The sequence below is a fragment of the Phoenix dactylifera genome, unplaced genomic scaffold (assembly GCF_009389715.1).
Source record: "Phoenix dactylifera cultivar Barhee BC4 unplaced genomic scaffold, palm_55x_up_171113_PBpolish2nd_filt_p 000076F, whole genome shotgun sequence".
Lineage (NCBI taxonomy): Eukaryota > Viridiplantae > Streptophyta > Magnoliopsida > Arecales > Arecaceae > Phoenix > Phoenix dactylifera.
In genome coordinates, this window is record NW_024067675.1 from 1,504,166 (window position 1) to 1,576,254 (window position 72,089).

Genomic DNA, 72,089 nt, shown 5'->3' on the forward strand with positions numbered 1-72,089 from the left:
TATTATTTCTCTCTTCTAAAGTGCTCTTCTAGCAATTTAATTTTTAGTTTGTTCAAGTGCTACACAAGAGAAGGTTCCTGTTGAGAAGAGAAGGTCGCTTCTGTTGAGAGCACAAGAGGAAGCTCGGAATCTCGGCGCTGCCTCTGCCCTCCGACCCTCTACTCAATTCCTCCTTGCGGTTAGTTTTTATTTTTTGAATTAATCATAGATATGTCATCTTTTGAGGAAAGTCAGTTTGGCATTCCTGTTTCTGAGGGGGAAGAAACTAATCCCCAACCCCCTGTTCCTAGTTCCTCTAGAACTGGTGAACCGAGTGAAGGTCAAACCTCTTCTCGTAAGAGGACTAGTACTGTATGGAATGAATTTGATAGAGTTATGGTTGAGGGAGTCTGGAAAGCTAAATGTAAAAAATGTGCCAAACTTTATAGTTGTAGTAGTAGTGGGGGAACAGGGCATTTAAAAAGACATCAAGAGAGTCATAGGATGCATGATTCTCATGCTCAAACTCAAAGTAGCCTTAATATACAAGGGGGATTACTTGTAGGTAATTTTGCATATAATCATGAAAATCAAAGAAAAGCACTTGTAAAATAGATAGTTAAGGATGAATTACCTTTTAGTTTATGTGAATCTTTTAATTTTGAAGAATATGTTCAATTAAACCTACAACCTGCTTACAAAAGAACTAGTAGGCGTACATTTAGAAGAGTAGCTATGACCAATTTTTTAGCAATGAAACAAAATTTAATTGAAACACTTTCTACTTTAAATGTAAAAATTTTATTAACTTCTGATATTTGGTCAGCATCTGTAGGTAGTAATTCTTTTATTGCCATTACTGCTCATTATATTGATAATGATTGGCAATTAAATAAACGTATTCTTGCTTTTCGTGCATTTGATTTTCCACATTCTGGGCAACAAATTTCAAATATAATTTATCAAACTGCATGTTCATATAATATTAATGATAAAATTATGTCTATTACTTTTGATAATGCATCTAATAATAATTCTGCTGTTGTATTATTAAGAGACTCATTGCATCCCATATTAGATGGAAATTTACTGCATATTAGATGTGCATGTCATATCTTAAATCTTTCTGTTCAAGCTGGCATGGGCATGATTCAAGATGTGATTTCAAAAATTAGAAATGCAGTTTCTTTTATTCATGCTTCTAGATCAAGACTTCAAGAATTTAAGGAATTATGCATAAATCATGGTAAACGTTTTAAAAAATTTAAACTTGATGTAATTACTCGTTGGAACTCCACATATAGCATGATACATGATGCATACCCATATAAAAATTTATTAAGTGCATATATTAATGATCGTGGATTAGGATTTACATTGACTGAAACTGATTGGAATAAAGGAAAAATTTTGGAAGATTTTTTGCTTAGTTTTTATAATGCTACCAATGTTCTTTCTGGTATTTATTACCCTACTTCATGTTCATTTTTACAACAAGCATATATAATTAGTCAAAAATTTGCAGAACATAGATATGATGATGTTTTAATGCCTATTATTCACCTAATGGAATCTAAATGGAATGAGTATTGGGATAGGATATGTCCTATGCATAACTTAGCTGCTGTATTTGATCCTAGAGTTAAATTAAATGGCGTGCTAATTTTACTTGATGCATACGCTGAAAATATGAATCAAGATGCTGAATCTGCTAAAGATGAGGTAAGACAACTTCTTTATGATATTTATGCTATATATGATGAAAAAATTCGTGGATCTAGAACACAAATACAAACCTCTATTCCTCCTTCTAGTAGTTCTCGTTCGTCATCTATTTTTTCATTCATTGCACAGAGAAGACACACACATGCTTCAAGTTCCTCTTCATCTTCTTCATCTTTAAGTAGTGAACTAGAATTTTATTTACGAAATGATCTTCAGTCTGCATATGATGAAAATCAAATAGAGAATCTAGATGTATTATCTTGGTGGAAGAGTGTTAGAAATCAATATCCTGTTATGTCTGCAATTGCACGCGATATTTTAGCTGTGCCGATGTCCACGGTAGCATCGGAATCCGCTTTTAGTGCAGGTCGGCGTGTTCTTGACGAAAAGAGAAGTAGGATGACGGGCAAAACGGTGGAGATGCTTCTCTGCTTCAAGGATTGGCTGGATGCTGAGGCAAGACTTCAAGATAAAGGTGGACATAGTACAACATCTTCTGATGATGATGATACAAACACTACTGAAGAGTGAAGACTGAAGACTGAAGACTGAAGACTGAAGACTGAAGAGTGAATACTGATTCACTGAATCACTGATGATTAGTAAGATTTCTTAATTTTTTATAATTGTACATTTTTATTGTATTCTGGAGGTCAGACCAAGGTCCAAACCTCGGCCCTTTCTTAGTTTCTTATTGTATTCTAGAATCTAGAGGTCAGACCAAGGTCCAAACCTCCCTTCATGTACCATTTTGATTGAAATTAATAAACTGGTAGGGGTCTATGCCAAACCCCCCACCATTAAGGTGGCTTTATATTCATAAATCAAGATTTCTTAATGTTCATAATTTATTAATGTATTAAAAAAATTTTATCGGGCCGAGCCGGGCCCAGGCCCGGACCGTGCCAGGCCCGCGTGCCAGCCCGGCCCAGGCCCTTATGGGCCGTGCCGTGCTAGCACGCGGGCCGTGCCGTGCTTGGCCCGCGTGCCTAGACCGGGCCGTGCCGGCCCAGGCCCGAAGCGGGCCGTGCCTGGCACGGCCCACTGGCCAGGATTCGCTAGCCCAGCACGGCCCTATCAAAGGGGCCGTGCCAGGCACGGCCCGTCACTGTAGCTGGCGGGCCGTGCCAGGCACGGCCCGCTTCGGGCCGTGCCAGGCACGGCCCGCTTCGTGCCGTGCCGTGCCGGGTCGTGGGCGGCCCGGCCCAGTGCCCATCTCTAACCTTCTGGATCAAAGTATTATTGTTCTTAACCAGTTTCAAAATAACTTCAATGACTATACTTCCGTTGTGCACTCTGATCTAACCCAGCAAATATCTACGGCCGCTAAATGATTTCCAACCAAAATATTACTTTGTATTAGGACTAAGAAAATCCAAATTTTAAATTTTCAAGTAGAACTAGAGCAACATCTCTAGATCTCCTTGCCCTCAATTATGTAAAGTGCACTTACGATACATAACGCACAAGCCATTAGTCAAGTTTAAGGTTATTGCATGATTTCTACAATCTTTTTAGAACCCAAAATATCTAGGCTTAATTTTAAGTGGGTTAAACTTGGATTCTCTTAGCAATTTGATTAGACAATCTAAATCGATCTTTCTTTCAAAAGGATTTACTCCAATATCACTATGAGTAAAATTAACTCTATTAACCTCTAAATCTTTCTTGACCAAGATTCTTAATATCTGTCAGCAATGCCATATGTGATAACTCATATAAGCATCTCTACTCAATATAACATTATACTAATAGCTTCATCAAATCATAAATCTAGACTTGAGTTAATTTAAAATACCCAGTAGTCTCCAACTATTATGAGAAAAATCTAGTAGCTTGATCAAAACATAAAAAATTCAAATTACTATAATTTTTCACCAATATGCGTCCTCATAGCCTTAAAAATAAAATTAAACCCCACCAATAGAAATAGACCTATTTCCAATATCCAAACATGCCAATTTCAAATATAATCCATATACATATTTAACCTCGAAGAACATTCCTTTCTAGTATTATGAAAAATCTTTCTTAGGCCACTCTAATACTATGATAGATCCACACACAAATTCGACTCTAATAATTAGTAGCAAAACTAAAAGTGCTATCACATCTACACCAATATCAAGATTGAACTTCTAAGTTATTTAAACAACATATGAATCAATCAACATCGTACGATATAACCAACTAATATAGTATGCCATGGTTAACCTTCCTACACTTATCTTAGGTTAAACCTCCTGTATTATGATCGGAGACAAATCATCCACTCCTTTTATACTCATTGTATTGTTGGAATTTGTATCCTAAATGTCAATCGTCAGCAAATTGATGATTGAATTTTGTAAATGAATTGACAAATTAATAAAGTGTTATTTGGCATTATTCATCATTTCATCTTCAAACGAACTCTTATATGATGAAGTCCTTAGGACTTATGTTATGATAAAGGAGGATTTATCTTTGAGTCCTTAAACTTGTTTGCGATCAAATGATATGTTGTTACTAGGACGACAGCATTATCGAGACTAGGTCGTTGCGTGATATATACGTTGGTTGTCCTCTTAACCAAGGAGTGTGGAGACACTGGTATGCCACACAGGTAAAATGTAGGAGTACATTTCATTGAACGTGACCAATTCTGGAACGCTATACTGTCGAGAGATGTTCCGAGTGGATATGGGTATAAGTTTAGCCCTCTGACCTGAGACCGTAACCTGTGACTAGCAAACAACTCACTGTACTTTGGTACCGGACTACCTGAATTTCTAATCTAGTGACGGAAGGTCACTAGGTGCAGTCAAGTACTTGCGTAGTCAGTTGTGAGTCAAGAAGGAATTGACCCCTCCTGAAAACAGGAGATAATGTCTTGTGATTAATTTAGCAAAATCTTGGCCAGGGTAATCCTAGTAAGGAGTCACGGGATATCTAAAGTTAATCACATAATGGATGTAGGGATGGCAAAATATGACCCGACCCGCCAACCCGACCCGTGTTCGACCCACCATAAATAGGTTCGGATTTGGCCTAAACAGGTTCGGGTCGTAAACAGGTTGACCCGTTTAACCTGTTTATTAATTGGGTCGGATACGGGTTTTAAATGTCTTGACCCGTTTAACCAATTTAGATCGTAATTGAGCTGCTATCGTCCATCTCAGATCAGATGGTTTATAATCACTAGGAGTCCTCACAAACCCTAGGTCCCTAACCCTTTTCTATTCCCCGTGCGCTGTGCAGCCATGCAGCCATGTCGTGCAAGGGCTTGGAGGTGGAAGCACCGAGCACGCGAGTCCGAGAGGAGGGGAAGATCGCAGCGGTTAGGAGGAGGGGAAGAAGATCGCCGCGAGTCCGAGAGGAGGGGAAGACGAAGATCGCCGCGGTTAGAGGAGGGGAAGATCGCCGCGGTTAGTATTTTGATGTTCTCATAATTTCGCTACTGTCCCAATTTTTTATTTTCCTTTTGTTTTGTTTTTGGTTTCAATCGATCTTGGTTAAGCAAGTTTTGCAAGGATTTCTCACTTGATTTAGATTTTTATTCACAAGGTTCTGAAGATTTTCTTTTGGATCAGCAGTTCTTCCGACGAAGTAAGAGCTTCGTTACCTTTTTTCCTTCTTTGTGAAGTTGTTGCTCTTCTGGTCCTCGGTGTTCTCCGATTCCGGCTTCTTTCTTCGGTGGAGTGAGAGCTTGGAACCCTAGGATCGTCAGATCGGACGGCGGATCGGCCCAGAAAACAGAGTTGAGAACCGTTTCTTAGATAGGAGAGGTGATTTCATCCATCCATTTTCCGGAGTTAAATCTTCGATTTTCTTTCTCCCTCTTTTTATATGCAATATTGCAATGTTACTTATTTTCTTACCCAGGTTTGAAATCCATACATTTGATTTCAACCTCCAACGTAGTAGTATTTAGGAAGGATTTAAGAAGAGCGACTATTTGCTTTTTTTTTTGACAACTTGATAAAATGACCAAGATACTGTTTTTTCTTAAAAAAATGCTGATCCTATTCATCGACTTCTTTTTATTAAATTAATAAATGTATTTGCTGGCTTTCAGGTGGAAGCTCCTGGAATTAGCTGGATCTCTCTCATTGCCGAAAGCAAGTCCATTTACTTGGATCTTAAATAAGCTTATCATCTACCTCATGTTTGTGTTTGTCTGCACTGTAATACTAATTTGGTAAAAGGTGTGCTTTTTGCCTGGCGCTGTTTGGAATTTTCTGAGATTTGGTAGCATGAGCACAAGACGGGGTTTTAATTTCCATTTGATATTATTTAAGTGTCATACGGTATTTTCTTGAGCATACTGCTACCCCGAGGATAGCACTAAATCCTTTAGCTGACCTATCAACTATGTGAGAACATTATCTGTTGTTTGATTTGAAGTACTGCTTTGTTTATTCCTTGAGAGCAGAGATCAATGAAATTCCATACCGCCTTGTAGTTGCTGGTCGATTTTTCTTCTACATGGGTGGTCTTTGGAACTTGTATTTGTGGAGGTTGGTTTTGGTTGTTGTTAAATTTGGCTCCTTTTTCCCCTGAGAAAGTTCTTAAGTTTGGCCTCTGGCTTATTCTTTGTATCTTGCAGATAATATTATAGTAGTAATTCCCTCTGTGAAATCTTTCCTTTTTCTCTGTCTTTTGGACCTCTTCCATGCATAGATGTTGCTGAAGGATTGCTCCTTATTGCATTAACAGAGACCATCTCAATTTTATGGATAAGTGTCGCCTTAGTTATTGTTGTGTCTTGTTGTTTTTATTTTTTATCTTTGTTGTTTTCTTGATTCATTGTGGTTATACTGTTGTAATTTAGGTTTGTTATGCTGTTTGTTTGTTATGCCATTTGTGTCCCTCGGTCAAATCAGTTTAACTTGTTATGTTTGGTCTCTTTGTTTCTAAGATTCTGGTGTGGATTACATGCTATGTGCTAGTGTCACTGGGGTAGGTTCTGTATATTACTGGTCCACTGCATTTCTTTCTTCTATCATATTATGTGAGTTGCTTCTGCTCATAAAGCAAACTAAACTGTGTTCCATGGGTCTTTACTGCATATTGTTGTTTCAGCACTTTCGGTGCCTCTAAATCTTATGATTTACATTTGTTGCTTCACTAACCTCTCATGTATCTCAAATGCCTTTCATGATTTACATTTGTTGCTTCACTAACCTCTCATGTATCTCAGATGCCTTTCATGATTTTCAAAAGCTTTGGATTATATTGACAAAATTGTCCTTGTCTTTTCTCCAGGATGCTTACGGGTACCATTTATGGATTACGGATATTTGTCTGTGCTTGTTAAATTAGATAGAGATTGTACCAATAAGCTGCAACCTTACTTCAGTGAAGCATGTCCTTTGCAGGCAAAATTTCTCAAGGTGAAATTGTTGTTAACATTGAAAGACTACTCAAGTGCTGTTTCAGAGACTGGATACATACTTAAACAAGATGAAGATAATTTGGAGGCACTACTGTTTCGTGGCCATTCTTATTATTATCTCTCAGACCATGATGTTGCTACATGGTTTGACTTATGAAAATTCCTATACAGAATTACAGATATATGTAAAAGGTTTCAAACATTGTGTCATATGTGCACTCTTCTGCACTTTGCTGCAATGATGTTCTCCTTTTATTTAAGCTGCAGTTATTAGCTCAACTCTGCAGATTATAACATCCAAACATTTGCAATGTCTAATGTTTGCACATGTTTAACATTCTGTTGCATGCTAGAGCTAATTTATTCTAGTGCTTTTGGTATGCCAAGAAAAAGTGAACAAAAAGAACATAAAAGTTTCGAAGAAAGTTTAAGAATTAAGATGCAGGCAGTCCTATATCTATGTTGGTAACCATGCATATTGTTCAGACGTGATACACTTTGCTAAAGGAAACAGATTAAAGCCTAAAGGAAACAAAAAGGGGCAAGCAATCTTTTTTTCAACTAATTTTCTTAATTACTACAAACAGGTTAAACAGGTCGGGTCGGGTTGGGCAAACAGGTTAAACAGGTCGGATTAGGATGGGTTGGGCTAAACAGGTTAAACAGGTCGGGTTGGGTTGGGCAAACAGGTTACCTGTTTATTAAATAGGTTAAACGGGTCGGGTCGGGTTACCTGTTTAATAAGCAGGTCAGGTTCAGGTTGTAATTTCTGACCTGTTTAATAAACAGGTCAAGTTCAGATTTATGATTTTCTGACCTGATCTGTATCTGATCCGACCTGTTTATGCCTGACCCGACCCGATTGCCACCCCTAAATGGATGTACTAATTATAGGGTTGACAGTGAGCTCTAAGTCATCCTGGCATTAGGAGTCAAAGGGATTGAATTATACAGTAACCATAGTACAGGATTCCAAAATATTTGCTTCGCATATATTCGGCCTATCCGAACGTCGGGTACCATTGCTAGATGGTTACATCGATTCCTATACTACCGGCCTAGGTTCGAACCTATGAGGTCACACGCATAGAAGATTCCTGATTGATCAAGAAGGCTGATGAATGATTAAGAATCATTCAGAGTAATTTGGTCAATTTGATTGGCAAATTATTTTATAAAATAATTAAAGTAATTATTGGAGGATTAATTAGTAATTAAATTACTAATAAACTCAATTTGATTGAGTAATTGTGCTAAGGATGAGCCAAATTGAATTGGATTCAACTTTGGGCTCAATCAGAGTTTTGACCTAATTGGATTAGGTCGGAACCAAAAAGGACTTAAGCTGATCAAATTAATTTTAAATTAATTTGTGCTTAATTGGGGATTGACCTAATTGGATTAGGTCCAATACAAAGTAATTAATTCAATTTGATTGAGTATGGATGAGCCAAAAATTGAATTGGGTTCAATTTGAGCTCAATCAGGGTCTGACCTGATTAGATTGGGTTCAACCAAATTGCTTTGTTTTAATCCGGGTTTGACCAAATTTGATTAGGTGCAACCCAAAAGGATTAGGCTCAGATGATGTGGCAATTAGTGGTGACATGGAATTGGATTTCATGAATTTTAAATAAACCAAAATTATTCCATGGCGCATGGACCCATTGCTTGACACATGGCGACATTGTTTGTTGTTTGAATTTGAATTCAAACATTAAGCAATATATTAAATGATTTCATACGTCAAATAACTTTTCTAGCTAGCGTGTGAACCTCTGAATCATTTAAATTCGAATTTCAAATGAAATATATGCGACAAGAGGAAGAAAAATTCTGCTGCATGGATTTCAAATTCCTCCCCTCTTGCACATGTGTTTAAAATTTGAATTTAAATCAGATTTGGTTAAGATCTGATTTGGAGTGTTCCTATTCCTTTGCATGCGCCAACTAAAGAAGATTTTCTGAAGATAAATTTCTAATTTTGAATGAAAATTCGGAGGCCATTAAAAGGGGTCAAAAATAGGCACCGAAAATACATCCATTGCAGCCTTCTTCCTCACACGCCTCCTTCTCCTCTTCTTCTTCATTTTAGATAGGGTTTTCAGGGTGAATATCTAGAAGATTCAAGATCAAATCTGAGTCCTCTACTTTCCTTACAAACCTCATCTCCATCTGCTTCAAGACGATTGATCAAGAGTTGATTGAATCCCGGCGAGCAGATTTCAGCTTTCAAGTATTCTGCAGCTACTAGCACTGTTGCGAAAGAAGATCCTTCAGGGCTTCGCGTGTACTTCTCGTAGAGGCCATTCATGTGCGTGGCTGCGAAGTCAAGGATCAGATCTATAACTTTCATCCATCATAAAAGGTATTAATCTAGCACTAATCATTTATTATGGTGTCAAGGTCTAGGTCCGATTCCTCGAGGTTTTACCCTCTTTTGGGGCTCCTCACGGAGATATCTCCAGAATCCATTCGATGGATATTCGGAGATTAATTGGAATAGAGTTCTTAAGTTTCAGATCTGATAGTTAATCATGCATAAAAGTTTTAGCATAATTGTTTAAATGATTCCGGCATAATCCTATGTATTCTTAATGTGCTGATTTCTAGATTTGATCTTGTAAGCATGCATGAATTAAATTGTTTGATTTATTTTTCCGCTACATTTTTGAAACTTAAAAAGAACTACGTGTGGCTTGATCCCCCTTGTGAAGGGGTACGTAGGCAACCCGATCAGGTTTAGCTATGGTTTAAAAAAAAAATTCAGCATACTTAACACCGAAGAACATAGGATGCACTTTCATGTATATCAAACCAGATACATACATTTTATCATAATGCCTAGTGATCTTTCACCTAAGCACTGAATTTAATTCTGCTTCTTTTGTCACGTCCCAAATGATCATAACCTCAAGATCTAATATATTTCTATCACAATCTCTGGTGATCTTTAAACCTAAGCTCTGATACCATAATAATATCACACTCCAGATTCGGAGCATGACATAGCCGTGCTATCAAGGGGTACAATCCATGATATCATAAATCCAACATTATATTTAGCCTTCAAATCCATCTCAAATATAATAGAATAAATAGGAATCCAATTTCATTATCCATTAAATAAAACCAATACTAGTTTAGTGCGTCTAAATTCAAATATTAATGCCAAACCCATAATTCTTAATATTCAAAAAATCATTGGCTACAAAGTCATAGTCAATTTAAAATACTAAAATTCTTTTACAAAATTGTCAAGCTTGCTAGCACGATCTTTAAGCCTAGACCAACCTTCGTTCCTATTGACCTTATTCGTCTAGAGAGAAAAATAAATTTAGAGGTATATGAGCGACACAGCTCGGTAAGTAAATTTTACACTACTTTACTAGATCAAGCATAATTTTTTTTATGTCAATGCATCATTTAAGAAATATAATAGGTATTCCAAAATAAGTACTTTATAGTACAATATATTAAAATAAGTCATAAAGCAAATTAGGCATGAACAAATCATCCATCTTTCATAAACATAGTTCCAAATTTATTTTGCAAATAAATTCGTAAATCATTCTTCACGTTATTTAATCCTATTATAGATGAAAATATTGCTCACAGATATCCATGCTATGGTCACTATAATCCGTGATAGGATCATCTTCGTAATCGACAAGATATTATAGTTCGTATTCATTACCAACTTTAACATATTGGCAGAGAGCCATTTTTGTTGGATGCTAGCTCTAGGGTGTTGATTGGCCTTCATTTTTAGGTGCAGATATAGCAATCTGAGAGTCTTTAGAAAACTTATATTTTTTTCTTAAAATATACATATAAATTTATAAAAAAATACTAAATGACGTGATCAGATTCATATTTCATAATAAAACTATATTCATTAAAATATTTATGAATTTATTTTTCATAATAAAGCATGATTTTTATAACACATATGCTGACCCATAATTTTAAGAAAAGCATAATATTTCTGCGTGTAAATTTTATGCACAAAAAATATGATCAATTGAAAAATAACAAGAAGTGTAAGATCTACTTACCTCTTTCGTCTTGGACCGTCAAACTTTACTAGGCAATTCAGTTAACCCTATTAAAAATGTTAAAAGCAAAATTAATTTCTATTTGACAATTTTAATTGAAATAAACTAATAAGAAATAGGGCCGAGTAGCCAGATGATAACATTCGACGATTCTGGGTGGGTCAGGCCTAAGCGATTCAATCAGAAAAAATAGGGCATGGACTCGATCAGGGCCAAGGATGTTTAAAATAGTTTATCATGAGTAGGCTCCATGGACACTTGACAAGACCGGATGATCGGTTAGTAAGTGACCCGCACACTAGGGCAGTTTAGGGCCTTTTTTCAAGAATCAACTCAGGTTTGTAAATCAGGTCGACATGCCCCGATTTTAGGTTTTTTAGGTCTTCTAGAGAGAGAAGACTCTCTTGTTTCTTCTCAAAATAGGGTGGGGCCTGTCTCTCCCCTTTCGTTCTCAGATCAAGGAGGTGGCGTCCACCAGGCGGCCAAGCTAACCGACTCCTATGGCGATGGCCCAAGGCATCCTATACACAAAAGCATCACCTAAGGAAAAAGGAAGATAATCATCAAAGTATAGATCAACTCCACCTAATCATTGTTATTTCCCTAACCTACCACCACATAATCTTAGGGGTCCCCACGAGCAGCAAGGCTCGACATTTTTTCAGCAGCTGGTGGCAACAAGCATGGAAGGAAGAAACACCGAAACAGGGCACCCCCTGCTTCATATTAAATCTCGGCGATTATCCAGTTCAAAATGCAAGCAAGGAAGGCTATAAGCCTAGGAAAAGAAGGAGAGGAAGGCAGACGATACTCACCTCAATCCGATGAGGTTCCAACAGCCCCTTTCCAACGATAAATCTAAGAGAAGATTCAGAGAAGAATCGTCGAGATCAACAGCGATTCTTGGAGAAACCAATGATGGCTTTCAACGAAGGAGATGGAGGAGTTAAATAGGCAAAATCCTAGAGTTCTACTCGAACTCAGATTGCCTGGATACCTTCGATTTTTGCCGGAATTGGAAGAGAAGAGAAGATTCCTATTGTAGTCTTCTTCTCCATTGCATCATGCCATAGGGCATGGTGGCCTTGGGCTTGGCCTCTTCGGGCCGGCCCACAAGCCTAAGAAAGCCCAAGAAAAACTAGGCTATTACATTTCTCACGTAAATTTCCTCTAAACCAATCAAAATGTGCCCCTAAGCCTCGCGGATTACTTGGGCGATGAAAGTTTTTTTGCTCCCAGGGGCTGATAATGATCCTCTAAAACCTTGATCCTCAGGGATCTCGTCCGTTAACCACGTATTGGTATCGAGGTTCCATGTCATCCACCACTTAGGTGTTGAATGTCTTTTTGTCAAAAAAAGTGAGATCGTATCATTAATCATAATGAGCGAAAGTAGGTTGACCAGCAGTTTGTTGATCTAATAAAGTTCAAATTTGGAATCTAGGCTGCTTCCTCGGCTCCTCTGACTGCCAAAGTGGTTGCTCCTTTGCTGCTGCTGCATGCCCATCTTTATTGAAAGATCAAATATTTACTGATTGCTTTGTGGCATCGCAGCCTTATAAGAATTCCTTCTATTTGTTACTTAACAATTATTCGGAAATATGAATTTATTATCTTCCGATGGAATATGTGTTAGATGTATGCCCTAGAAGCCAATTTGGCTGACACATTGTTGATTCTAGGGACATAATTTTGTACTTGACTGTTTATTATTGAATAAATAAAAGGCATCTTTTCATTCATATTATTTATGTGTCTATGAATCGTCCAAGGAATTAATAAGATGATGATACATATTCTCAAGAGTTGAGAATTTGAGCCATGTATCATTGGTGATTAATTTCTAAATGCTCCTGATCAATGGATCATCACGAGGACGGTGATCGATCCGATCAGTGCACAGATCACTTTTCTTCTGGATGGACGAGACTTGAGTCCACAGTGTAGGGACACTGAAGTGATAGTGCAGGTGCTTGTTAGAGAACAAGGGTACTGAGCGTGACTAAGACAAGAAGTCACTTGGATGTCTATCCACTCGTCATTGACTTGCTTGATGTTGCAGTAGTGTGACTGGTCCTTTGACCTGCGGTGCTTCGGCTACTCACAGTGAGGTTATTGTAGTTTGACTGCACACATACATGGTCTCTAGCCATATGGGTCCATGCAGTGTAGATTGGCTGCAGTAAGTTCACTGTAGGAGTAGGGTATGCACCTATAAGGAATCTATCGACCTTGATAGAAGAGGAGTGATCCTATGTGATTTGTTAGACTGAGTTCTAAGACCTTGGCCAGGGCAGTAATATAAAGTGGAAAAAGAGTTTTCCACCATCGAACTCAAGTCGAATAAATCTTGACATATGACAGACGATGGGGTTTGACGAGTTGTCCATGACCTCCGTCCTGTAGGGATCCACGATAGTAGGATTGTATCACATGTTAACTGCACCTAGAGGTTCATCATTCCATTCTGCTGGGTAGCCACTACATGCTGCTAGGTGTCACTGGTGGATGGTGGGACTCATAGGAATTATCTTGATGATCGATAAACCCTAATGAGTAGAGTTGGAATCGTTCCAACCCATTGAAAGGAGTTTTCAATGATATAGTGATAGAGATCACAATATATCTCACTACCAGTCAGAATAGAACCTATGGGGTCACACACAATAGAAGTATTGACCGATCCGATGGTTGAAATCGTGATTAGGAATCACAAGAGATCAATTTGATTGATAAGAAGTTGAAGAAGGAACAAAGGGAATTAATTAATTGGACTTAAACACAAATCCTACTTCGGGTAGGATTCCTAGAGTCCTAATTGGATTAGGACTGGGAATCCTAGTTGGAGTAGGACTGGGATTTCTACTTGGAATAGGATTCCTACAATCCTAATGAGATTAGGAATTTTGAATTAAAATTGGATTCCTACTTGGAGTAGGATTCCTAGAAATCCTAATTGGATTAGGACTTCGGATTCAAATAGAGTCCTAATTGGATTAGGACTAAAATTAAATACATCCTAATTGGATTAGGATTTCTCAAGTCTAAATTAATAATCTAATGAATCAACATGACTCCTAATTGGATTAGGATTGAAGAGTTCAATTGAGTCATGGTTCATTCAAGTCCTAATTGGATTAGGACTAGCATAGATTGAACCCAATTTGGCTAATCCTAATTAGATTAGGATTAAACCATGAAAGAGTGACCTAATCCTCTTTGGAAGAGGATTAGGCTAACCAAGTAAGAGGGGCATCAGCCCCTCTCCACTTGATTAGGTGCGACATGAAGAGAGAGGGGGCCGGCGCCCCCTCTTGGAAAGTAGTCAAGGGCTCCTAACTTGTAGGAGCCCTTCATCCTTATTAAAGGAGGACTAGGGCCGGCGCCCTAGGTGATACTTTTCTCCTCTTCAAGCCGTGGCCACCTCCCTCTATCTCCTCTTGGTTCAGCCGCAAGCAAAGGGAAGAAGATCTCCAAGCGTTGGCGGCCTCCTCCCCTTCCCTTCCTTCATCCAACGCAAGGAACAAAAGAAGGCTGCGTAGGGGCTCATCTTCTTCCTCTTCTTCATCCTTCTTCTTCCTCCTCTCAAGCACAATCAAGGGTTGATTGAAAGAGAGGAGATCAGCCATCAAAAGAAGTCTCTGCAAGGGAGCTAGCACCCTGGGGAGACAAGAAAACATTGATCGGTCCTCTACTTCGTGTGGATACCCGTAGAGGCCGGACGTTTGAACGGCTTCAAGCGAACCCTCTTCCAAAACCACGAATTCAGATTTGCGGTGATCATCTACCAGCGCAAGGTGAAGATTTGATCTTCCTATTAGTTTTAAAAGTTTTAATTCTTACCTAATTACGAAAGGTCTCGAAACAACGTTCATGCGATGAACGTCGATCCCGCACATGCCTCTTCCGCTGCCATCTGATTTAATTTTTGAAATATCAGCGGCATGGGCGGGTTCCCAACAGTGGTATCAGAGCCTAGGCTTCGTAGATTAAGGTAAGAATTAAATATCTAAAGGCATATTAGATCTAAAAATTGAATGATCATGCATGCTGAAAAATTCTGCATGCAGATTTTTCAGGGGTGCTGATTTTTTGCATGCTGATTTTTATGTGATAAAAAGATGATTCTAAATGCATTGTTAATGGGATTACAAAGTTTAGAATCATGATTAGCATGATCAGCGACCTATGTCATGATACAATCAGTTAGTTTTCAGATCTGAAAATTATAATTGTTGCATACGGTGATGATCATAGGATTCAACCCCTTTTGGTATCAAATGTAATGACCTGCGATGTGATCTGCGATGTCATGTAATTTTTCAGATGCTTGCATGCATCTTATTTGATGTTTTGAGAGGCCTGCGTGCCTCCTAAAAGGAGATGTAATTTATTTTTATTTTTATTTTACATCTGGTTGTATTTCTGTGATGTGATGTACATCAACGATCAAGCTGAAGCAAAGGCATGAGATGAAAGGTGATCTAAGTGGTTGATGGCAATGGGATCAAGAGTTGATCAAGGATCGAATCAAGAAGGCTTAGAACCAATTCAAGAGTTGAAGACCACTTGATCGATTGATGTGCATGTGCTTGTAATACGACCTAATTAGAATCCATGATCATCACCTATTTAAAGTTTAACTTTATTTGATGCTGCGATTATAACTGCCTGTGATGTACCGTTTGCATGAGATGTGAATGCGAGTCGGGTAGATAGGTTTACATGTGATGTAGCAAACCCAATTGAGACCTAAATCAAAACCTCCTCAATCAAGTCGAGAGTGAACCGACATGAGCAAGTCATATTAGATTAATTGATCTAATTGGTGTCTAGGAAAGCATGAAAGGTGGTTACTTAATTAGGACCTTACTCTCTGAGTAAGGGGAGCCTCCCACCTGCTTACCTGGCCAATTGTTCGATTACCTTTTATGAAGGGCTCAAGTTGCAAATACTAAGACCTGATTAACCAATATTAAGTCAATAGGTCTTCCACTGTAGTAGAGCTGCTAAGGCCTTTCTGATGTTGATTTGTCTCGGCTGGACACAGTGGTCAAGTTGCATCGGGGGGCTGGACCTCTCTATAGACATGAGATGTTGTAGGGTAAAGGTGGGGTTGGGCACCAATAACTGTTAGGTGAGGACCCAATGACGACTTTATTCCTACGGTTATACGGTGGGTCTGACTTAACTAAGCGATGGGGCCAATAACTGTTAGGTGAGGTCTTCATGGCTTAGAGACCAAGTTACACTGCAACATGCTTGAGAAGCATTGTACAAGAGTTGTACACTCATCCATCTATGTGTCACCAATAACTGTTAGGTGAGGTGGCATGTAAATTGGTGGGACCACAGTACCCACTAGAAACCCTAGTCGTGTGGGATTTCCGTTTTCCTACCAGGGGAGTGTGAGGGATTCGAGAAAATAGTGGGAGTTACATTTGTTCTAAAAGACCTTAGAACAGATTAGGATCAAGTACAAAAGTCTAACTAGAATCTTTACTCTCTGCAGATACAATGTCGGCTTCAAACCCTCTGACCCGTATTCTTGAGACCAACCGACTGACCGGAACCAATTACAAAGACTGGCTTAGAAATCTCAAAATTGTTTTGGACTGTGAGAAAATAGGCTACATACTCGATTCAGATATCCTCACACTACCAGCACGTCCTACTGATGTTCAGCGTGAGTTGCATAAAAAGTGGTTGGATGATGACATTAGAGTAAAATGCTATATGATGGCATCCATGTCTAATGAACTCCAATGCCAGCATGAAAGTATGAAGACTGCTAGGGACATACTAGCACACCTGCAAGAGTTGTATGGTGAGCAAAGTCGCACAGCTTGTTTTGAAGTGTCCAAGAGACTTTTCAAAGCGAAAATGCGCGAAGGGCAGTCTGTCCATGATCACGGTCTGACCATGATCAAGGACCTAGAGGAGCTTGAGAAGCTTGGTATGGACATGCACAAGGAATTACAAGTGGATTTGATCCTACAGTCACTTCCTGATTTATTTGGTCAGTTTATAGTAAACTACCACATGAATAAGATTGAATGCACTAAGACTGAACTCATAAACATGTTGGTAACTGCTGAGGGAGCCTTGAAAGGTTCAAGGGGCAATGTCCTTGCTGCTGAGTTGACTTCTGGTTCCAAGAGAAAGTCTACTTGGAAGAAAAAGAAGCCTGCTAAGAAGCAGAAGAAAGACAAGAAGCCAAAGAAGGAAGTTCAAAAGAAAAAGGCTGACGACAAAGGAAAATGTTTCCACTGCAATGTCGAAGGCCACTGGAAGAGAAACTGTCCTTCATACCTCGAGAGCCTGAAGAACAAGAAAGGTGACACACCTTCAGAAGGTATAGACTTGCTCATAATTGAAACTAATCTAACGGTTTCTTCTACTTCTAGTTGGGTTATAGATTCTGGTTCTAGTGCTCATTTGTGCACTACCATACAGGGTCTAAAGGAAAGTAGAAGGCTGGCGGAAGGTGCGGTAACCCTTCGGGTTGGCAACGGGGCAAAAGTTGCTGCTGTGGCTGTGGGCACCTACCATCTGCGACTACCGTCTGGATTTAGTTTAATACTTAGAGACTGCTATTATGTACCTGTTGCTAGCAGAAATTTGATTTCTGTTTCATGTCTAGCACAGGAAGGTCATGTTTTTACATTTGACAAAGACTGCTGTTCTATTTATTTGAGAAATAAAATAGTCGCACGTGGTTTCATGATTGACAGTCTCTATCATTTACATATGGATGTATTTGTGAATGTTACCGAGCAAGATGTGAGTGCCAAAGGATCCAAAAGATCCAGAGATGAGATAAACCAAAGATATTTGTGGCACCTCAGGCTTGGCCATATTGGAGAGGACAGAATGAACAAAATGGATAAAGATGGGCTTTTAGGCTCATTGACTTCCGAGTCATATCCAGTTTGCGAGTCCTGTCTTCAAGAAAAAATGGCTAGACTGCCCTTTGTAGGACATGGGGAGAGGACCACTGAAATACTTACCCTAGTACATACAGATGTATGTGGCCCATTCGATGTGCTAGCCAGGGGACGTTATTCTTACTTCATTACCTTTACCGATGATTATTCACGGTATGGGTATGTGTATCTTATGAGACACAAGTCTGAATCTTTTGAAAAGTTCAAAGAGTTTAAGAATGAAGTAGAAAAACAAACTGGAAAACCTCTTAAGGCTCTTCGATCAGATCGAGGAGGAGAATACCTTAGTGGGGAATTCCGGGACTATCTCAAAGAAAACGGCATAGTCTCACAATGGACACCTCCGGGTACACCTCAACTCAACGGGGTGTCAGAGAGGAGAAATCGGACCCTATTGGATATGGTCAGGTCCATGATGAGCTTCACTGATTTACCTATGTTCCTTTGGGGAGATGCCTTACTCACAGCAATTTATTTATTGAATAGGGTTCCCTCTAAATCCGTTCCTACCACACCGTATGAGATATGGCATGGTAAGAAACCAAGTCTGGGTCATCTCAAGATTTGGGGATGTCCGGCCCACGTCAAGAGACTACAGGCAGACAAGTTAGAGGCTAGGACCATAAGTGCTCGTTTTATAGGATATCCTAAAGAGTCATTAGGATACAATTTTTACGTCTCAGAGGATCACAATGTGTTTGTGAGCCGTCATGCCATCTTCTTGGAAAATCAGTTTATCCTTGATAGAGGCAGTGGGAGGAAAATTGAGCTTGAAGAGAAAGTCTCTGAAAAGCAACGAGTCATGGATCCTATAGAACCCATTCATAAAGAGCCAGTACACGATATCCCTCGACCACCTCGTAGATCTAGTAGGGTCTCCCATCCTCCCGATAGATACTTAGGTATACTAGAAGAGGATACCGAGGAAATGTTCCTAGTGGAAGATAGGGATCACATACAGGATCCCAAAACCTACAACGAGGCGATATCTGATATCGATTCCGAGAAATGGCTGGAAGCAATGAAGTCAGAGTTAGACTCCATGCGTTCCAACCAAGTCTGGACCTTAGTAGACCCACCAGAAGGTATTGTACCTATTGGATGCAAATGGATCTACAAAAGAAAGATAGGTTCGGATGGAGAGGTAGAGACCTATAAGGCAAGGCTTGTGGCGAAAGGGTATAGTCAGCGCGAAGGCATTGACTATCAGGAGACCTTTTCACCTGTAGCCATGCTAAAATCCATCCGAACATTGCTTGCCATTGCAGCATTTCATGATTATGAAATCTGGCAGATGGATGTGAAAACTGCTTTTCTGAATGGATATCTTGATGAAGATATCTATATGGAACAGCCTTTGGGTTTCACTTCCAGTGATGGAGATCACAAGGTCTGCAAGCTGCAAAGGTCCATCTATGGACTAAAGCAAGCATCTCGGAGTTGGAACACTCGTTTTGATGAGGCAATCAAAACGTTTGATTTCATCAAAAACGAAGAGGAATCGTGTGTTTACAAAAAGGCTAGTGGGAGTGCTGTCGTTTTTCTCGTATTGTACGTAGATGACATTCTCCTAATTGGGAATGATATTCCCATGCTAACCTCGGTCAAGGTCTGGTTGTCAAAAGAATTCTCCATGAAAGACCTTGGAGAAGCATCCTATATTTTGGGAATAAAGGTCTATAGAGATAGATCTAAAAGGATGCTTGGCCTATCACAGAAGATGTACATAGAGGAGGTGCTGAAGAGGTTCAGCATGGAAAACTCCAAGAAGGGTCTCTTACCCCTTAGGCATGGAATTCATCTCTCCAAGAAGATGTGCCCCAACACATCTGAAGAGATTCAACGCATGAGCAAGATTCCCTATGCATCGGCAATAGGAAGCCTCATGTATGCCATGCTATATACACTATCTGATATAGCCCTTGCTGTGAGTGTCACAAGCAGATATCAGTCGAATCCAGGTGAAGAACACTGGACAGCTGTGAAGAATATTCTTAAGTACTTGAGAAGAACTAAAGATTTATTCTTGGTTTTTGGAGGATCATCAGAGTTAAAGGTAGAAGGGTACACAGATTCAGACTTCATGACTGATGTCGATGACAGGAAGTCAACATCTGGATATGTGTTCTTGTGCAATGGTGGTGCGATAAATTGGAAGAGTTCTAAACAACCGATCATTGCTGATTCTACTATGGAAGCCGAATATATCGCCGCCTCTGAAGCTGCTAAGGAAGGCTTCTGGTTCAAGAAATTCATTGCAGAATTGGACGTGATGACATCAGATGCCATAACACTCTACTGCGATAATAATGGCGCCATAGCCCTTGCTAAGGAGCCAAGGTCTCATCAGAAGTCTAAGCATATAGAGCGGCGCTTCCATCTCATACGCGACTATGTTGAGAAGAAATATGTAGAGGTGCAGAGAGTAGACTCCGCGGATAACGTGGCAGACCCGTTCACTAAGCAGCTGAGTCAGCAAAAGACTGAAGCCCACCTTGAGAAGATGGGCCTAAGATATATGACCAATTGGCTTTAGTGCAAGTGGGAGATTGTTAGATGTATGCCCTAGAAGCCAATTTGGTTGACACATTGTTGATTCTAGGGACATAATTTTGTACTTGACTGTTTATTATTGAATAAATAAAAGGCATCTTTTCATTCATATTATTTATGTGTCTATGAATCGTCCAAGGAATTAATAAGATGATGATACATATTCTCAAGAGTTGAGAATTTGAGCCATGTATCATTGGTGATTAATTTCTAAATGCTCCTGATCAATGGATCATCACGAGGACGGTGATCGATCCGATCAGTGCACAGATCACTTTCCTTCTGGATGGACAAGACTTGAGTCCACAGTGTAGGGACACTGAAGTGATAGTGCAGGTGCTTGTTAGAGAACAAGGGTACTGAGCGTGACTAAGACAAGAAGTCACTTGGATGTCTATCCACTCGTCAGTGACTTGCTTGATGTTGCAGTAGTGTGACTGGTCCTTTGACCTGCGGTGCTTCGGCTACTCACAGTGAGGTTATTGTAGTTTGACTGCACACATACATGGTCTCTAGCCATATGGGTCCATGCAGTGTAGATTGGCTGCAGTAAGTTCACTGTAGGAGTAGGGTATGCACTTATAAGGAATCTATCGACCTTGATAGAAGAGGAGTGATCCTATGTGATTTGTTAGACTGAGTTCTAAGACCTTGGCCAGGGCAGTAATATAAAGTGGAAAAAGAGTTTTCCACCATCGAACTCAAGTCGAATAAATCTTGACATATGACAGACGATGGGGTTTGACGAGTTGTCCATGACCTCCGTCCTGTAGGGATCCACGATAGTAGGATTGTATCACATGTTAACTGCACCTAGAGGTTCATCATTCCATTCTGCTGGGTAGCCACTACATGCTGCTAGGTGTCACTGGTGGATGGTGGGACTCATAGGGATTATCTTGATGATCGATAAACCCTAATGAGTAGAGTTGGAATCGTTCCAACCCATTGAAAGGAGTTTTCAATGATATAGTGATAGAGATCACAATATATCTCACTACCAGTCAGAATAGAACCTATGGGGTCACACACAATAGAAGTATTGACCGATCCGATGGTTGAAATCGTGATTAGGAATCACAAGAAATCAATTTGATTGATAAGAAGTTGAAGAAGGAACAAAGGGAATTAATTAATTGGACTTAAACACAAATCCTACTTCGGGTAGGATTCCTAGAGTCCTAATTGGATTAGGACTGGGAATCCTAGTTGGAGTAGGACTGGGATTCCTACTTGGAATAGGATTCCTACAATCCTAATGAGATTAGGAATTTTGAATTAAAATTGGATTCCTACTTGGAGTAGGATTCCTAGAAATCCTAATTGGATTAGGACTAAAATTAAATACATCCTAATTGGATTAGAATTTCTCAAGTCTAAATTAATAATCTAATGAATCAACATGACTCCTAATTGGATTAGAATTGAAGAGTTCAATTGAGTCATGGTTCATTCAAGTCCTAATTGGATTAGGACTAGCATAGATTGAACCCAATTTGGCTAATCCTAATTAGATTAGGATTAAACCATGAAAGAGTGACCTAATCCTCTTTGGAAGAGGATTAGGTTAACCAAGTAAGAGGGGCATCAGCCCCTCTCCACTTGATTAGGTGCGACATGAAGAGAGAGGGGGCCGGCGCCCCCTCTTGGAAAGTAGTCAAGGGCTCCTAACTTGTAGGAGCCCTTCATCCTTATTAAAGGAGGACTAGGGCCGGCACCCTAGGTGATACTTTTCTCCTCTTCAAGCCGTGGCCACCTCCCTCTATCTCCTCTTGGTTCAGCCGCAAGCAAAGGGAAGAAGATCTCCAAGCGTTGGCGGCCTCCTCCCCTTCCCTTCCTTCATCCAACGCAAGGAACAAAAGAAGGCTGCGTAGGGGCTCATCTTCTTCCTCTTCTTCATCCTTCTTCTTCCTCCTCTCAAGCACAATCAAGGGTTGATTGAAAGAGAGGAGATCAGCCATCAAAAGAAGTCTCTGCAAGGGAGCTAGCACCCCGGGGAGACAAGAAAACATTGATCGGTCCTCTACTTCGTGTGGATACCCGTAGAGGCCGGACGTTTGAACGGCTTCAAGCGAACCCTCTTCCAAAACCACGAATTCAGATTTGCGGTGATCATCTACCCGCGCAAGGTGAAGATTTGATCTTTCTATTAGTTTTAAAAGTTTTAATTCTTACCTAATTACGAAAGGTCTCGAAACAACGTTCATGCGATGAACGTCGATCCCGCACATGCCTCTTCCGCTGCCATCTGATTTAATTTTTGAAATATCAACGGCATGGGCGGGTTCCCAACAATATGGTGACTGAGTATTTCTTGTATGTTATGAATTTTTTTATCCCTTCTTCTGGATGTTGAAAGCCTCTTTTTCACAAGAATACAATGGAGTTTGCTTAAAAAAAAGAAGACTTAATAGAGTTTGGATCATATACCATCCTATGACAGCAAGGGCAGACAAGCGAAGAAACGAGGCTTTTGGCAAACCAACCATTATTACTTGTGCCCATCAAATAAAAAGAATGTTATTACTTGTGATGTGAAAGGATATAAAGATTATATATGGGTTACTGCAACCATTTCAAATCTCTAGCTATCTAGGCTTATTTGGTACTGTTTTTTTATTTAAAAAAATCAAAATATGGAATCCAACGGAGAAAATATATTTGGTAATCTTGTTTTATTTCCATCTTTTTAAATAATTTTTATTATTTCCGAATAAATAAAAGTGAAAAAATTCATCTCCAATTTTTTTAAAAATGGATTTCCACCGTTTACCTCCCAACCTCTTTTCTTCTGCCAAATCTCGTCTTCAGACCTATCTCCCCCGCTTAACCATACCGGCTCTTTGAGACTCACCGGTCATCTCTCCGCCTCATGCTGAGTTATTTCTCATCTTTAGTCACGTCGTTGTTCCATCCTCTCTTTTTCTTTTCTTCTAAGGCTCCCTTAACTATCTCTTCGCTCAACATCGAGCTTTCTCTTATCTTCGCCAGCCTCTTCCCCCCCACCCTCCTTCTCATCGCTGGCCCTCCTTATTAAAAAGAAAAAGACGAGTTAAACAAACTTTCTGTTGTCAAAAATTTTTAGAAATAGAATTTTTATTTCCAAACTTTTAGAAAAAGAATGACAATGATGCCAAACGTTGATCTAATGTAGAGAAGCCAGAAACTTCCCTGCTCTATTAAATCAAGAAAGAACGTACAGAGTATCACAAAACAGAAAGCCAAAGGGATGTTACTATTGGGACAAGCCACAATTTCAAATTTAAGCATGCAACTATCCAAATTATTTAGCAAATCTTCTCACAACCATTTGAAATTTGCCACATATGGGGTCTCACCAGCCAGGGATATGCCCCTAATTATTCCGTTACGTGTTGGATGTGGCTTCATCGCAGGGATCTTGTTGGAAACCGTGCGATCTTATCATTATTAAAAATTGACGATAAAGTTTCTTAACTCATGTGAGATCATGTTACGTTTGACTTTCTACAATGCATCTAATCATGGACTCATGTCCCAATATTTGGCTCCAGTTAGCAAATGCTCATCTTTAATGAGGCTGACCTACGTAAACGATCTGACGGACATTTCTCCAGGATCCTTAATTGTCCTCAACTACTCTTGTTTACTTTTTTTAAGTTTCTATGTCGATATCTTGACTCAAGATCTCATGATTTAGACATTAGCCTGAGCTTTATTTTTCTTCCTACGTTAACGATCTTACAAACATTTCTCCAGGATGCTTAATTTTTCTCAACCACTATTGTTTACTTTTTATCAGTCGTTGTATCACAGGTCAAAAGTATACTTTCTATGTCGATATCTAGACTTAAGATCTCATGATTTAGATACTGCCCGGAGCTTTTTTTTTCTTTCTTTTTTTGTGAAGAATAAGGCATTACACTAAGTTGTTTGATCCTCGATGATGATCGTAGCGAAACATGATCTAGTTTACACGTAACAATCCATACACAATCAAACTTAATTACAAGCATCAAATAATGTCATTCATGTCATAGAAGTGGCTAGAGAGGAACCATTATTTCCTTCTATTGCACGTCTGCTAAGGCAGAAAAACAAGAAGTTCAAGCTCAATACATTATCTTGCTTAAAATTTTAATATATACCTTTTTGGTAGACAACATTTTGAAATGCATTAAGACAAATGACACAAGGAACCTAGTTTGAGATTCTCCTAAAAAAAGAAGAAAAGAAGCCTAGCTAGTTGGTTTTCTCGTAGCTTAAGTCTTTCATGCGTTAAGTGCATACTTATAACTAAAAATAGGATAGGCATTTCTGTATTGAGATTTACAGTCCGTTGCATTGTATGATACGTCGAAATAACACAAAATTTATAGATTATGGGTTATTAAGCAAAAATTAGTTGGTTCCTCAGAAAATAATACAGAGTGAGGTCATTATATACTTCATGTCTTTCGGTTCATTGCGAATACATGGGGTACGTTCTTGGCACGCAGCATGATTTGAGTTAAGCTGAGTCAATCTATCAGAAAAGAGAGAAGCTGGAGCAAAATTTGCAAGCTTTTTCAAGGCTCTTGCCTGTTAGCAATATATCACCTAAATAAGCAAATAAATCTAATAACTACAATTAATAGAAAATTTTAAAAAATAATATATATATATATACGTATGTTATTCGGCATCAAAATAAATATATTATAGTACAAAAGAAATCTATTCTAGTACAAAATAAATCTATTCATTTAATAAATTTAAATCATAAAATTGCAAATCCTACAGATCTACTAATATTAAATTTAAAATAAAAGTGAGAGAAAATAGCCTGATTGAAGGCAGGTCGAAGCGTGTCTGCTTTCCGCGGATGCGGTTGCTAGCACCCGCGGACGCTGGCAACAGCGTGCGCCAGCCCGCTGGCGCGCGCCCATGTAATTCCCGGCGGGCATCTGGCAAACGCGCACGCGGCCAGAGGCACCGCGTGCTCATTAATTTTTTCCACAATTTCCCACAAAATTAATTTTTAAATAATTTTAAAATCAAAATAAAATGCTGGATATCTTATATTATGTAATAGGTGTATGCACCTTTTGGTTTGAACCTTCACTTAGTGACAGTTGATTACATCTGTAGAGCCAAGGTGGTCTTAACCTTGAACCTCGGTCCATTGCTAAGATTAAATCAACAGCACACATAATATAGTCTGATCTGGGTTCTAAGCGGGTTGCACTAATATGGCCATGCACAAGTATCTTTCATGTGCTTTTTAGGGGATCACCTATTTTCTATAATCGCAGCATTACGACTGCACATATAGGTGAGTCCTAAAAGAGAAGCTAGCAAGGAAGCTCCTGCCTCTTGGGTCTCGGACTCATTAAGAGTTATACAAACAAACTCATCTTACCGCTTGCTTTTATGAGCACTAGCGCCATAAGGATGAGGAAAAAATAAAACAGTGCTCCTCTTAGTCATACTCCGGTTTGTTTTTACCTATTGAACCTTTTAAGGTTGGGTTCCCACCATAGTGATCTATTTTTATAGGCTAAGCCCCATCCCTCTCGACAACTCTAGAACTACTGTTCTAAATAAATCTTTTATAAGCTAATCAGCCAAATTATTTTCTAATTTTACAAAATTCAAAGCTATAATGTTATTTTTTAACTTATATCTTATTGATTTATGACACTTTTAAGTGTCTGTTCATTTTTACATTGGCATTTTCTTAGTTGCACTAATCTATTGCAGATTTACAGTCACAGTATTAGGAGATAGGTGGTAAAGATGATTTATTTACAGGAAGGTCTATAAGTAGATCTCTAAGCCACTCAGCCTCAGTGCTAGTGGTATCTAAGGCAATTAGTTCAGACTCCATAGCACTCCTAGCTATCAAAGTTTGTTTGGTGGATTTTCAAGACACCGCAGCACCTCCTAGGAGAAAGACATATCATGTGGTGGATTTAACATTTAAGTTATCGCTGATCCAGTTGGCATCACTATAATCTTTTAGAACAGAAGAAAATCCACTAAAGTGCAAACTATAGGACTTGGTATGCTTAAGATACCTAAGGATCCTCTCTAATACTGTTCAGTGAACTCTATTTGGATTAGTAGTATATCTACTAAGTCTATTTATAGCATATGCTATATCTGGCCTAGTGTAGTTTGTTAAGAATCCTAGTGATCCTATGATTTGAGCATATAGGCTTTGAAGAATAGGAATTCCTAAGTTCTTCTTAAGGTGTGTAGAGGAATCAAAAGGAGTAGAGACAGGCTGACAATCGATATAATTAAATTTATTGAGAATCTTGTCAACATAATGATTTTGGGATAACTCAATACTATTTGCACTATCTACTCTAGTCCTAAGTGGAAAGGTATCTTCAAAATATGTTGCATCTCTGGCTTCTATGATAGTGTTGTTACTAATATCACTTTCTTCTGAATTAATCACCAGAAATCTATTGGCATTACTATTGGCTACATATCTTATAAATATGGCATCCACTGTTTTAGGCCCTATTTTGTTTCTCTTAAAATCAGGTATTTTTTACTTTTGCCAAGCACCCTCACACTTTCAAATAGCTAAGATTAGATTTTCTATGTTTCCAAACTTCATATGGGGTTAGATCATTATTTTTGGAGAGAATCCTATTGAGGATATAACATGCTCAAACTAGAGCTTCCCCCCACAAATTCTCTGGTACTCCTGAGCTTATAAGCATGGAGTTAACCATATCCATTAAAGTCCTATTCTTCCTTTCTGCTACTCCATTTGATTGGGGAGAATAGGGAGCAGTCACTTCATGAATGATTCCATGATCTTCACAAAATTGAGTTATATCTTAGATGTATATTCACCTCCCCGATCTGATATAAGAATTTTAATTTTTTTCCTATTGGTTCTCAGCTTTGATCTTAAAAATCTTAAATTTGCTGAGCACCTCATCCTTGGTTTTCCTAGAGGTAAGTTTTAAGTCCACATGTCCCACTCCTAACACACGCGCATCCGAGTTGTTTGCCATGATCATAGCTCCTCCACTTGAGACCTGGTAAGAAGAAAATCAGGAGCAATCCGAACAAATATGAATACCAGCTCCGGTATCAATCCACCAATCAAGTGCTTGTAAAGTCATGTTAACTTCAGAAGTGAAAGAAACAGACTTGAAAGCAGTCTCAGAGGAGCCAGTGCCAGAAGTCACCATGTTGACTTGAGCACTGGTTGTGTGTGGACATTTTCTTCTTGGATTGAAGAGGTGCAGTCTTCTTATAGAAGCACTGGGGAGACAAATGGTTGGTCCGACCACACACATAACAGAAATGAACACCACCTTTCTCTTTCTTCTTCTTCTGCTCCTGGGATTGGATAGGTTTTCTATTGTGGTGGTTAGGGTTTCTAGGATTGTAGGGTTTCTTTTTGTAATGCTTATTTTTGAATGGTCGGTTCTGATTTTTTCTAGGTAGAGTTTCTACATTATAAGCATTATTTTTGTGTCCAGTAGAGGTTTTACTCCTGAGCCTATGCTGCTCTTCAATTCTAATGGAGTTCAAAACTTGGGTTAGGGTGAAACCTCCTTGGGTATGGCTCAGAGTCTTAGCAAAATCAGACCAGAAATTATATAGTTTATCTATCAGACAGGCTACCTAGAATGATTCATCCAAATTGGTTCCATTAGCCCTAAGCTGGTGGATCAAGATTTCAAAATCATAGATTTGGTCATTCATAGGCTTTGAGTTCACCATCCTAAAGTTACTGAAATCGGAGGCCTTGAACCTCTTTACCCCAGCATCATCAAGACTATATTTGCTATCTAGGGTGTGCTAGAGTTCTTTGGCACTCTTGGCTGTGTAATAAATGTCATACAACCTTTCAGAAAGATCATCTAAGTTCTATAGATGTAATAATAGTCTATCTCATCAGATGTCCTATAGGGTGTACTAGTGGAGGCAGAAGGTTCAGTTTGGAAGGAGGATGAACTCCGGTTTGGGTTTGAATTTTGGCGAGTAGCAGGTCGTAAAGTAGTTGGGTTGGACCTGTTATCAACTTCAGTAGTGCTCTCACATATGGCTGAGATCAACCCTAATGTGGTGAGCCAGAATGGCATTTGGTTCTGCCACCTCCTAAAGTTATGGCCATCAAATTTTTTAGGTTTGGCACTAAGGTGGTCACTAGTGTTGGAGGACATAGGTTCAAGGTTATAGAAAAGAGACGAAAACCTGATTGAAGGAAAAAAGATTTTGTCAAAAAAATTGCACTATTATTTATATTGAACTTTGGATCTAGTTGATATATCCAAAAACTAATAGCCAGATCAGCTCTAGATCGGTGGTGGAGCAACTCACTTAATTACCAATCTTTCTTAGGCACATATGGCTTTTTGACAAGTTTTTCTTTGACACTATTAGTTAGTGGATATAATCATTAGATATCACATAAATTCAATTTTTAGAAAAGCCTAAGTGCAAACTTAAATTTGTTATTATGGATTAACCAATTTTTGAATTTTCCGTTTGAATTTTTCAAATTAGTAATAATTGATTACTAATTTAGTGCTAGCAAAATAATTACTGTAATTGAGATCTAATATGTTAATTCAATGAATTATATATTAGAATGATTTATTACTTTATTAGAATAATTGATTACTAATTTTGTGCTAGTAAAATAATTATTGTAATTGAGATCTAATATATCAATTCAATGAATTATATATATTAGAATTGATTTATTGCCTTATTAGAATAATTGATTACTAATTTTATGCTAGCAAATCAATTATTGTAATTGAGATCTAATTTGTCAATTAAATGAATTAGTTATTGTGGATCAACCAATTTTCGAATTTTTCGTTTAAATGGAATCCGGTAATTACTCCTTGAGGAGCTCAAATGAAGGTATGATAAACCTCTTGGAGGTTAAACAAATTATTATCTTTTTAGAATTAGTGATTATTAATTTTGTGCTAGCAAAACAAATATTATAATTAAAATATAATATGTCACAATTGCAATAAAAGATTTAATGAATTATTTATTACTAACAAAAAAAAAACTTCTTTGAATTGTTAGCAATATATCACCTAAATAAGCAAATAAATCTAATAATTGCAATTAATAGAAAATCTTAAAAGGAATAAAATATATATATTTTTTATTCTGTATTATTATAATAAAAAGAAATCTATTCTAGCACAAAATAAATCTATTCATTTAATAAATTTAAATCATAAAATTACAAATCCTACAGATCTACTAATATTAAATTTAAAATAAAAGTAAGAGAAAATAGTCTGATTGAAGGCAGGTTGAAGTGCGTAGATGCTATCCTAAAGAAGTATTTATCTCCACGTACGGGCCTCGCGACAATTCTTCTCAAAGATAGGACGACCCTAAAGTTCTCTTTCGGTACGTCTCGGAAGAAGCCAAATCGAATCCGATCGGACGTGCAGATCCGGTTAAGAACAAAATAAAAAGATAAATTTTGCTGAACAAAATTGTAAAAATAAAAATCGAAGTGGCTAAAAGGAGGAAGAATTTTTTTTATAATTTTTTCAGTATTTTTTTCAATTTTTTTATGTCGAAAGAAGAAAAAATGAAGAATATTTATAAAATTTTGGCAACCGGTCCTTGCTAATTTCTCCCACATTGCCACGGCAAGTGCAGTCTCTTGGACCATTTCAAGGCTCGTGCCAAGACTAGCGTAATCGTCTATTTTCTGTCATTATCTTATTCTTGGTGTGGAATCCTCGAAATAAATCACCAAGCGTTCAAGGCTATATAACAGAACACCAAGCCCATATAACACAACATCAAGGTCATCCTCTACTCTCGCCAAATCTCCAGAAACAACGAAGATGGAATCCGTAGCAAGACCTTTCCTCTTCCTTTGTTTCGCCCTCTTCCTCCTCTCCTCCCCATGCCGCTCCGACCCCGATCCCCTCCAGGACTTCTGCGTTGCCAACCCTCAAACCAGCGACGTAACTGTCAATGGATTCCCATGCAAACCAACCTCCAGCATCGTCTCCGACGACTTCTTCTCCACAGCGCTTTCGAAAGCAGGCAGCACAGACAACATTTTCAGCTCCAACGTGACCGCTGCAGACGTCCTCAGCTTCCCAGGCCTCAACACACTTGGGCTCTCCATGAACCGAGTCGACATCGCCCCGGGAGGTGTCAACCCCCCTCACACCCACCCCCGTGCCACCCAGCTTGGGCTCGTTCTTCACGGTCAGGTGCTGGTGGGAATCATCAGCACGAGCAACGTATTCTACTCTAAAATTTTGAATGCAGGTGAGAGTTTCGTGATTCCCAGGGGGCTCGTTCACTTCGAGTACAACATGGGGAAGGAGGCGGCGCTGGAGATCACAGCATTCAATAGCCAGCTGCCCGGGGTTCTGATTGCTCCGCGCACTCTCTTCGGATCGATGCCTGGAATACCGAGCGAGGTGCTGGCCAAGACTTTCCAGGTTGATCAGCAGGTCGTTAATCTGATAAAATCCAAATTTGGAAACTAGGATCCTTCCTCGGTTCCCCTCCAATAAGTTACATCTACTACTGCTTTTTAAGGTTTCATAAACTTCCGATAGTTCCTTACGTTATGGCTTTCGTTGTTGTTAAATAATTGGGACTATGAATGTCGCCAACTGTTACCATGCAATAATCTTCTGCTGATTTCTATATATATATTCTGCCTTGTGGCTCTGGACCAATTCCATCCGTGTCTCCGAACGTTACATGGACGTATGAACTTATTATCCTTCGATGAGCTATGGTGAATGAGCATTGCTCATATGTAAAGAAAAATTCCCGTCTTCCAGATGTCGAAAACTTCCTTGATCTCATGACTCAGTAGAGACTGTTTTGCACACTACCTTAATATGGCAAGGAGAGCAGAGAATTGAAGAAAAAATATCGCCAATAGTAGATCTCGAGAACGTACCTCAACGAGACAACCACTGCTAGCGAGTTGTGAATAAAAATGGCGATTCAAAGGGTTGTTTTTATGTCCGGTTAGAAAATACCCATCTTTGCATGTTGCGAAACGCTAATTGTCAAGATAAACATCCTTGTTAATGATTGTACAGAGATTTCCCCTGCAATCCTCAAATTTCCTTGGCCCTCACCCTTTTTATTTCAGTTTTTTATCACAAGTCAAAAGTACTTACTATTTCAATGTCTATACGTCGCATCTTCTGATCTGGACGTCACACCAAGGGGTTCGATAACGGATATGATGGCTGTAATGCTATATATGTAATTTAACTGAACACGATCCCCTATATCTTATATTAAATAATCCATACACCACAAAAGTCAAAGGCTGTCAAGTTGATCTTATCTGCTCATTTTATCAAAATTTTTAACCATCTTGAAATCGTGTAGTATAGCTGGCAAGAGAAAAAAGAAGCCACCAATTACAATTGGGACTATTAAGAGGTCATCCAACCATGTGTTGTTGGCACGGTTGTTGCGGGTTTTTTTTTTTACTACTTAGACGAACTCTTTATACAGTGCATGTATGAATACACCAAATAAAATTAAAATACACTAACTCACGGAGTGCCAGTAGCAGCTCTCCCTCCCCTACCCTGAGTGGTGGGCCGTGTAGGCAGCCCACCTAGTCGGCCGCTCTATTAGCTTCTCTGAATACATGCTTGGTTTAAAAGGTCAACCCATCCCTCATCATCATCCATATGTCCCGAATCAGGAGGTGGTCCGTGCTCTCACCCCTCGACTCCCTCCGAATCCATCTGATAACCATAACCGAGTCATCCTTCAAAATGATCAAACTGGCCTGCAGCACCATCCGCGCATGTTGAAGACTAGCTCAGGCAGCTCGTAATTCTGCCTCCAAAACTGATGTGTCAAACAACCAGCTGCCACCACCCTGGAGTGCGGGCTCCGTATAGCAAAGCATGCACCCTGGAAAAATTATTCATGATTTCTGGTCAGAGGAGCTTAGAATGGTCTCACATAAACCTTTCAAATGGTGAGGTCTGATCTGAAAAGACATAATGATGCATACATACATCATTTGACCATAAAAGATATCTACCTATACAGCATCTCACTTTCTGAACAAATCATAATTTTGCATACTATTCCATCAGCATTTTTCCTCTCTTTTTTTGAGGAGTTCCTGTTAGCATTTTCCAACATGTAGGATCCTTGGTCATGTCAAATATCCGAACGAATCAAAGCAACAGAAGTTGCTTGAGCTTCTCTAAACTGGCTACGAACAGTAAGTCACCTTCCTATAATCAGTTCAATATTCCTCCCTGGGGTATGATGAACATTGCATGGTGAATCATATTCCAGCCAAAAAAGTAATACCACTTCTTGCAGCACCTTCCACAAACTTCTCCGGATCACAAGAAGCTCTGTTTTCGAACATCTTAAATGCAGCACCAACTTGAGATCATCCATATTGATTTTGTATGTATTAGTCTCCTTTCACCTCTTTTGTCCAACAGAAACCAGCACCCTCTTTGCTCGCGCTTTTGCACCATCTATACTGACTTTGTATCAGACTGAATTTAACAGCATATTCGCACTGTTGTATCCTCATTGTATGTCTCAAAAATAATAATAATAATAAAATAAAGGATCATTCTTGCTTTCTAACTCCAACTTAATATATCAAGATTGGCTTCCATAATTATCTGAAAATGATCCTCCAGATCTGCCTTTATAACTTGGTCCATGCTATCTTATTAATTTCTTGTGATAATCTCCTAAGCATCCCAATCCTGTCTTTCTCCTAACTTGGTCTATCTGTTTGTGCAGCTAACACCATAAGTAACTGTAGGTAATATACCAAAAAATTAGATACCAAAGAGTGGTAGACCCATTACCTCGCCGGCATTCCTCAATAGTGCATCTAAAACTAATCCCCTCTCAAGACCAATCCCCAACCTGCTTTATTCCCAAGGAAATTATAAGCTGACTTGGTAGTCACTACTAAGGCAGCTAATCCAAACCAGTCTATTCTCAAATTGGAATCTTAACCAATGAAAATATTTAGAATTTTCTTCTGAAGTTGTGGATGGTAAAGCCAGAGTCGATATGTTTAAATTCCACCATTCTACTTCAGCAATCGAGGTCATTTTAACTTTCAGCTAATTGCATCAGGTCACATAAGCCCCACTTCCAAAGTTGCACCATAGTAACTAAATGCAAGATTAACAATGAATAGCAGCAACATCACAAGTAGCCTATCACCAGAATATACTTTGATCTTTCATCATTTGATAATAAAATACTATAGGAGGCACAAGAAACACAAACAAGTATCGATGTTATAAATAATTACAACAGACATGCTAACAGAAGGTAGTCTCCCAATCACATCAGATAAATTAAAAAGAGGATACAAAATCAAACTGATTCTCAGCTGAAAAAACGATGCTTAAAAGCATCAATTCTATCTATTTCAATAGGTCCAGAAATTAAGCAGTGAAAGTATTGCACATGCTGTAAGGGAAAACAGAAAAGGCAGATGAAAGGGCTGAAGCATTCAGTCACATCCTGTCCATGGCTGCAGGGCTGATCGGAATGACACCAGATGCGGAGACAAGAGCATCAACAAGTACATCATGGTGGGTGACAGGAATTACATCATCATCCATAATTTGCACGGAGTATGCAAGTGCAACTGCCAGTCAAAAAAAAAAAACCAGTCCATCAGATAAAAAATGGGCAACTGAAACTTCCAGTCAACAGAACAAACACTTATAGCTTAGGAGCCTACTTGTCTTAAGTCACATATTCATTCAACAGAATTCGCACATCCATCTAACAATATACTCAAGGCTGGGTCCAGATAAAGCCAGCAGACCAGTTAAAAGAGCCTTTGAATAGCTATAGCTCAGAACTAACAACAATAGATCCTACTAATTGGACAATAGTCCAATAAATCATACTATGTCAGTCATACATATTTTGGGATATACCTATGCGAAACGATGCACGACGATGAAATTAACCAAACATGTAGCATAGAAATATCTGATATAAATTTGATATATAGGCAAGAAATATGAAAATGTAAAATTGGATGTACCTAGAAGAGGCTGTTTCCACCTTCGCTCCATTGCTAGCTCCTGATATTTCGTCAGGAATACATCATAATAGCTGTTGAGCAGCATCACACAAATAGAAGCATGGAAAAATTAGAAAACGCACAAGGCATCATAAAAAATATATTGAGAAGATTTGAAGTAAACCTACATGACATGGATACTGATTGAAAGTTAATGGTAGTTAGTATTACGGTAAATCTTCGTAAGTAGGCTATATTAGATAGTCAAAAAATATCCTACTTTGAGATGCTCGGATGGTATCAGCCACTTGGAAGTCTGAGCTTCGTCTGAGCTTTTTGTCATTCTAAATGCCTCTAACAGATGGGATGCAAGTGAAGAATTTAAAGGTCTTTAAAGGTTTGACAGAATATCAAAGTTGTAAGTAGAAAAGGCCACAAACGGAGGCCGGAATTACATTCCAGTTGATGCATAATGTATTTGAAATGCATGGATTTCATCCCATAAATTGATCATGCTATATTATTTCTGGCATGCTCTTAAAAATATAAAACAGAATAAAATCTGTTTTAAAAAGATTAACAAGTCATCAATGGTTATCATCACAATGATTTAACAGCTGTCATTTAATTAAACAACTAGTGAATCTATAATTACACAGAAGATGATATAATGCTATTAATTTCAATAAAGTTTTACCACAAGGCCATTAAACAGCATCTTAGAAAACTTGGTATCAGTTTACTGGGTGCCTGGATGCAACATTATGCTACAAAAGAATTGCATGCTTTGAGCATTTGACAATACTTTGTAGAAGTGGCAGTATGATCTTCTAGGCAGAATGGGATCCCCCAGCATCATTCATATAATTAGGGACTGTCATCAATCTAAAAGCTAACTTAAGGATCCTGATTCTTTTTTAAGATTATAGGATCTCTCTATCTCTCTAATTCCCTCCATCCTTCATCTCTCCTATTACTGACAGTCTATGCTAGCATCTATTTTCCACTCCACAAGCTACCCTTTTTTGTGCTAGATGGACATCTGGAAACAAAACAGTATTCCACTGTAATGCAAATGATGACACCTTAAAGTATTCATCTATTTCAGGCAGTAGCCATTACCATCCCCAAATGTCCTAACTCTTGAGAATCATACTGGTGTCATATACTTTCCATTCTTTTTTTGTTTCTAATGTAAATGACATGAATGGAGGTTTGTCAGCAAAAAGCATCATTCACTGGCCCAATTGGTCCAGTAGTAAATGTATTTCAAATATTGGAATGCGGCATTTGTTTCATTTTTATGTATATGGATTGTGTGGTAATGTCTCTGTATCAGTCCTTTCAGAGCTTAATATCAGATACTTTGGAGATCTAAACACTTGGCACCATTGCCAAATGTCCTGGTAATGCTGCTTGTGATACACAATGGTGTCCCCTTGAACGAAAAAATAATGATTATTGTATTGGGCCCAGCAAATTCAATAAATCCTATACTCAAACAATTCTGCCCAAGGTAATGAGTTGGCTATATCAAAATGAAAGAGTACTTCAATCAGAAAGTTAGGAAACAATTCCTACCCTCCACCACGGCCTAGTCGTCGCCCATGTCTATCGAATGCAACTCCTGCAAATATATAACGAAATGGATAAGAAATCAATGTTCCACAATAGGTTAAGAATAGACAAAGACGAAGAAGAATTAAACTTACCAGGTACCAAGAAAACGTCAACAGGGTGACTTGCCAGCATAACTGCAAAATTGAAATTCCTCAGATTAGAACATCAATATACCTACCTTTTCAACTGCAGTTCATAGACGTTAAACACATATAATACTTAACAATAAAGACAGTAAAATATTCACCATTTACAATAAAATGTTCGTTCTCACATATGAAGATGTATGGTTTTCCAATTTAAGATCACATGTTAGATATATTTCATCCGCTAATCACAAAGATCAGAAAAGTGGCTCATATAATGATCTGGAGGATCAGAGAGGAGCAGCAAAAGAAGTTCCGGGAAAGCTTAATACAAAAAATCTAGCACATGTATATACACCAACAAGATCAATCATGTCACTACCACACATCATGAACACACCAGATACATGTTTGTATCCTATATGCTTAAGCTAATGTGTTTCCAGTTTTGAACTTGGAAGGTTTGTGTAGCTTTAGATCATAAGTTGGCTAAGAATGGTTAGTAGTGAACTAAGGTTCTGAGATTCTTGAGTAAGCCCCCAGGCCCAATCCAGAAATCAAATCTAACTTTATTCATGTGTTTCATCAAGGTCAAACATATAAACCATACAAAACAACTTTATTGGTCAAGAACGGGATCTGAATGCTAGCCTCACGACAAGTTTTATGCATACTCTATTGCAACTTCCATTTTCATCATTACAGAATAACTATATATTGTTTTGGTACAACTTAATATGTAATTAGCTTCTTTAGAAATTAAAAATTCTACCTCCAAAAAATTTCATAAATAGAAAGAAAACAATAGAATAAGAGGAATGATAAACAAAGTGTGTGCATGTGTGTTTAAGTGTTTGCTAGCTATTTGTTGAAGTAGAAAATTTACCATCTTCACGTTGACTTCCATCAGCATCTATTGGCGATGGCTCCAAAATATTCATTGAATTTGCTATCAAATCTTTGATACTTGAGATTTTGAGCATCTGCATATGACTATTCTTATCCTCCACACGTGGAACATAAAGCCTTTTCTTTTCTTCACCTGCGCATGACATTCTTGACTTGAAAAAGGAACAGTAAGGATATAATATCAATTTTATATGTAGAAACCAATGGACACTAACTAGTTTTTCAATCAAGAGCTACCTCTCATAGCAGTAGAATAGCTGAAATGAAAATTGATAAGAGATCCAATGAAGCATCAAAATATGGCATGACTTGATTATATTTGCACTTGTATCATGTGATCCATTAAAAACATTTTTCTCAATAAGCAATTTATGCCACAATTTACAGTGCAGACAAGTTTTGAAATCTATTATTACGTCATCACCGACATCCACGCAGTATTCATGCTAAACATAAGACACCAGTGTACAGCGTGGCTTAGTCAATCCATGTATATGCTACCAACCAGAGGTAGCCATCATGGGAAATGGCAAGTAAAAGGCAACTTAACAAAAAGCAAACATTTTGCGATCATTGTCGATTTTAAATAAAAAAATATTCTCCAAAAAGAGAATACTTTAGCACATGCCTACGATTCTAATGGTCCTACAACTATATGGCAATTGGTATGCCCCCACCATGAGGCATTTTAGTCATTAAGCCAACACTTTACTTAGAGAGTTGGTTTTTATACATCTTTTAAACATTATGGCAAGTTGCATATCTGCCTGACGATGTGTTTGTATATTCTGTTTGAGAGATAGTTAAAAAAGGTACATGCATAATGCAGGAATGCACAATGAGATAGATGAATTGATGTGTCACAAACTCTTGAAATTATAAGCAACTCAAATTGGCAACCTATGTGTGTGTAAACCGTATGTCATTAAATCCTCTCCTTATAAAAAAGAAACACCTAAATTGATGTATGTATATGCACTCTTTCCGTAGGCTTCGTTCTCACTCAATTAGCCACACATGATGTCACTCAATTAGGGCACAAATGACAGGTGGATGGATCCCCAATCTCTCTCTGTACATTCGCTTTCTCAGTCAGTTAGGGCACAGATGATGTATGTTTATACATACGTATGTAGGGACACACATGCATACATAAGTATGTGCATATACACTATTTCTGTAGGCTCTCTTCTTATTCACTCTTTAGGTAGGCTCTCTTTCTCACTCATGGCACACATGATGGATGGATGGATAGGAAATACATAACAAGACTTAGTTTCATTTGAGATATCTCAGTATCTGGAACAAAGTAGACTTGTGCAGAAATAACCTAGGTAAGCATTCATGCTTCATTGGTGGAAGTTTGTCATTTGATCCATGCCAAAGATTATAAAATTTCCATTCAGAAAATCATGATTAGCAAGAAAGGAATTTAAACAGCGACTGTCAAAGCAATTGATAACTGAACATAGAAACTAAAGGTTATGCACAAAGCTTACCATCATTCATATCGCTTAAAACCTCTGCCAGAATTCTTGATGTATCAACTTCATGTAGGGACTCGCAACTTATATAAGCACATAATCCCCTAGTAGACTTGAACCAAGAGGAATCCAAAATGATATTCTGAATTGCTGTATCTGAAAATCAAGCCCAAATTTTAACATTATGGCAAAGTTATGCAAGTTAAATGTAATCAATACCTTCATAATAATGCAACCCAAATTGTTTCTTTATCTTATTACAGTACAAGGAAAAGACCAACATTTTCCGAAAAAAGATTGTGATAAGACATTAGGTTTTGAAAAGTCGAAGATTTCCGTATGAACTTAGTTTAGAAATTACAAGCTATCTAAGATAACACTCTAAGATGCCTGTATTAGCTTTATGTCAAGAACTAAATATTCCATACCAGTATATTATGATGCCAAACTGTCTAGAACCTCACCTATGTTCTTGATTACTTCAAAAAATGTTGATCGCGAAATAGGGAACCATATAAGTTGTATTTTAAGGTTCTTAAAAAGAAAAACCAATTTGTTTGCACGACAAAAGAGTTAAGCATTTTTTAGAATACTTGTTAAAACTTGTTTATTTCAGGTTTACATTACATTATTATTTATTTTCATCAGTGGTCAATTTGAATAATTCTTATTTTGTGGAAATATGATGCTTTAATTATTTTGCTACTTTCATGTTTAAACAACTCAGCACCTCATTTAAACTTTTTAACAGTTAGAGAATCCACCAGCAATCGCTTAGCATACATCAGTTGAGTTTTTCATATGCTTAACCATAGAGTGCCATTGTGTAGAAGCATCATCTTGTATGTGTGGCTAGAGCTTACATGCTATTTTACTCAAGTAGTCCTCTTAAATATGGATCAGGTAATTCCTTCCGCAGATAGATTTATAAGTCAGTGACATATCCCTACCATATAAAGAGGAAAACTTTCAGTGGCTAGCACTGGATCCAGAACACTTTTAAATGTCTTATTTGATGTAAATTAATAATAAGGATTGATAAAAGAAATTTAGGATTTGTGGGATTCATTCTGTTTCTGTCTAACTTTTACTTAAACTTTATGGAGAGAAGTAGCTAAAGAATTTGGAGCCAATAAAAAAGAAGTACAAATACTAGTAACAAGAAGGAAGTTTATATAATCTTAATTAAGTACCATGTCTGGACAATTATGTTAGCTGAGAGGTTTGCATCAGTCCCCAAGTTCCTATACATTCTGTTTATGAATGCATCCTTCATAGTTCTCTCACTTGACATAATGTTTTAGAGAGACGAAAGACAAGATCACAAGCATTATTGATTTGGAATTAATTATGCACAAACCTCATGCTAAAAATAAAGCCTGATCGAATTATGGGATTAGATCCATCTATGAAAGTTCTGCTCTTCTTGAGCTAGAAGCATGCATCACAGGTGCTGAATTCTTCTGATTCTTGACAAGAAATCACCATATTGGGAGCTAGACAAAAAAGCTTTCAGCTTTCTCATCTTCAAGCATTTGATTTTCTATAATACATTCACATTGATAAATCCCTAGATTACGAATAAAACGCAAAGTTGAACTTTTCATTTTCCTCCATTATAATGGCAACAGTGAAGATCAGTTGCCTTGGCATTACTCAATGCTGACTCCACAGTGCTCGGAATCTGTCATTTGCAGAGGGCTGTCCTTATAATGCACTTTCATTTGGTGTTTGTCCTCGATAAAAGTTCACTCGTGCCACACAATAAACAAGTGCTCATATGAATAAAATCAATAAAAAACCGACTCTCCTTTCTATGACAAATGTACAAACACATGAAGGCCAAGTCACCACCCACGTCTATACTACAAATTGGGAATAACAGCAAACATATAAACAAAGAATAACAACAACACAAAAGCACCTGAGGATCTTAAGCACCGAACAAACGCATTAACCATCACAATGCCAACATGAAACAGAAACGTTATGTCAAGAGCTCGGTTTTGATGGAGAGAGAAACCGAGAGAGAAGAAAAAGAAAACTGCAGTAGGATGGAATTTACTTCGCAGAAAAAGAAATATTAAACAAATAAAGAATCGCACTTCGCTATCGGCATCAACAAGCAACTGCACTCTGGATAGAACCAGTAGCCCGCTGATCAAAAACCGAGCCCGCTTTCTTTCAAACATATCCGGTTCAAGACTCGACCTTTAAGAAATCAAACAAGCGCGATGAGAGAGGGAGGGAGAGAAGACCTTCTTGGGCTCGCTGGCCGGGGGGTAAAGCCTTCAATGCTTTCCGGATCTCGGATCGAAGGGCGCGCTTCTGCTGGGCGGCGGAGCCAGGGACGATAACGCTAGACCCGGACATGGTGGCGGCGGCGGTGCGGAGGAGAGGGAGGGCGGAGGAGTGGGGGAGAGAAGGAGAGAGGAGAACGGGGCAGTTCATGACCATCACCGACCTCCCCTTTTGTAGTAGCCGGCCGAGGCCTCCTCTCATTCCAAGAAGCCGCCTTCCAAATAGTTTTATTATTATTTTATACCATGTCAACATTTTCTTCTACTGTTTTTTGATTTTAATTTGCCGAGGAAGATTACCTTTTTTTTTCCTCCTGTAATCATATATATATATATATATATATATATATATATATATATATATATATATATATATATATATATATATATAAAAGCCTGATTAGGGCCCGATCTACTTAGACTGATTTGACCCAAACATGGCCCAGCCCAAGCTCCCAAGAAAAAAATAAAAAAGAAGGAAGAAGAAGGCTCCCAATATGACCCTCCACCACCGAGCAACAGGCCTTGTTCTCTCTCTTTCTCTCTTCGAAATCGTGGTGATCCATCATTGTGCCCGCTGGAAATCAGAGCCGAGGAGCTCATCGGAACCGAGGTAAGGCTTCGGTCTTCCTCTTCTCTTGTTTCATCCCTCTCTTTCCCTCTCTTATTTCTCTCTCCTCTTCTAAAAAGATCTATAAATCTCAATTCTGTCTCTTTTTCCTATCGACCCATGTTGACCTTGCAAAGAGGTCCTGAACCACTCTGGTGCTCGCCATCTTGCCGGATCAATCACTCCGGTCTTATAGTGTCCCTAAAATCCATTAATGAGGAATTCTTTTAAACAACCTTGGCCCTAACTGAGCCCATGCCCTATGATTCATTGATCGAGTCGCTTAAGCCTAACCCACCTAAAGTCGTTGAATGCTATCATCCGGCCAATTGTCTCTTGTCTCTTATTATTTTAATGCTATTAAAGACGTAGAATGGAAATTAATTTTACTTCTAATTTTTTCAATAGGTTTAGTAGATTCGCCTAGAAAAGTTTGACGATCTTAACATAGAAAAGATAAGTAATCCTGACACTTCTTATTGGTTTTCAAATTTCCATATATTTTCTATGCTTGTGATTTATATAAAAATATAAAAATAATATTAAATGTAGATGATATCATATTTTAAAAAAATTAAGGATCGAGCATATAACATTATGGAAATTATGATTTGTTATGAAAGTTTGGTTTCATAAATATTTAATACTAACGACTTCTTTATAAATCTTGGACTCTAAATTATGAAACTTTGTATTTTTATTATGAAATGAATAATTTTATGCCCTGCGAATAAAGGTTTAATTATGAATTATGAACTCTTTATAGCTTTTTAGCGATTTATTCATATATAATTTAAAAAATATGATTTAGAAAAATATGACTTAAGAAAAATTATTTTTAAAAAATATGGTAAAAAGCTATCAGATAGCTATATATGGCTTCTAAAAGTGGGGTAGATCGACATCCAGAGATAGTTTTATAGGACCCTGACAGCAAATAATAGTAGTTGGCATATGACTCTGCCAGCGGGTAATAGTAATGGGCATATGACCCTGCAAATAGATAATAGTAGTTGGATCTTGTCAAATATGGCCATCTCAAGGGTATAATAGTGACTATAATATTTAGCCTAAGAGAATTATTAAGAAGTATGATGTGGCAAAACAAGATATGATTTATGACTTTATAAAGTTAGTGTGGTTTATTATTTTATTTATGCACTAGGAACTATATCTATATAATTTGCATGATTTACGTATATGCAAGAGCACGATTGATTTATAATTATATTGTTATTGTGAAATGTTCTATCTTCTAAAGATAGTTATCTTCTCTAAATAATTTATCGAGGTATGTAAAACTTATGCTTGATCCGATAAGGAAAAGAAAGGACTACTTACTGAGCTGTGTAGCCTATATCTCTTTTTATTTTCTTTTTTAAAAAAAATATGGTCACTGGGAACAAAGGATGATCCAGACTTAGATTTTGCACTAGGAAGCTTGGTGATTTTATAGAAAAATTTTAATATTTTAATTGACTATAAATTTGTAGTTAATGACTTTTTGAATTTTAAGGATTATAGGTTTTGATTTTTTTTATTTAGATTTAAATGCTCTGAATCAATGTTTGCTTTATTATTTAATGGATGATAAAATTGGATCCTTTTATTATATTTTGTTTGTGATGGATTTGAAAACTAAAATGTAATAGTTGGCTTTATGTTATCATGGGCCGACCCCTCAATAGTATGGCCATATTATGTCTCGCATTTGGAGATGACATTTTATGGTATCAAAGCAATAGGTTTGATCACGGGTGAAGCTTAAAAGTCTAGTAATAGGTAGAGCTTAAACTTAAGTTTATGGTTCGCAAAGTTTGGCATAAGGCAAGTATAAAAGAGTTGGTTTACATCAAAGTTGCATAGCGGAAGTATGTTGGAATAGTAGAAAAAGACTCGATATCCTTACTTGTCAAATAATGAAAGTACAGTAAGTTTCGAGGATAAAACTCTTTTAAGGTGGGGAGAATGTAATAGCCTGATTAGGGCATGGTCCATTCGACCGGCCGAACCTAGACATCGCCCAGCCCAAGCTCCTAGGAAGGGAAAAAAAGGAAGTGTTGCCCAAGGTGACAAGCCAAGAGGGGGGGTGAATTGGTTTCTCTTAATTTTAACTATCTTACTTATGTTAAATGATGAGTTAGTGGAATTAAACAAATCACAATACAAACAACAAGAAGTATAGTGGTTCGGTGCTCTCCTTAGCACCTACGTCCACTCCCCAAGCGACCCCCTGGGAATTCACTATAATCCCGCGGATTACAGTTGGATTATTTTCCGGGCTCACAATCCAAAAATCTTTACACTTTGGTTTTCCGGGTTCACCAAAAACCTATGTTGGTTTTACGGGCTCACCAACGAACCTATACAATTGGTTTTACGGGTTTACCAACAACCTACGTTGGTTTTACGGGCTTACCAACAACCTACGTTGGTTTTACGGGCTTACCAACAACCTATGTTGGTTTTACGGGCTCACCAACGAACCTTTACAATTGGTTTTTCGGGTTCACCAATCAACCTATTCCGTTGGTTTTGCGGGCTTACCAACTAACCTTTACAATAAGTTTAATAAACAAAGAAAGAAGATTTAAACTCCTAGATGAGCAAATATAACAATATAATCTACAAAGAAGAGTTTAGAGAATAGTTATCGCTTGATGTGACTTCTCTCTTCTTTGTCAAGGATGCTTCACTCTTCAAGGGTGGATGGAGCTCTTAATGACTCTTTGAATCTGCTCAACCACTTTCTTTTGACTCTTGAATGAAGCACTTGGATGAAGCTTGCCTTGCTAGGGTTCTCTCTTGAATGCACTTGATGTATTTTCCAAAGCTTGCTTCCTCTGATGAATACTCCCTCTTAAATACTTCTCCAACCTCCAAATAGTCCTTCCTGACCGTTGGATTGAAGAAACTAGCCGTTTATAGCCGTTGGGAGTCCAAAAAGCACTTCTGCACAACTAGCCGTTATGCTTCTGCCCGTGCTTGGGTCGGCTCAACCTGTCCTTGGGTCGACCCAACTTTCACTTGGGTCGACTCAAACATTCCTTGGGTCGACCCTCTCAGAAACACAGAAACTTTATAATTCAGCCTTCCTTCACTTGGGTCGACCCAACCTTTCTTTGGGTCGACTCAAAGTTCACTTGGGTCGACTCAACTTCTTCTTGGGTCGACCCTAACAGGGTTTCCAGAGAACCTTTTCTGTCTTCTTTTCTGTCTTGCCTTTGGGTCGACCCTCTTAGGGTTTGGGTCGACTCAAGCTTGGGTCGACTCAACTACTGTTTGGGTCGACCCTCTCAGTAGAACCATTTTTCTGTCTTGTTTTGAGGATCTTGATCCTTGGGTCGACTCATGCTTTCCTTGGGTCGACCCAACTCACTGTTCATCTTTGCCATTTTTGCAGAAGTGTGCCAAATGTTTTCTTGATGTGCCGGGGTCGACCCAATCATCCTTTGGGTCGACTCAATCCACACTTTGCTGCATCTCAAGGTTAGATTCATTCAAATGAACAATGAAATGTATCTATATCAATTAATACAAAATATACTGAGAGTAATAAACTTATAAATGAAGTATCGATTTAACTTATAACATACTCTAGATAATTGCTTGTTAATCATCAAAATAACACTATCATCCTCAATCTTCCCCTTTTTGATGATTACAAAATAAAGAGTATGAACCTTTTGATACTTATTTTAAAATCAGTTTTTGAAAGGGCTTAACTTGCTGAATTTCAGCTTTTCATATATAAGAGTGAAGTCTCCCCCTATATCATTCAAATGTTGCCAATTTGACTTTTTGAATTACTCTCCCTTTCATTTATAATTCATTAAAGATGAAACTCCAAAAATTTGAGATAAAACATGAGTTTCAGGTTATGTATCGAGGTGTGAAAGGTGCGTGCCAAATTCTGAAATTATATGTGCCAAATTCTGAAATTTGATATAAATTTTTGACTTGATCATTTTCATTGTTGCAAATTGCTCCCCCTTGGATGTATATGCTTTCCTATATGATTTTCAATTTGTTTTACAAATTATTTCTCTTTCTTTCTTTACTTCTCCTCTTATTACTCTATCTTTACTTCTCCCCTATTACTCTTTCTTTACTTCTCCCCCTTTTTGTTACTCTATTTACTCTATCTTTACTTCTCCCCTATTACTCTTTCTTTACTTCTCCCCCTTTTTGTTATCATCAAATAGGTACATGAGAAAAGACACAATAACAACCATTCAAACTTCATTGATCAAAATAGGAACATTTTAGTACAATCATGCCAAAAACAAAAGCAAATACAATGTTCCTCAATCAAGGTTCAAAATACATGATCAACACAAAATACATATGAGAACTAGATACATATCCTAGGCTCTAAACAAGATCGTGAGACTCTCCCGGATCGCTTGGCTACGGCTCTCTTGGGTCCCATTTCTCCAAGATATTGAAGTAATCTACTGTTTGGAGATGATTGGAGAAGATTTGAGAGTGAGGAATAGGGTTTTCGGAAGAGGACAAAGGGTAAACAGTGCCCTAGATAGCTCACGGGTCCCCCTTTTAACAGTGGGGTCCCGACGTTGGGTCGACTCAAGAATTTTCTTGGGTCAACTCAACGTTGAGTCGACCCTATTCTGGGTTGGGTCGACCCAAGTTCAGAAATTTTTTTTCTTTCTCTTCCTTTTCGCTTCTAAAAATTTTTCTTGCTTCCAATCCGTACAAATTCTTTCTGGGACAATGATACATGAGTAAGAAATCTATAGATGACAAGTTTGACTCATGTTTCATGGATTTTTAGAAATGGGAGGAATGTATCATGAGACTGCTTGCTCCCTTTTATATCTCTTCAATAAAAAGGATCACATATGCCTAATTTCCTCCTTAGCGTGCAGACTCTATCTTCACTCAAGGATTTTGTGAATATGTCAGCTAATTATTTTTCCGTACATATATGCTCAATACATATATTTCCATTTTGCACATGATCCCTAATAAAATGATATCTTATTTCTATGTGTTTGGTTTTAGAAATGAGACATTTAAGATGTGAGCCAAAAGAGATCTCTAAATGTAGATTCCAAAGATATTTTTCAAATCAAGTGTAGATGGAATCTTTTTCAAGTTATTTCAAGGAGTATCAAGAATAATATTCAAAAAAGGCACGAATGAAAATTCAACACCTTTATATATATATATATATATATATATATTAAGTATATAGCAAGATGAGAGCAATCTAATTAATTTTCAGAGTATAGTATAAGAGCAAATAAAGATCAAAACTTATATACTCGAAAAACATAAGATTATGTTGAATCCTTAATTCTTAATGACTTCAAAGTTCTTTCATGATATAAAAGTATTGGGGCATATATACCAAAACATGAATTTATGCAGTGTAGGATACATAAAATTCAAGGCTTTGAAAGTTCTTTTAGAGCTCTCTTAAAAACTTTCTTTTACTCCTTTAAAGATCATAGCATCAAAATCAATTAAAATGAATTGGCTCAGGATTGAAACACTAAAGTGCAAGCCAATAAGAACTCATAAGTAGATTCCAAGATAAATTTTCGAAACTAAGACAGATGGAATCCTTTTCAATTAATTTTCAGAAATAAATGATTTACCGATGAATACAGATAGAAATCCAACTTTCAAAATATATTCAATGAAGCATAAAGTTTAATACCACTTTACATTTAGTATTCTTTGTCTCATCTTTAGATACGAATTTATACGATTAAGTTCTATATGATCTCTCACTCTGAAATTTTCTTTTTAATGATAGAAGCATTTAATTATGTAGGAGTGTATATTCAAAATATTAATTTCTTAGTCATAGTTTTTCAGCAATGTATATATATGAAGCACCATAAATTTTTTTAATATCAAAATAATATCATATGTTTAGAACCATTTATTTGCAATCAAGATCATTAAAAAATACATCATTTAGACCAATTCCAGTACACTTATAAGATAAAAAATGATATGTTTCAGATGCGTATCGGAGCAAACAACCAAGGTATCAAAATTAATTCTATTTTTCTTAAGCTGTAGTTTTTATCTAAGAATCATAGTAAATTATTCTCCAGCATGATGCAATCTTCGAAGCATATAATGAAAATTACAAAAATATAAAGATATAAGCATTTTATATGGAGTTTAAACTTTTATACTAGGTCATATTCTGAATTTCATAAGAATTTTCAAGGAGGCTTTCAAAATTCATAATTTGAAATATGTATCTTCTACATTGTAGCTCATCTTAAATCATTAAGACTGAAAATACATATTTCAAGCACATCAGAGCATATTCAGAATCTTTATTTTTAATATTGAGTTTTGGTACAAATTAGAGGATATTTTAACATGTATCATAACATTATGTACCAATGTTAGGCAAAATAGAAGATAAATCTGAATTAATTCATTCTGCCTAATTTGCAAATTTAGATTGTTCTTATCTTTTATTTTTCAAAAGATATTCACTAAAACAAAATGATGTTGTTGATAGAAAGATGTTTCAATCAAACTATCTAGGCATAGAGCATTACAAATTATATTTGAACAAACTCCTTCCCTTCTTTTTTTTTTTAATTTTGAAAACTCACAATTCAAAACATCATGTTACATGTGAAATATAGTATGCATACCATTAAAGCATTAAGAACAAGTATGTCAACGATTAAAATTAATTCTTTTCAAATAAACTCTCCCTATTTATATAATTTAGCACTGATTTTATCCTTAAGGTATGTTTTCAAGTGATTGAAACTTCATTTGCTTTTTCACAACCTTCTTATATATTTTCATTTATTGATCATTCATTCTCTAATTTTTTTTTTAATTTCTTTCCTTAACCACTCAATGAACATTTTGATTTTCATTTCTTTTGGTTTTACTTTTCTATGCTCTATACTCTATTTGCTCCCTATCCGGTGGAGTTGTGTTGCCCAGATAGACAACCCAAGAGGAGGGGTGAATTGGGTTTTTAAATTAACTTAGCTAATTAAAACTTTGTGGATGATTAGCTAAATACTATAGCCAGTTATTTAATTAAAGCTAAGTGCTGTGAGTAATGTGTGGGGAAGAAGATGAGAGACAATGCACTACAAACACAAAGTTTTATAGTGGTTCGGAGCTAACCCTTGCTCCTACGTCCACTCCCCAAGTCTCACTTGGGATTTTCACTATAACCCCCTTGGATTACAGCCGGTTGTTTTGCAAGCTCACAACCGAACTTGTTGTTTTACGAGCTCACAACGAACTCGGTCGGTTTTCCCAGGCTCACCGACTAGAACCAACTCCGATTGTTTTCCCGGGCTCACAATCAAACCCTTACACTCGTTGGTTTTAAACCGGCTCACCAACCAACCTTAATCCCCTTGATTCAATCCCCCGATTGAATCAAGTAAATACACGAGATAGAAGAAAACAGAAAATAGCTTCTCAAAAAGCAGATTTAAAACAATATAATCGTAAAGGAGTTAGAAGCCCTCAAACGCTTTTAAGATGGTGAAGAGGTGTGGCTTCTGGAACTCCGGTCTCCTCTTGAAAGAGTGATCGACTTGAAAGCAGGAGGAGGAAGCTTTGAATGCTGGGAAGATGTTGGTGGAGCAGTAAATGCAGATCTTCCCTTTTTCTCGTTGAAGAGCACTTAGAGAGCTTGAAGACTTGAATGCTAGGAGTGGAATGTGTGTTCTCTACCTTGCTACAGTCTTCTGTGGCTATTTAAGCCAACCCCCACGGAAACTAGCCGTTACTCTGCTTTTTCTGGCCGTTCTGCACATTCTGCGCAGCCTGACAATGTGACCGTTGGTGGGTTGGAGTCGACTCGCGCGATCAGGAGTCGACTCGGCTGTAGCAGGAGTCGACTCGAGCTTTTTCGGAGTCGACTCGGCAACTGTTCCCAGTTTGAATTAAAGTTGCCGTCTTGACTGGGAGTCGACTCGTCTTGACCCGGAGTCGACTCGCCAACTTCTGGCGCTGACCTGGCAATTTTGGAGTCGGCTCATCCTCTGTAGTCCGTGGATCCAAATTTGAATTTTGTCCACTCAAGTCAACTCGACTGTCCTGGGAGTCGACTCGAATCTCAGAGCCCGAACTCCCGATTCTCTGTCTTTTGGCTCATCCAGTCTTGGAGTCGACTCGAACTTCCTTGGAGTCGACTCGGCTCTCAGTTTCCGAAAGTTGGTCTTCTGCCTTTTGACGTGAAGCTTGTCTTGGAGTCGACTCGAGCTGTCTGGGAGTCGACTCGAATCTCAGAGGCAGTAACATGGTCTTCTGTCTGTCGATGGTCGCACAGTCTCGGAGTCGACTCGCGTACTGCGGGAGTCGACTCGAATCTCAGAGTCCATAAAACGCTCTCTGACTTTTTCTTTGTGTACCGCTGGGAGTCGACTCGCGTTCCACTGGAGTCGACTCGAATCTCAGGGTCCATAAAACGCTCTCTGACTTTTCTTTGTGTACTGCTGGGAGTCGACTCGCGTTCCACTAGAGTCGACTCGAATCTCAGAGTCCATAAAACGCTCTCTGACTTTTTCTGTGTGTACCGCTGGGAGTCGACTCGCATTCCACTGGAGTCGACTCGAATCTCAGACCTGAAAAACTGCTCTTCTGTCCTTCTGTCTGTTTTCAGTCGGAGTCGACTCGTACTGATCAGGAGTCGACTCGAGCTCGTGCCAGTGACCTTGATACGCTTGGAGTCGACTCGTGAAACTCGGGAGTCGACTCGTATCTCAGACATTGGTTCATGCAGACTTCTTAACTTATCCAAAATGCTATGAACCAAGTCTAAAGACACTTGGACAGGATTTTCACTGAAACACTCAATTGAATTCATTAGTAATCACAAGATATACTCAAATGCTTTGAGCTCATCAAAATCAAACGGGGTTTTAATCGATCACTCCACAATCTCCCCCTTTTTGATGATGACAAAACTTTGAGTATATGTAAAATGAGTTGCTCAGTAAATAATGAAATAAACTCCATAAATGAATTCAAATGTCTGATAATTTAATTTATCCAAGTTTGAAAGGAGTGAAACATTAAATTTCGGAGTTAAAGTTCCCCCTTTCATTTGGAATTATATAAGCCTTCATATTCTGCAATCAATTGTTTGGCTTATATGACATTAATGATTTAGCTTGATTAAAATTCAGATTCTCCCCCTCAACATATGCATTCAACTATGTTTTGATTTTCTGAATTTTCTTTTAATGCTTTGAAATTTTTGAACTAAAATTTTTGTTTTTAGAGGAAAAATCTGTCAATTTGTTCTTGAGTAGGATTCAGCTAATCTCCGAATATCCCTTGAATAGATTCTGGAGATTACTCCATTAGGAGCCCCAAAAGAGAGATAATGAGCCTCGAGGTACGGAATCCACTTAGAACAAATTTATGTGTGTTTTTAAGAGTTTATCGTTTTATTTATTTCCATTGATTTCTTTTACATATTTTTTAATATTTCTCCCCTTTTACATATTTTATACTTACACATTTCTCCCCCTTTTTGTCATCATACCAAAAAGGAGGTAATCACACACAATCAATGGCACAAATGGCACAGTCAATCATCAAATGGCACAGAAATGAAGATAAGATGTCTACTCATTGTATTGATATGAAGGTGAATACATTTGAGCATACAATAGGTAAAGCAAGAACAATACAAAAGAAGACAAAACACAACTCAAAATCATCTATGACCTCCTCGAGGATGTGGCTCCCCCTCTCGAGGATACATCTCCTCCTCTGGAGGATGTGGCTCCCCCTCTCGAGGATACATCTCCTCCTCTGGAGGATGTAGCTCCCCCTCTCGAGGATACATCTCCTCCTCTGGAGGATGTAGCTCCTCCTCTCGAGGATGTGACTCCTCCTCTCAATCGGCTCTGCTCCATGAGGAGGGCGACTGCCTCTGTAACATGGCCCAGCTGCGTGATAATAGACGTGGTGGCTCTGCTATGTGTAGTGGAGAGCTCAGTCACCGACGTCTGAAGCCCAGTCACCGAGGTCTGAAGTGCGTCCAGCTTGTCGATGAGCACATTCGACAAGCGCTCGGCCCCCTCGGTGGTGGTGTGCATGTCACGGCGGATGTCATCCCGCATCCTCCTCGTGGTGCTCGTGACCTCGCTCATGCTGTGGAACTGGGCCTGCACCAGGGTCCTAATGTTGTAGATCTCCTGCCGCACCTCAGCCGTCATGTCTGTCACGGCTGTCAAGGATGGGACCAATGCTGAGGATGGAGTGGGTGCAGGAGTGGGAGCTGGCACGGAACCTCGGAGCTCCCGGAGCAGCTCGTCCCTCAAATCTCGGACGATCTCCTGCCGCAGCTCCCGGAGCTGCTCTGGATCAATACGGACCTCCATAGATGGTGGAGCTGAGGAGGAAGGTCCGGCAGAGGTGGTAGGAGCAGGAGGAGTGGATGGAAGGTCTGGATGGTCTGGGAACTCTGGGTAGTCAGAATCTGGCTCAGGACTGGGTGATGGTCTGGTGGTCTGAGCGGTGAGAGTGGACTTCCTAACCCAGATCCCTTCTCTCTTCCGAAATCCCATCCTGTGCATGGTCTCCGTACCCAAGCGATCAGTCCATCGCAAGGCACGAGAGGGTTCCTTCTCAGGAATGGAAATTTCGTACTGCCTAAAGAGAAGAGTGAATATCATTCCGTATGGGAGGGAGAGCCTAGGTCTATCCAGGGGCTCACACATATACCTATAAATGAGCTTGGGGAAGTTGACCGGGGTGTCCTGAAGAATGTAAGACATAATAGCTAGGTCCCTCTCATTCACAAAATCAAATCTCCCTGTCTTAGGGAAGATGGACCTGGACAAAATGCTCAAAAGGATTCTCACTTCAATAGGAAGTGAGCTAGCAGATACCTCATCTAGGGGAGACTGAGGTGGATGCCCTAAGACGATCGTAAGGGCCTCAAATCTATCCTCAGGATGTGCAGGAGCCACCCCTACTAATGGAAGGTGGAGGATATGGGCAATGAGGTCCTCTGTGACACGCAATGGGACACCTAATACCGTGCCCTCAATACCTCCATCTCCCCGATGGACGGTACTGTAGAACTCTTGAACTAGGCCAGGATAGGTGGGAAGGTCCAAGGTGAGGAAGTACTCTAGACCCTGGGCTCTAAGCCTATCGCCTATGGTGAATCCTTCCCGGGAGAGATAGTCGAAAGTGACATACCTCCCGGAGGTGACGGCCTTCCCGGCCAACGGCCTAACATGAACCACCCTAGGCGGGGAACGATCCGGAGGAGGTTGCCTCGCGGGATCGTGCCGCGCCTTGGAGCGCCGCTCGGGACCGGCCACGGGACGGGACCTCTTTCTAACAACTCCCTTGCGAGGCATCTTGACCTAAACGAGATGAAAACCTAGAGAACGAAGAAGGATCGATAGAGGAAGCTCGGCACTGACCTGAAAAGACCTAGGAACGGACGGAAACTCAATGTCCGGCGAAGAATCGACGGGAAAAGGGCTTGGAGACGATCGAGGATGACCTAGGAGTCGGCTCTAGGGCTTTGTGAACAGTGGCGGCTTGAGAAAAAGTGTTTGCGAAACGACAAACCTAGGGTTAAAAAGTCGGATCCCGACTGCGAGTCGACACCCCTGAGTCGCGAGTCGACTCGACCTCGAGTCGACTCCAGAAAATGCGCGAGTCGACTCTCCTTATGCGCCTGTAGACTTCGAGTCGACTCCCGACAATGTGCGAGTCGACTCCCCCTTAGGAGCCGGCTCTGAAACTTACTCGAGTCGTCTCTAACCTTGGCACGCACTTAAAAATCATGCTATAACCGTGCCAAATGAGGGAAAATCACCTAGTTGGGATCTGATTTGATGATCATTGAATAGAAACTCTATTTTAACCTCATTTTAACCATCAAAATCAATTAATCTAGTGGAAACTCCCACTAGGATGGGTCAATCACTCCTAATCCCCTCCTAAGTACACTGAACCTCTCTTCACTTAGGGGTTTTGTGAAAATATCTGCTAATTGATTATCAGTACAAACAAATTGGAGAGTCACATCACCATTCAATACATGATCTCTTATGAAGTGATGTCTTATCTCAATGTGTTTAGTTCTTGAGTGTTGAATTGGATTTTTAGTTAGGTTTATGGCACTTGTATTATCACAATTAATGGGGATTTTATCTTGTTTAATGCCATAATCTTCTAATTGTTGTTTAATCCACAAGATTTGAGCACAACAACTCCCGGCTGCAACATATTCAGCTTCTGCAGTGGATAATGCAACCGAGTTTTGTTTCTTGCTAAACCATGAGATTAGGTTTTCTCCTAGAAATTGACAAGACCCGCTGGTACTTTTTCTATCAAGCTTACATCCAGCGAAGTCTGAATCTGTGTACCCTATTAAGTTTAGGCTAGATTCTTTAGAGTACCACAGCCCTATGTTCTTAGTTCCTATTAAGTATTTAAAGATTCTCTTAACTGCAGCTAGGTGTGATTCTTTAGGATTAGCCTGATATCTAGCACACATGCACACACTAAACATAATATCAGGCCTACTTGCAGTAAGATACAGTAAAGAACCTATCATACCTCTATAAAGTTTTTGATCTACAGATTTACCTGATTCATCTTGGTCTAACTTACATGATGAGCTCATGGGGGTGCTGATTGACTTGTTTCCCTCCATATCGAACTTCTTGAGCATCTCCTTGATATATTTGGCTTGATTGATGAAGATGCCTCCTTCAGATTGTTTGATTTGAAGCCCGAGAAAGTAGTTCAGCTCTCCCATCATGCTCATCTCAAACTCACTCTGCATCAAATCAGCAAATTCCTCGCAGAGGCGATTGTTAGTAGCACCGAAAATGATATCATCAACATAAATCTGTACTAATAACATATCCTTATTTTTCTTTTTCAGAAATAATGTTGTATCTACATTTCCCCTAGAGAATTCATGTTCTAATAGAAATTTACTAAGTCTCTCATACCATGCTCTAGGTGCTTGTTTTAGACCATAAAGTGCTTTGTTCAGTTTATACACATGATTGGGGTATTGATGATTTTCAAAACCAGGAGGTTGTTCTACATATACCTCCTCATTAATAAACCCATTTAGAAAAGCACTTTTTACATCCATTTGATATAGCTTGAAGTCCTTAGAGCATGCATATGCTAATAATAGTCTAATAGCCTCAAGTCTAGCTACGGGAGCAAAGGTTTCATCAAAGTCTATACCTTCTTCTTGATTATAACCCTTTGCTACTAGTCTAGCCTTATTCCTTATAACAATTCCATTTTCATCTAGCTTATTTTTATATATCCATTTTGTACCTATAATTGGATATTCAGAAGGTCTCTCTACTAGATCCCACACTTTGTTTCTAGTAAATTGGTTTAGTTCTTCTTGCATTGCATTTATCCAATTTACATCATTTTCGGCTTCTTCTATATGTTTGGGCTCAAAGTGTGAAACAAAAGCTAGATGGTTATTCAAATTTCTAAGGGATGCTCTAGTCCTAACGGGTTGGGATGGATCATCTAGAATTAGTTCCTTAGGATGCCCATGAGCATACCTCCAAGCTTTAGTTAGCCCATGATCCACTATAGGCTCTTGGTTTGATGATTCTCCTTCAATCAACTTTTGATTATCATCTTGTAATCCCATCTCATCTATCTTTTCTTCAAGTATTTCAATATCATCATCAAAATTAACCTTCTTACTAGATGAGATGTCACTAGAGTCATCAAAAACAACATGTATAGATTCTTCTATAACTAGGGTTCTTTTATTAAAGATTCTATAGGCTTTACTAGTTGTAGAATAACCTAGGAATATTCCTTCATCAGATTTTGGATCAAATTTTCCTAGATTATCTTTCCCATTATTATGTACAAAACACCTACATCCGAAAACATGAAAATAGTTAACCTTTGGTTTTCTGTTTTTCCACAGTTCATATGGTGTTTTCTTTATGATGGGTCTTAATAGAACTCTATTTAATACATGGCAAGAAGTATTAATGGCTTCTCCCCAAAAGTACTTAGGGAGGTTACTTTCACATAACATCGTTCTAGCCATTTCCTCTAGGGTTCTATTTTTTCTTTCCACAACTCCATTTTGTTGTGGTGTCCTAGGTGCTGAGAAATTATGGGTTATCCCCTTTTTACTACAAAATTCATCAAATAATTGATTTTCGAATTCGGTACCATGGTCACTTCTAATAGCTATAACTGAGGACTCTCTAGCATTTGTTACTTCCTTATGGAACTTCTTAAACATAGAAAATGCTTGATCCTTATGCGCTAGAAACATGACCCATGTGTACCTAGAGTAATCATCTACTATAACTAGACCATATTTATTTCCACCTAGGCTTGTTGTTCTAGTTGGACCAAATAGGTCCATGTGTAGTAATTCTAGAGGCCTAGAAGTAGAGACACATTTTATGGATTTAAAAGAGTTTCTAGATTGTTTGCCAAATTGACATGCTTCACATATTTTGTTCTTTTCAAATTTTAATTTTGGCAAACCTATCACGGAGTCTCTTTTAACTAGTTTAGTTATTGTGTCCATGCTTGCATGACCTAACTTACGGTGCCATAACCAACTAGCATCATTTTCTTTAGTTTCATTAACAACTAAACATTGGTTATGTTTTGTAAGGTCTTCTAGATCTACCACATATACATTTCCACGTCTCATCCCTTTAAAAACTAAACTATTATCATTAGGATTTGTTATAATACATAGTGATGGTTTAAACATAACATCATATCCTTTATCACATAATTGACTAATGCTTAACAAGTTATGCTTAAGACCATCAACATATCTAACATTATCTATAAAGGTAGAAGGGGTGATTTGAACTTTACCAATACCAATGATGTGACCTTGGTTGTTGTCTCCAAAAGTCACAGCACCTCCCTTCTTAGCTTCAAGGGTGAAAAATTGATCTTTATCACCCATCATGTGCCTTGAACAGCCACTATCCAAATACCAGCAGTTTTTGTTGACCTTGGCTGCAAGACACTCCTACACAAGCAAATCATGTCATCTTAGGTACCCAAGTTTTCTTGGGTCCTTCATGGTTAGTCAAGTTGGTTCCTTTTGGAACCCATACCCTTTTATTTTTTCTTTTAGTTTTACTTTTCCTAAAATTACATGCATTTGCTTTATGTCCTACTATTCCACAACAAAAGCAAGTTATTTTCTTAATTTTAGTTTCCCCAGCTTTAACAAAGAAGTTACTAAGAAGTTTTTGCTTATTCCTTGGTTTATACCCTAAACCCGCTTTATTAAATACGGCTCGTTGATTATTAAGTATCATGTTTAACTTTTCAGAACTATATGTGAATTTTTCAACTAAGGGTTTGTATTTGTTTAGTTCTTTAGTTAATGTCTGATTTTCAGTTTTTAGATCATTTAGCTCTTTAGTTAGATCCTTGTTTAAGACTTGTTTATGGTTTTTGAGATCTGAAAATTCCTTTGTTAGTTTCTCAATATCTTTCGTTAAGGTGTTAGTCTTCTTAATTAGGAGTTGGTTGCTTGTCTTAAGTTCTAGATTTTCTTTGGTGAGATTATCTTTATCCTTAATTAATGAATCATGCTTATGAATATAACTTTGGTTAGTTACTTTTAGTTCTCTGTTTTTAGCATTTATATTCTTATACTCAATCATTAATTCATTGAACGCATCATAAAGTTCATCAAATGTAAAATCAAAATGCGTATCGGAAATTACCTCATTTTCGTTGGCCATGAAACAGAAATTGGCCTTCTCTTCTTGTTCTTCATCCGATGATGAAGATGATGCGTCGGAGTCCGATAGGGTGGTGACAAGTGCCTTCTTCTTCTTGTACTTACTCCCCTTCTTCAGTAAGGGGCACTCTGCTCTTATGTGTCCCGGCTTCTTGCACTCGTAACACCCAATCCCCTCATTTTCCCTTTTCTTACCTTTGTCTCTGCGGTAGGAATTTGAGGGACCTCTCCTTTGATGATACGTCTTCTTGTGGTTGATAAACTTCTTGAACTTGCGCACAAGAAGTGCCTCACCACCATCTTCCTCATCTTCTTCCTCTTCACTGCTGCTGCTGCAAGCCAGGTCCTTGTTAGAAGAAGTAGATTTTAAAGCTATTACCTTTTTCTTATGGAAGGACTCTTCCTCGTTGTGTTGTTTCATGGTAAGCTCATGCGTCATCAGGGATCCAAGGAGCTCTTCAAGTTGAAGCTTGTTCAAGTCTTTAGCTTCTTGGATCGCCGTCACCTTGGCTTCCCACGACCTTGGTAGACACCGAAGGATTTTCCTGACAAGTTCACTGTTAGTATAGTTCTTGCCAAGGCTTTTTAGGCCATTGACAATATCAGTAAACCTAGTGAACATGCTTGTGATTGTTTCATTTGAATCCATTTTAAATAGTTCATATTTATGAACCAAGATGTTTATTTTGGATTCCTTGACTTGATTCGTGCCCTCATGGGTCACTTCAAGTCTGTCCCAAATTTCTTTTGCAGAATTACAAGTTGAAACTCTATTGAATTCATTACGGTCTAAGGCACAATAAAACACATTCATTGCTTTAGAGTTTAGTTGTGCCTTCCTCATGTCATGTTCATCCCAATCCGTTTCTAGTTTGGGTACCTTAACACCCTCTACATATGTGGATGGGATGTATGGGCCATTCACTACAATGGTCCACATCTCATAGTCTTGGGCTTGGATGAATATTCTCATCCTAGCCTTCCAGTATGAGTAGTCGGATCCATTGAAGAAAGGAGGTCTTTGGGTGGACTGACCCTCAATGTGAGAAGATCCAAATGGGGTTGTCATTTTGATCTTTTAACTCTTGAGTGGAAGAGTTTTTGGCTCTGATACCACTTGTTGCCCAGATAGACAACCCAAGAGGGGGGGGGTGAATTGGGTTTTTAAATTAACTTAGCTAATTAAAACTTTGTGGATGATTAGCTAAATACTATAGCCAGTTATTTAATTAAAGCTAAGTGCTGTGAGTAATGTGTGGGGAAGAAGATGAGAGACAATGCACTACAAACACAAAGTTTTATAGTGGTTCGGAGCTAACCCTTGCTCCTACGTCCACTCCCCAAGTCTCACTTGGGATTTTCACTATAACCCCCTTGGATTACAGCCGGTTGTTTTGCAAGCTCACAACCGAACTTGTTGTTTTACGAGCTCACAACGAACTCGGTCGGTTTTCCCAGGCTCACCGACTAGAACCAACCCCGATTGTTTTCCGGGCTCACAATCAAACCCTTACACTCGTTGGTTTTAAACCGGCTCACCAACCAACCTTAATCCCCTTGATTCAATCCCCCGATTGAATCAAGTAAATACACGAGATAGAAGAAAACAGAAAATAGCTTCTCAAAAAGCAGATTTAAAACAATATAATCGTAAAGGAGTTAGAAGCCCTCAAACGCTTTTAAGATGGTGAAGAGGTGTGGCTTCTGGAACTCCGGTCTCCTCTTGAAAGAGTGATCGACTTGAAAGCAGGAGGAGGAAGCTTTGAATGCTGGGAAGATGTTGGTGGAGCAGTAAATGCAGATCTTCCCTTTTTCTCGTTGAAGAGCACTTAGAGAGCTTGAAGACTTGAATGCTAGGAGTGGAATGTGTGTTCTCTACCTTGCTACAGTCTTCTGTGGCTATTTAAGCCAACCCCCACGGAAACTAGCCGTTACTCTGCTTTTTCTGGCCGTTCTGCACATTCTGCGCAGCCTGACAATGTGACCGTTGGTGGGTTGGAGTCGACTCGCGCGATCAGGAGTCGACTCGGCTGTAGCAGGAGTCGACTCGAGCTTTTCCGGAGTCGACTCGGCAACTGTTCCCAGTTTGAATTAAAGTTGCCGTCTTGACTGGGAGTCGACTCGTCTTGACCCGGAGTCGACTCGCCAACTTCTGGCGCTGACCTGGCAATTTTGGAGTCGGCTCATCCTCTGTAGTCCGTGGATCCAAATTTGAATTTTGTCCACTCGAGTCGACTCGACTGTCCTGGGAGTCGACTCGAATCTCAGAGCCCGAACTCCCGATTCTCTGTCTTTTGGCTCATCCAGTCTTGGAGTCGACTCGAACTTTCTTGGAGTCGACTCGGCTCTCAGTTTCCGAAAGTTGGTCTTCTGCCTTTTGACGTGAAGCTTGTCTTGGAGTCGACTCGAGCTGTCTGGTAGTCGACTCGAATCTCAGAGGCAGTAACATGGTCTTCTGTCTGTCGATGGTCGCACAGTCTCGGAGTCGACTCGCGTACTGCGGGAGTCGACTCGAATCTCAGAGTCCATAAAACGCTCTCTGACTTTTTCTTTGTGTACCGCTGGGAGTCGACTCGCGTTCCACTGGAGTCGACTCGAATCTCAGAGTCCATAAAACGCTCTCTGACTTTTTCTTTGTGTACCGCTGGGAGTCGACTCGCGTTCCACTGGAGTCGACTCGAATCTCAGAGTCCATAAAACGCTCTCTGACTTTTTCTGTGTGTACCGCTGGGAGTCGACTCGCATTCCACTGGAGTCGACTCGAATCTCAGACCTGAAAAACTGCTCTTCTGTCCTTCTGTCTGTTTTCAGTCGGAGTCGACTCGTACTGATCAGGAGTCGACTCGAGCTCGTGCCAGTGACCTTGATACGCTTGGAGTCGACTCGTGAAACTCGGGAGTCGACTCGTATCTCAGACATTGGTTCATGCAGACTTCTTAACTTATCCAAAATGCTATGAACCAAGTCTAGAGACACTTGGACAGGATTTTCACTGAAACACTCAATTGAATTCATTAGTAATCACAAGATATACTCAAATGCTTTGAGCTCATCAAAATCAAACCGGGTTTTAATCGATCACTCCACAAGTTGGAAGGGGCACGAGGTACTACCACTAGCCTCCCTCTTGTGCCGTCCCTAATATGCCCTACACCGAATAGTTGGGTCAAATAGTGCCGGGTACTACCACTAGCCTCCCCATTGGCACCATCCCTATGATGAGCAAAATAGAAGGGTTAAAATGTTCACTTCAAACTTTTACTGTTTAAGTGTAATTAATTACGGATTTTATCTCTTCCAAAAGAATGTTCATATTAGTCTCACAAATGTGCCGAATATATTATGCTTGTTTTGCTTTTTCTTAAGATTGGAGTATTTGCTTTTACTTTCCTTGAATAATGCTCATTTTCTTTTCTTTATCTCTCTCTCTTTTTGTTAGTCTCAAGTAATTTACATGAAAGAACAGAATAAAGAAATAATCTAATATATCATATAGATGTATATCATGCAAACAACATTTTAATTATACTCAAGGATTCATATCTTCTCACAAGTTATTTTAGATCAAAATTTTAAGCATAAACTTGTATATTTCATGGTTATTATATAGGCAAAGAAATATTTTAGTTTGAGCAAACCATGAAACAATTTCTAAAAGCATAAGTCAATTAATACATATATAGACATGATATCAAGAAATTAATAATTAAAGATTTTAATCATGCCACAATAAGATTTAAGTTATTGACTTTGCTCAGCTAATTTATGAGAGAGGTATCTAAAATTACCGATTCATTCTACATTCTTCAAGTCAAACTAGATTTCTTATGTATGAACTTTTGGCTGAAGAAGGTCCTCTCTCTTGTTTGCATGTGAATGTTTATTGTATCTTACGTGGAGGTGTCCTTCAAGTTGAAATCTCTCATTTTCTTGCTCAAGGATCCTGCATTATTAACAAAATCCTTTTCTTTCTTGAAAGAAAGTTATTAGTTTCTTCAAGATACAAAACATTCATACAATATTTTTCTCAAATAGATGACTCAACATAAGATATGAGGATAGTTGAAAGTTGAGTCATTTTACTCAAGAGATTGCCTAAATATAAGCAAGCACATATCACTTGAACTAAAGAGATAGTTTCATTAACCAAGATGGTTCAAGAACAAGCATGTGAGGCAATAGGAAGATTCATTAAGGTCAAATCAATTTCTTGTTTTCAGAATCAATTTAGCTTAGATTCTATTTGCTTAAGATAACTATCAATAAGACGTGCTAGCTAAGTTTTAATCAAATTATCTTAAACAATTGTTTCTATCAAAATTCAGATTGTTACATAGAATCAAAATGATAAACTATATTCTCAATAAAGGATCTAGTTTTAATAAGAATAGTATGAATTGATATTTCTACAACTAGTATCTTTTCATTGAATTTTCAATATGCATTACTTGAAGAGTAATATCCAAAAAAAACACTGTTTTATCAGATTTGGCATATCTTTCATTGTTGAGAGCATAACATGTACAATTGAAAAACATGAAAGTGTGCAACATTTGATTTTCCCTTTTTTTTTTTGAGTTCACAAGGGGTTTTCTTCAAACATAGATCTAATAGAAACCTTACAATATGACAAGCTGTGATGATAACATTAATCAACTGCTATCACAAAGCATTGTCCTTACACAACAAAGGTTCTATTTTTATATTTTTATAACCCCTATATGTAATAGTATTCTTGGTGCAAAAATAATTGTATTCAATACCGTTTTCTGTGCAAACCTTATTAACAAATTGGTTTTCAAAACTGTGCCATGATACTTTCACAGTTTGCAAACCTTTTTCATTTGAAACCTTTTGTAAGTTTGTGCCAAAGCAGAAAATATTTCAATTTAAGTACCAAGAATAAAACCAACGTTAGCTTTGAGAAATCATCCATAATTACAAAGTCAAGAAGCTTATCTCCTAGGCTCACTATCCTAGAGATCCAAATAAGTTCTTATGGAGAATTTTCAAAGACTAAGAGGTGGAAACAATGTTTTCAGATTTCGAAATGATTCTAGTTTGTTTTTCTAGATGACATGCATAGCAAACTTTGACCTTGTAGAAATTAATTTAAGTAAGCCAATGACAAGGTCTTTTGAGATTAAGTACATACTAGTATGAGTTGATTTTATATGCCAAAAGTGGTTTCTTTAATCTTGGTATTCATAGTGCATATATTTAAAGTCATACCAAGTATACATTCTCATGTCTATGATCAATAAAAGATAATATCATTGATAAAAACTCTCAATCAAGCATATAGAGAATTCATAGAGTTATTCTTAATAAATTGATTAATCATTTAGCAACTTATCCGGCAGTAAGTAAAGCATACTATAAAATGAAGTGATTTGATTATGTTTTTTTAAAAATATTACCTATATCATAAAATTGATTAATACCTGCAATTTATGTTTTAATTAGATACTAAGGCAAAGAGAATGATGAGATGCAAGGATTACTAATTTCATTATTCTTTTCATTTTAATTACTTTTCTTAAGTATATTTTAAGTTTCATTCTCTAACATATGTCTAGAGCACCCAATGTCTAAATTAACATCTTTTGTTGGAGCCTTGAGTGCTAGACACACCTATAGAAAATATTCAGATTTTCAACTTAGGAACCCAAGCTCTTTTGGGTCCTTGTAGGTTAGCTATTATTGTTTCTTTTGGAACCCATATTCTTTTAATAGCTATTTTGTCCATAGGCTTGCAGATTTTAGGATTATAAGGAATGTATTTCTGCATACTCTTATTAAATTTAACAAACATCGATTTAATATAAGTAGATGATGGATTTTTAATTTTCTGTTTTTGTTCATTAGGTTCATCAGATAAATTAGAATCCGTTTTATGATAGATAGTGGAGGATTTAACACATATGTCATTAAGGAATTTTTGTGTGTACCAAGATTGATATCCTAATCCAGCCTTTTCAAATTCAACTCTTTGATTATTTATCATTAAGTTCAGTTTTTCAGAGCTGATAGTAAATTTTTCAACTATAGGCTTAAATTTGTTAACTTCTTTAGTTAGCCTTTCATTGTCTTCTGAAAGTAATTTATTATTTTTCTGAGTTATATCATAGCTTTCAGCAAGAGATAGATTTTTCTGATTTAGCTTTTTATTCTTTAAACTAAGCTTCTTATATTCTAAGTATAGATCAGAAAAAGCATCATGAAGTTCATCAAATGTAAAATCAGATTGAGTTTCAGCATGTACTTTATCTTGGAATGAGAAATCACTTTGTGTTCCAATACATACCTTATCTTCATGTGCCATAAAGCAAGGATTTTTAATTTCAGTTTGCTGCTCTTCTTCTTCAGAGCTAGTTTCAGATTCACCAAAAATGTTAGTGCATTCATATTTACGTTCAAGCATATTCCAGATTTCCTTAGCAGTTATGCAAAAAGATATGCTATTAAGTTCACTATCATCCAATGCACAATATAGAATATTCATGGCTTTTGCATTTTGCTGAGCCATTTTCTTATCATGATTAGCATTTGTATGTAGCCCATTGACTATGATACTCCATAAATCGTAGTCATGTGCTTGAATGAAAATGCGCATGCGTGCTTTCCAATGTGTGTAGTTTATACCATTAAATAGTGGAGATCTATCAATTAATTGTTCCTCACTCATAGAACATCCCACTTGGGTTGTCATGATCTTTAACTCTTGATTGTGAGATCAATAATTACTATTGGAGCACCTTGCTCTGATACCACTTGTTGCCCAAGGTGACAAGCCAAGAGGGGGGGTGAATTGGTTTCTCTTAATTTTAACTATCTTACTTATGTTAAATGATGAGTTAGTGGAATTAAACAAATCACAATACAAACAACAAGAAGTATAGTGGTTCGGTGCTCTCCTTAGCACCTACGTCCACTCCCCAAGCGACCCCTTGGGAATTCACTATAATCCCGCGGATTACAGTTGGATTATTTTCCGGGCTCACAATCCAAAAACCTTTACACTTTGGTTTTTCGGGTTCACCAAAAACCTATGTTGGTTTTACGGGCTCACCAATGAATCTATACAATTGGTTTTACGGGTTTACCAACAACCTACGTTGGTTTTACGGGCTTACCAACAACCTACGTTGGTTTTACGGGCATACCAACAACCTATGTTGGTTTTACGGGCTCACCAACGAACCTTTACAATTGGTTTTCCGGGTTCACCAATCAACCTATTCCGTTGGTTTTGCGAGCTTACCAACTAACCTTTACAATAAGTTTAATAAACAAAGAAAGAAGATTTAAACTCCTAGATGAGCAAATATAACAATATAATCTACAAAGAAGAGTTTAGAGAATAGTTATCGCTTGATGTGACTTCTCTCTTCTTTGTCAAGGATGCTTCACTCTTCAAGGGTGGATGGAGCTCTTAATGACTCTTTGAATCTGCTCAACCACTTTCTTTTGACTCTTGAATGAAGCACTTGGATGAAGCTTGCCTTGCTAGGGTTCTCTCTTGAATGCACTTGATGTATTTTCCAAAGCTTGCTTCCTCTGATGAATACTCCCTCTTAAATACTTCTCCAACCTCCAAATAGTCCTTCCTGACCGTTGGATTGAAGAAACTAGCCGTTTATAGCCGTTGGGAGTCCAAAAAGCACTTCTGCACAACTAGCCGTTATGCTTCTGCCCGTGCTTGGGTCGGCTCAACCTGTCCTTGGGTCGACCCAACTTTCACTTGGGTCGACTCAAACATTCCTTGGGTCGACCCTCTCAGAAACACAGAAACTTTATAATTCAGCCTTCCTTCACTTGGGTCGACCCAACCTTTCTTTGGGTCGACTCAAAGTTCACTTGGGTCGACTCAACTTCTTCTTGGGTCGACCCTAACAGGGTTTCCAGAGAACCTTTTCTGTCTTCTTTTCTATCTTGCCTTTGGGTCGACCCTCTTAGGGTTTGGGTCGACTCAAGCTTGGGTCGACTCAACTACTGTTTGGGTCGACCCTCTCAGTAAATCCAGAGAACCATTTTTCTGTCTTGTTTTGAGGATCTTGATCCTTGGGTCGACTCATGCTTTCCTTGGGTCGACCCAACTCACTGTTCATCTTTGCCATTTTTGCAGAAGTGTGCCAAATGTTTTCTTGATGTGCCGGGGTCGACCCAATCATCCTTTGGGTCGACTCAATCCACACTTTGCTGCATCTCAAGGTTAGATTCATTCAAATGAACAATGAAATGTATCTATATCAATTAATACAAAATATACTGAGAGTAATAAACTTATAAATGAAGTATCGATTTAACTTATAACATACTCTAGATAATTGCTTGTTAATCATCAAAATAACACTATCATCCTCAGGAAGAAAATGGGAATAATGTTCTTCGTCCGACTCCCGGCAGGAGTTGAACTTTCAAGGTGTCGGAGGCTTGCTTCCATCTATAAAAAGAAAGCCCCTCCCCTTCTATGACCTTCCACCACCGAGCAGCAACCCTCATTCTTACTCATTCTCCCTTCGAAATCGTGGTAATCTGTCATTGTGCCTGCTGGAAATCGAGGCGAGAGAGCCCACCGGAACCAAGGCCAAGGTAAGGGCATAAAGCATCGGTCTTCCTCCCTTTTGTCCTCTCTTCTTTCCTAGGGTCCCAAACCACCGTCGCCAGCCCAAAAAATAGACTAAAAATTAATCCAAAAATCCCTCCCTTTTTTTGCCTCTGATATCCTCTTTTCTCCCTTTTTTCAGCCATGTCTACCGTCAGCACTCATGGCCGAAGCTCTCGACCTCTCCCTCATGTTGGCCCCTAGTCGGAGCCAAAGCCCTAGCTGCCAGCGAGCGGATTGAGACCCGAGAATGACCAAGCCAAGAACCGCCTACTCGGCCCTATTTTGGGTTGATTTCAACTGGCCGGCCACCACCGTTGCACCTTGACGGGCAACCATCACCCCCTTCCTTTCTCCTCTTTCTCTTCTTCTTCTTCTTCTCACCTATTTTGCACAAAAAGAAGAAGAAAAAAAAGAAAGAAAGAAGAAAGAGAAGATTCGTCCCTCTCTTTCGCTTTCTTATTTCTCTCTCATCTTTCTCTCTCTTCTCTCTCTTTCTCTCTCTAAAAAGATCTATGGATCTTAGTTCGGAGTTCTGTCTTTCTTTCTTTTTTTTTTTCTTTTTTTCTTCTCTTTTTTCCTTCTCTATAGCTCAAGTTGACCCTGCAAAGAGGCCTTGAATCACTATAGTGCCTGGGCAACCCGCCAATTGATCACTCCGACCTTATAGAGTGTCCCAAAAATTTATTAATGATGAATCCTTTCAAATGACCTTAGCTCCAACCAAGTCTGTGCCTTATAAGTCATTGATCGAGTTGTTCAGGCCTGACCCACCTAGAGACGTTGAATGTTATCATCCAACCAACCTTCCCCTATCTCTTATTATTTTAATACTATAAAAGTCATAAAATAAAAATTAATTTTATTTTTAGTATTTTAAATAGGTTTAGCTGATTCACCTAGTGAAGTGTGACGGTTTAAGGTAGAAAAGGTAAGTAATCCTAACACTCATTATTGCACATATTTTACTTGCTTGTGATTTATATAAAAATATGAAAATAACATTTAAATGTTGATGATATCATATTTTTTTAAAATTAAAGATCGAGCATACAACCTTATGAAAATCATGATTTGTTATGATTTTGTTCCATAAATATTTTAATGCTAACGATTTCCTTATAAATTATGGACTCTAAATTACAAAAAATTGTATTTTTATTATGAAAATAATAATTCATGATTGTTCTACTATTAAAAGTTTAATTATGGACTACGAACTCTTTATAACTTTTTAACGATTTATTTACGTATGATTTTACAAAATATAACTTAAGAAAAATTGTTTAATGAAAAATATGACAAAAGGCTCTAAGATAGCTATACATGGCCTCTAAAAACGGGGTACATCGATATCTAGAGCTAGTTCCATATGACCCCACTAGCGAGTTATTGTAGTTGGCATACGTCCCTACCAGCAAATAATAATAGTTAGCATACGATTTTGCGAGCAGATAATAGTGGTTGGCATACGATCCTGCAAATAAATAATAATAATTGGTATTTTATCAATTATAGCCCTATCATGGGTATAACAATGACCTTAGCATTTGGTCTAAGAGAACTATTAAGAAGTATGATGTGGCAAAATAAGAAATGATTTATGACTTTATAAAGTTAGCATGGTTTATGATTTTATTTATGCACTGAAAACTATATCTATGTAATTTGCATGATTTATGCATATGTGAGAGCATGATTGATTTATGATTATACTATTATTGTGAAATGTTCTATTTTCTAAAGATAGTTATCTTCTTTAAATAATTTATCGATGCATATAAAAGCTTATGCTTGATCCAGTAAGGTAGAGAAAAGGTTTACTTACTGAGTTGTGTACCTTATATCTCTTTTTATTTTCTTTTTTCGGAAACATAGGTTCGCTAGAATTAAAGATGCTCCATGCTTGGATTTCAAGCCAACAAGCTTGGCAATTTGTAGATGAATTTTAGTATTTTAACTAACTATGAATTTGTAGCTAATGATTTTCTGAATTTTAAGGATTATATTTTATTTGTGATGGATCTAAAAGGTAAGATATAATGGTTGGCTTCGTGCTATCGTGGGCTATACGCCTTGGCAGCATGGCCATATTATGTCCTAGATTTAGGGCATCACTGCTAACCTTAATAGTTATTCTTTTTATTTTAATTTGGTTACCTGTATCTCAACAGGGCAGGAATTTTCTGGGCTGAAGTTTGGATTACTTTTTTGGGCAATTTAACATACACCTGATACAGATGAGAGAATAATCAGATGGCTGTCGTTTCATTTGATCAATCTTGGTTTTATTTATTCGATTTGTAAGTATTTTTGTTTTATTTTTGTTGAACTTTTTCACCATGTATTAGGATGAGTCCACCAAGATACCAGGAATATTAAAATTACTAGTTAAATCACCTGTCACTTATGTCAGGTCTAAAAATCATGTTCTAGCTCCGGTGCTGCTAGGAGGATTATAGTATTTGAAGGAGAACTACCCTCACTTCAACTATTATAGCTCATTGACAAGAAATATGAATTCAGAATCTCTTTCCATGTGAAGGAGATGCACAATCACAGTACTATAATTCAATTCATAGTGCCCTTAACTTGTCAAGATAAAGAAAGACAAGCATAAAAAATAATTGATGTGGATGGATCATGAGAGAATACAAAAATATTTGTTTACAGCTAATTGGAGTTTGGTTTCTAGCAGCATGGTGCCAATAAGTACGTATCCACGATTTAAAAGCAAGTACCACTAGAAACGTGATGATAGCAATATAGATTCTTTTGAATGGGAAAGTTTTAACACTTTTTCTTTTGATTGTTACTTCTCGCAAGGCATTTAAGGAGCTGTCTCACACAACAGGATCGGCCCCTCTGGGGTTTAAAACATTTTACAATGTTTTGTAGAGTGATTTAAGCAAGCAAGATTTGCAATTAGATGTTTCTGGTGAGACACAGAGTTTGTGAATTGGATTCCAATGATGGTTTTTTTTGCCCGTCTTTTTATTTATTTCTAGCATTATTAGGAAGGATTTTTTAGATTCGGCATCTTTTTTGGGTTTCTTTCATGTAAAACCCTAGATCTTTGTAAAAATATTCAAAATATCAAAAATCAATAACGAACCACTTACTTTGGATTTTTATGCTATTGCTCTTGTTTTTCACTATTGAATAATACAATATTTTTTTTCTGATAGACAAGGAAAATAATCTATTTCTTTTTACAAAACAGATATCCTTGTTAACTATGGTCATATGAAAAATGTTTCTAGAAGGTGGACAATTAATAAATAATATAATATTTTGCTATGATCTAAGTAATTTTTAATATGCTTTAATCATAATTGACAATATATATTTTTTAAGATGCCACCTAACCTTATAGGTAGTTTCTCTTGATGATTTTGATAACCTACCTGCAATATCGGGTATTGTATTAGTCTGGATTTGAACTAAACCTGAAATAGGGACCTTGCTTTTATAGACCATTGTACCAAGAAAAATGGTAGACTAGACAAAGTCAAGTCCAATTTGACTGGATCCAAACTTTTATAATCCATCCGAGGATTTAGGCCTTTTAAACGGTGTAATATCTAATCCGTGAGCTAGGATTTCAAGAAGGAAAATATTTTGGGGCAGGCGTTATGTGCACACGAAAAGTCATCATGCAACTACTGATTTGGCAACTCAAACTTAACCAATATCGCATGTTTGATAATAAATCTTGCATGCTGTACGAATTTTCTTCCCTACAAAATGGCAAGAAAATTGTTGGTGTGCATGTAACAACAAACCCGTGGCATTACTTTTTTAAGAACGAGTTGGGTCCAAAATTACACAGATGTAATCTCGATACACTAGTCGAAGCACAAGTATACCCAATGAAGAAGACGTGAACATGTCGGTAATTTAGCCTTGCCGACCACATTAGGAATCAAAGAATGGAGACAAATTACTTTCCAATCTTCTTCTCCATCCTTTTCTCTCTCATCCACACCCAAGTATCTTATTTGACTGGTGCAAAATTTCCTTGCGCTCACGCTACAACCACACTACGTTTTGACTTGGTGCGCAGCTGCTGCCTTCGAGAAGCAGTTTGATTGTCGCGTCCAATGGTAAAGGTTGCAAAAAATAACGGTGCACCCAAAACCATACTAGAAGGTTGAGGTCGTGCTTGAAATTCTAGTCCGATGTCAGGTTCGTCCTGAAACATTAAAGAAGAAGAAATATTTTTGTCAGAGAGTATCCGACGGAGACTCTCCGATGCCTAAGTCAAAAATGATATTCAAAAACAATAAAAGTTTAGAAATCGACAACACAATGATTTGTCAGAGCTCCAGAGCACTTACTTAGAAAGTTCCTTTGGGATTGAATTGTGTAAGCGAAGACCGACGCCAATCACTGGAGAATTCAGGCACATGGGTCCGTCGTTTTTGGTAGGCCACAGCACCATCTAAGGATCACACGAAATCGTTTCGCATGCACATCACAACTCGCATAATTCACAAGTAGGGTTTAGAAAACCATCCACGATCGTAGCCGAGGTGGTGCAAGTTGCAGGAGATTTTGAAATTCAAAGGGCTGCCCACGCATTTCTTAGCCTTGTCACATAGGGGACCTTGATTGGCAGATTGGAAGCTTCATGGAGGGTTCTGATCAGCCAGTCCTCCACATCAATTGTGGTCGGTTTTGAGACGTATCACTTGCGCCCCACTTTTCAAGGCGAGCTAGACTTGTTAGCTCGGATGGTGGAAGTAGTTTCGTTGATGAGACCGATCAGACTACGAAGTCGAGCCAAGCGATATTGTTGTGCCTTTGTGGCTGTTCCTTCGGTTCTGATGCAGAAATTTTTCAGATCAGACTATCTTGGAGGACTGGCCAACCGGGAGCAGAACTGAAGAATGCTCACCGTTCACTTAACCACTGAATGGACAAAGGACATGAGCCCAACCTCTCAATCCATGGATTGACTAATCCAGGGGGCGGCCTTCGATTTTTCCTGGCCGGAAGGCAATGTTGACCCAGCTTGACCGAGAGGAATTTACTTCCAAGTCCCTTCTAAATTTTTGCACAAACATATTCAGCAATTTCTAAATTATAGGACCACTTGAATTAGATATTTGATCTTGGTCCTTTTTTTAATTAATGGGAAATACTATGACGGCAACTTGGTGAAACAAGCGCAAAAATGCCTTTTTTGTACATCACATGTAATGAGCTAATTTCTGGTGCGTGGCATGTTGGATAGAAGTCTGCCCCTTCGTCAAAATCATAATGTTATCATTTTGATGGCCATTTTGTATATAAACACGTAAACGACAAGGCGACCAGGCACAAAATTCATGCACACACAAAAACAAGACAAACATGCAAGGGACGGATGATTAAATGATAAATGAACAGGGACTAATCTTAAAGTGGCAATCAAACCTTTGGCCGGAAATCACCATGACCTCTCTCTTTCTAATTGGAGGAGATTATTCTAGCCTTGTTTTTTAAGAAGTTTATTATCATGATCTCATTTTTATTATGCCACTCCGTCTTTTGTTTTTTAAACTATAAATAGATGAAATTCAAGATGAATCCAAAGGGCCAAAGTGCAAAGTGGCATATAGCACAGGCATGGTTATTAGGTCATAGTTCTCAACCAGCTATCTAGATGAATGCGACAGATTGTTATCTTTGTTGAACTAGTCTACAGAAGCATTAGATTAGCTTTGAAGAACTCATATTATTTGTTTTTTTTATTTTTATTGATGTATTTATGTATTTATTCTCGAATAGTTTAATTTATCCCCTTTTTTCAAAAAAAAAAACTTGGAGCTATAGCCTCTCTCTCTCTTAGCCGTTCCTATCTAGGATTTGTCTTTTTGGTTAGTCCATGTTGGAATTTGTTCAATGTGAAACCAGGACTGACTCAAGAATTCCAAGCTAAAGCAACATCCATGACCATTGAGAGCTAGAAATGGGTCCCACAGCAGTGGAGAAGAAGTTCTGACCCGGTCAAAACAAAGAGCAGACACGGAAAATCTCTGCCACCCTATCTACTTAAGCATATGAATTAGGCCTCGGCAAGCCAA

General features: G+C 38.1%; 2 protein-coding genes and 1 long non-coding RNA gene across 6 annotated transcripts; 2 read left to right on the forward strand and 1 right to left on the reverse strand.

The window, feature by feature from the left end:
• The first annotated feature begins 4,868 nt into the window (after positions 1 to 4,868).
• On the forward strand, positions 4,869 to 7,399 carry LOC120104682. 4 transcript variants are annotated; one of them, XR_005507058.1, is made up of 4 exons: positions 4,869 to 5,111; positions 5,280 to 5,471; positions 5,762 to 6,962; positions 7,065 to 7,373. It is a non-coding gene; the product is annotated as an uncharacterized LOC120104682 (long non-coding RNA). The 4 variants fall into 4 exon arrangements; XR_005507056.1 differs by having other exon boundaries at positions 4,894 to 5,111; positions 5,762 to 5,891; positions 6,887 to 7,399; XR_005507057.1 differs by having other exon boundaries at positions 4,899 to 5,111; positions 5,277 to 5,471; positions 5,762 to 7,373.
• A 23,001-nt stretch (positions 7,400 to 30,400) lies between these two features.
• Positions 30,401 to 31,321, forward strand: LOC103695855 (germin-like protein 3-8). The gene has a single exon (XM_008777282.4). The coding sequence runs from the start codon at positions 30,467 to 30,469 to the stop codon at positions 31,124 to 31,126; it is 660 nt and encodes a 219-aa protein (XP_008775504.2). The 5' UTR covers positions 30,401 to 30,466; the 3' UTR covers positions 31,127 to 31,321.
• Positions 31,322 to 33,829: 2,508 nt separating this feature from the next.
• LOC103695854 (5-formyltetrahydrofolate cyclo-ligase, mitochondrial) lies at positions 33,830 to 41,290 on the reverse strand. The gene is made up of 7 exons (XM_039116238.1): positions 41,011 to 41,290; positions 38,768 to 38,908; positions 37,246 to 37,401; positions 36,366 to 36,407; positions 36,235 to 36,280; positions 34,675 to 34,745; positions 33,830 to 34,266 (listed from the first exon to the last, which is right to left on the reverse strand). The coding sequence occupies exons 1-7, from the start codon at positions 41,252 to 41,254 to the stop codon at positions 34,133 to 34,135; spliced, it is 834 nt and encodes a 277-aa protein (XP_038972166.1). The 5' UTR covers positions 41,255 to 41,290; the 3' UTR covers positions 33,830 to 34,132.
• Between the last annotated feature and the right edge of the window lie 30,799 nt (positions 41,291 to 72,089).

What these genes read in the sequence shown, in the direction of transcription:
- LOC103695854 (XM_039116238.1), bottom strand. Translation starts at nt 41,254, where the DNA reads ATGAGAGGAGGCCTCGGCCGGCTACTACAAAAGGGGAGGTCGGTGATG. An exon ending in TGACGTTTTCTTGGTACCTG is followed by an intron (nt 36,281 to 36,365) that starts GTAAGTTTAATT and finishes ATATATTTGCAG; the next exon opens with GAGTTGCATTCGATAGACAT. An exon ending in CGACTAGGCCGTGGTGGAGG is followed by an intron (nt 34,746 to 36,234) that starts GTAGGAATTGTT and finishes GCTGCTCAACAG; the next exon opens with CTATTATGATGTATTCCTGA.
- LOC103695855 (XM_008777282.4), top strand. Translation starts at nt 30,467, where the DNA reads ATGGAATCCGTAGCAAGACCTTTCCTCTTCCTTTGTTTCGCCCTCTTC.